Below are 71,136 nucleotides of genomic sequence, written 5' to 3'. Positions count from 1 at the left end.
GCTGTGCATGGGGCTCTACAGAAGCGATATTCAACCTTTTTCATCATTCTTTTCATTGATTTTACTAATTTATGAGTCATCGAATAGTTAATTTGCTGAGTTAAAAAGCTGGTTCCAGAATATGGTAAACAAAGGTAAATGTAGGAATTTCAGTCAATGTGTGAGGTGGGACCAATACATTAAAAAAATATATAATAATTTAACTAAGTGAGATGATTTGCAAGGAAGTCAGTGGCAGCAACACATGAGCTCTGAAAGTGTGTTACAAAGGATCCCAAACATTGTAAAATTTCTTATCAGATGCATGCGTAGCACAGTGAGTCTCTTTCTCAGGCTTCAGAGAACACATTATGATCTCAAGCCATTGAGAGTGTGTGGGTGTTGCAGCTTCCTTCCATCTCAACAGTACTGCTCATAACTAGGAGAGTTGCAAAAGCCAGAGCATTACATTTAGTTGCAACCAGATGTGAATCCGCATTGGCTACTCCATATATAGAGCTGCCAGAGGATGGGATTTTATTCTACAATTTGCAGACAGTGTTTTAAATACATTCTTCCAGAATGCTTCCAAGCTGGGACACCACCAGTACATTAGGATCAATGAGGGATTAGCCCTGTTTAAATTACCTAACCTGGGGGGGGGGCAATCTTTAGAAATGTGGGCCCTGAATACTATTTTAAATTGAGTGACCCACACACATTAAAGACCAGTGCACCTGCTTGAGAATACCATCCCCAACAGAGTGGGAGAGGCCTACTGCATGCCTGGCACCTAAGTTTCTTTGGTTTCGGCCATATTGTCGATACCTCATTAAAGGCTTAAAGGTTGAGTATGCAAGTCTAACACAAGACATTTCCCTCTGTCAAATTCAGTTCTCACAGTCAATTAGCTGTCCATTTTGATAGTATGCTGGAAGGTCGTTCAAACTGATGCACACAAAAATATTCCAGTGTTTGCTGTAGAAATGTTGCTATGGCTTGTAATCCAATGCAATGGAAGAATTACAGAATTGTTTTTAACCATAGGAGAAACTCACAGTCTTATATTCCTTATAGAGAAAGCAGCTAATTCTCCCTGTAAATTCCAACACTGAAACTGGTGGTCTGTCATGGAACAGACTCAGACTCGGGCCCAGACAGAGACACGGCAGAACAGACAAATAAAGCAAAATATATTTACAACTTGTACAAGAAGCGGAAACAGTCAAGGTAACTGGTCTGAAACTCTACACTGCCGCCTAGGGGCAAGGCAGACTAATACAACAAAAAACTGATTTCACAAAGAACATTAGTATTTAACTAAAGATAGGCGAACCGAACTTGGTACCACCAAGCCAAGACGGTATGAACAAAATCAGGACGAGCAAGAAACTAATCTAACGATAATGCTAGAGGCAATAGTTAGCTTAACTGGGACCCAGCAGGAGACTGAAGGCTTACTGACTGGTGGACACCGGAGAAGGAGACAGTGGGCGAGGTGGCCGATGTGGCCGATCTGGAGGCAGAATGATGGTGGACAGGTGCAGTAACCAGGCGAGTATGATCCAGGGCATTTTCCAGGGAGAAGCCAGATGCACAGTCGAGGTCTGAATGGAGGGACTGACCAGATTTCTGGGGGTGGGTCCAGCTGTGGTAGAAACAAAACAGAGGTTAAACAGGATTCAGAGAACAGAACAAATCAGAGCCAGGGATCAACTAACAGAAGCAAGTTTACAGCCCAGCAGTGTGTCATGGTTTAAAGTCCGCTTTCATGGAGAGCAGAGATGAGTAGTAGATTGGACACCGTCGCAGGTGAAGATGCTCAGGTCTGATTTACTGCACCTGTCCACACCTCACATACCTGCAAGCGCATGCCCACCTAGGAAAAAGGAAAGGGAGGGAGAAGAAAAGAGGAAGAAAGGTGGAGGGCATGACGTGGTCAGCCTCGGTCAGCCTTTAACCCTGAACCCATAAGCAATTTCTGTCTCTTTAAATCTGGAGTGTCCAATCCTGGTCCTCGAGGGCCACAATCCTGCATGTTTCTAAATTGTCCGTAGGTGTGAATGTGAGTGTGCTTGGTTGTCTGTCTCTAAGTGTAGCCCTGTGATAGACTGGTTACCATCATCAAGCTCTGCAGAAGCCTGATAATGATCCTGATCATTTGAATCAGGTGTGTTGGAAGAGAGAAACATCTAAAACATGCAGGACTGTGGCCCTCGAGGACCAGGATTGGACACCCCTGCTTTAAATGAACAATTGATCATGAACGGAAAATTATCAGATGATTCACATATAAATTAGTTTTGCTTTCACACAGATCCTGTGTAAATTGATGCTTCCATCATGAGGCAATCTATCATTTTGCACAGTGGGACATGTAATAAACATACACCCCTGTTGCTTGGCAAAATGTAAAAGAGTTTGTCTTTCAGTAAAGTATCTTGATGGATTTAACCCTCAAAAACATTTTTAAACTCTGCTTTACAAAGTTCTTCTTTTAAAAAAACAGCCAGTCAGCTTTTTTCTAAAACTCCTAGAGCTAATGTTAGGTTAATTAGTTGGCTGCAGCTGATAAAATCTGCCAGAGACAGTTGTCACATTCCGACAGTTGCTGACTAGAAACGGGAAGCCTCCTTCTTTCTACCTCTATCTGAAATAAAGCCCTAATGTTTTAAAAAATTCAATTTTGAGCAGTAAATCTAGTCCCATTATCAGTGTAAACTCTGCAGTGTGAGAACGGAAGGCTTGACAAGCGTAGGAGGACAGTGCTCAGTGTAAAAAAAAAAAAAAAAAAGTAAAGTGCCTGTAAAATTCTCTTTTACATTTGGAAAAGGCAGGAGAAGTCTTCAAACACATAAAGCCTGTTGAGAAGCAAGACAGCATATCTGCAAGCAGCAGTGTGGTGGGGGTCACTGGATCATATGATCATGTTGTAGTGGGGAAGAAAAATGACAACATTTGGCAGGACCAGATGCACCCAAGGCTGCCAGCACAGTTCCCCCGTCTCATCCCAGATGATTAATCTCATTTAAATAAACCTGTAAAAAGAGATTAGATGAAAACCAGTGCAAGCTGATGGGACTTATTTTGCTATTTTATTCACCTCCTGCACATTGTAGCCAATATTTGTCAAGCTGTCTGTGCAAAGTTAACATATTGAAGCCGTTTATGCAAATTATTTACCTTTAATTCCAAGTAATACCAACACAAGTTACAATCATGCTTTTTGTATAATTAGTAGTCAAGGTTTGCATAATATAAATCTTTGAGTTAGCATATCTGTTCTTATTCCCTGTTGGAAATTTGTCTTGAAAAAGCAAGTAGTGATGCTTCCAATATCAGTAAATGTCCTTCAACAACAATGACTTTATATTAATATATTATTTAATTCATTTAAGAAATAAATAAATAAAATCTCCTCCGAAATACAAGCATCTAGTTGTTGTGCTGCATATGTTTTCAGTGTAGAGGTTGTTTGCTTTTGTTTGGTTTCCTATTTTACTCAGACCTTAATATACCCGGTCCCTCTGCATGCTGAAGTGTCCTTGGACAAGACACCAAACCCAGCGTTGCCTCTGAAGGCAGGCCGGCAGCTTGCATGGCAGCTCTGATGTGTTGTATGTGAATTTGTTAGTGAAGGATAAATTTCTGTATTTGATGCTATTTTCACATTTCTTTTATTTTTATTTTGTTTTTTGTTTTTATATACAGTGGCATATATTTTCTTGTACTGATTGCAAAGAAATAGATTATGCTGAAAGAGTTAGGAGGCCACGTTTTACATTTAGCACAGTACATATAGAAAGTATTCACCCCCCTTGGAAGTTCTCCCTGTTTGTTGCATTTCAACATTTAATCATAGTCAACATAATCTGGATTTTTGACAAGAATTTGTAAAGAAATTTTCAAAAACAAGACTGTTTCATGTCAAAGTGAGAACAGATTTCTACTAAGTAATGTCAGTGATTAAAATTATAAAGTGCAAAAGAAGTGACTGCATAAGTATTCCCCCTCAGTATTTAGTAGTTGTACCTTTGGGCACAATTACAACATTCAGCCTGTGTGGATAGTTTCCAATCAGCCCTGCTGCTCAAGCTCTGTCAGGTTGCACAGAACAGTCTTTTTAAGTCCAGCTACAATTTCTCAGTTGGAGTGAGGTCTGGTCTCTGGCTCGGCCACTCCACAACATTCACTATGTTGTCCTGCTGGAAAACAAATCTCTCAAGTCACATTTCTTTTGCAGACTGCATCAGGTTGTCCTCCAGTATTTCCCTACACTTTGCTGCATTCATTTCAGCCTCTACCTTTACGAGCCTTCCGTGGCCTGCTGCACAGAAGCATCCCCACATCATGATGCCTCTTTGTTTGCTTTTTGTTTAATGGTGTTTATTGTGGTAAACACTGTACTCTGTAATTATACCTGAGTAAGTAATGCCACATATTACTGCCTGCTTTCTTAACACATAGTTTGTGATTGCTCTCAGAAAGAAGTGATCAAAAGAAGTGTTTGTTCCTGAAGCCCACTTATCCCAAGACATACACCCTGTCCAGTAGATTCTCTCAATCCTAGTGTTTGGTCACTAAAAAGTAACAGCCATTACCAGCTGGAATACCATATGCAAGTTTTTTAAAAACAGTGAGTAAAATATAGATAAAGTGGACTTGTCATGTGTGAAGGATACATAACTTGCTACACTATCATATCAAGTGTATGCTGTCCAGTTATATCTTCAGTTATATCTCTTGAATCTTAACCCAAATAAAGTTAAAACTAAGTATATATAGCAGATAACATAGCAGATTATAGAATATAGGCTCTTCTCTAACATAGGTTTTCATTGATATGTCAACAGTATAGACAATTTTGAACATTATTTATGATTAGAATGTTATCCAATCACTGTTGACTACATTATATTCATTGTGAAGTTCTCTCTAATCACCTACCAAGGACATTAGAGCAACAAATGTAAAAACTTTCTTTCAGTGAAAGAAAACTGAGTCACTGTGTCATTGAAGGTGAAACAAAGTAGTAACATGAAAAACAAACAATACTTTTAGAGTCATTCAGGGGAATGATGTGTCTAGCATGAGTCAGAATGGAGTTCAGGTATTATCCACTCAGACCTTTGTGCACCGTTCACATTCAGCTTACTCAGTTCACAAATAAATGAAAAGCTGCAAATTATAAATTAATGACAGAGACCTCATTCACACAGTCTTGACACACTAGAAATAAGGCAAAAGATTTCTTCCTTTATGAGTTTTATCACCTCTGCTGATTGAATTGGGAGTAAATTGACCCTTTCCTCAGTTACAACAGAGTGCAAATGAAGTTCTGTGATCTGTTTATATGAGCACAGTGTTTATCATCAGTTCATTACCGTCATTGAGTCTGAAGGTATTTATGCAGGATGCTGCATCCCACAGAAGGAGGAAGAAGGGGGAGGCAGACAGTGAGAGTCAATTGTGTGTGAATGCGATATGAAAACACGCAGTTCGACCATCAGTCATGCATTTTCATCAGCTGACATTTGCTGACATTTTGTGGCTTCCCATTTATTCCGGTGCTTATAAAGCGGCAAATCAATACTGTAAATATTGAGAGAGCTAAGCAGAAGTGGAAGACCGCAATATTTTTGCAATGTTGGGTTGCTGTAAATCTAATCTAAACTTTTAGAGCATTAAATGTCTCAAGCTACATTTAGTAATTTTTAGGTTTTTGTGTTTTGCATTAACCCTTCCAGCCAAAAACTGCATTCTTATCCTGTTTCAATTTATCTTCCTCTCACAGTTATTAGCGCTCATCGTTATGTAGAAACAGGTTTAAGTGTGCAGACTTACTTAAATTCATTCTGTCACATAGTAGTCCCACTAATTCTCAGAAGCTTTGATGTGTTTCTGGTGAAACTGATAGAAGCTATGGGCTAATAACAACATCAAAATCAATAAATAACAGGCAAAATTGATAAATTGCGATATGAAAATTAAAAAAAAAACACTTCAGATCTTCTTCAGGTCACACCATGTCATTACCCTCTTTCCATCCTGGTTGTAAACTGTAAACTTTACAGCCGGTTTTAAACATGCAATACATGAAATGCTGCCTTCTTTAGTCTGTTACAGTGACAACATTCTGTCATTCAGGCATACAAACCCTCCACAATGAGAAAGCCAAGTTATGTGCGCGACATTTGTCATAGAAGCCAAATTGGACAGTACATCAAGTGATCTAATGCATAATAAAATAGGCCACAGATAAGACTGAATCTAAACTAACAGCAAGCTTATCAATCTGTCCAAATAACTGATAGCATACTTTATTTATGACTTCCTAAGCACTGAAAATTCTGTATACGTGCAATCATAATCTAACTGCTACTTCACCAAGAGTAATATAAAAATATCTATTACAGGAATTCAACCTGAAGACGACGCCGTGAGACATAATTTAGCTGCAGCGTCTAAACTGTGAATCTGCGTGTGACAGCTCACCTGTCAGATGTGCAGAAAAGTTTGACAGCGGGACTCGTCATGAGATCACGACCGATCCTATCGCCTCGTCAGGAATAATTTATAATTATAAGTAATTAATCAAGGTACTGCTGTTGGGCGATGTGCATAAATGCATGGAACTCTCACTTTGGAGATGCTCCTATGGATCCTGCTGCTCTCTGATTCAGCAAGAAGGCTGTGTTATAAACCGAGAAGAAACATTACTGCAAACAGCTGAAAGCAACAAATTTCAACTTCTGTTAACGTTCAGACGAAAAACCTGAAATCAATTCATTACTAGTGAATCTTATTATTCAGAACTGTTAAAGGTTCTGCCTTCATCGCAGTAGACTTTTATTTTATTGGACATTTCAGTTTGTAGCCTGATATGAAATTGAAAGTGAAAGGGAAAGAAGAGCAAACTTTGTCGTTTGTGCCGCTTGTGATGTTTTGGGTCCAGAAATGTAGAAGAGATCAAGATCAAGCGTTTTTTCCCTTCACAAACCCCAAGTGCAGTACATTGCTTGTCTGTGATTCTCTGTTAATGCGATAGCACGATTTGTGCTGTGTTAAAAGTGATATGGAAATGTTACCATTTGCTGTCACAACTTTAATGGAAAAGTGACCTTATTCAGACATGAAGCTGACACATTCAGATGCTGTCAGATTGAAACAAAGCAGTGCATGTCTGAAAAGGGCTTTAGCTTCAGCGCGCTGAGTTTCTCGTGACTTCTTCGCAGTAAATGTCAACCAATGTTCCACTGGAAATTTCAAACATGGTGTGAACATAAAGTGTGAACAGTGAGACTGTTTAATGAGATAAAACTGTGCTAAATTACATGCTACAACATTTTCTTGTGAATCCCTCATGCTCAGACATATAGATAATTAAATGGACTCCCCCTTCATTGCATTTACAAGATTTCACTGTATTTTGTATTTTTTCATCAACCTCACTTTTGACACGTCTTTGTCCTTTAGTTAAGTTTAAGGTTTGAGTTTGCTTTGCTCCTCTGTTCCACGCTGGGTTTTCTGGCTTCGTCACGAGGCTGTGCATTACCTGCATGCTTGGCTTGAGCATGAACTTACCCTGCTGGGATGTCTACCTGTTCCTGGAGGTCACTCCCTCTGCGAACAGGTGGACAGAATGTGATCAACCCACTCAGCATTTCCCCATATCCCATGGAGCAGGATGCACTTTTTAAGCCAAATCACTCTGGTAACTTGCCCACTGCACACATTTGAGCCCTGTGAGTTCTTCATAAAAATGTCAAGCGGAGCTTTTTCGAAAGCAAATGAATTCACTTTTTATTTAATTTATAATGACTTTATGAGAGCCCATATTTTGTTATCAAGCAGCTAAGCGAAAGGCATTAAGAATGTGTTGCTGGCTTTCACTCAGGATACTGCATCATATTTTAGGAGCACTTCCATATTTAGGCCATCATCGGGCTCCTTTTATTAAAGAGGGCTTGAAAAATCTTGAATATGTTTGACCTTCTTTACTGGAATTCATTTGCATATAGCTTATTGGATGAAAGTAATTTTTTGTGCCTCATAATTTGGCATTTTCTTGTCAGAGGAAAATATGGCAAAATATTCAGCAGGAAATGACTGAAACCTTCCCTGGGGCTGCAAATTAATGTGGTGAGATATAAAATTGGGTTCTAACTAAGATGGAGCGAGTCGGTGTAGTGGGAAAAAAGGTGGAAACAAGTGAAGAAAATGTTTATCACTGCCATTTAACCTCCAGCTCAGCAAGATTTCAGAAGTGCCTCTCTGCAGATGTTCCAGGGGTCACCTACTGAAACCTCAGCACAAATGTCAGAAGAGATTTTTGGTTTCATTTGCGCAATAAGAAATGTACCATGGACGTTGAATGATAATATTCCCTAAATTGGCTTCTGAAAATGGTTGCTGATGAGCCTGACTTGGGCATACATTGGACTCTGGCACAGTACAATGTGTGGCACTGATTAGATCTCTGCAGGGCTTCTCTCACTTTCAGCCGTATTATTGGATTCTTTCACAATACACAGGGTGGATGAAGCCTGTGCTCAGAATAGAGTTTAATGTGTGGTGCCTCTACCTTGGCACAGGAAATCATTGCACAGTGGTTGAGCAAATAAAAGGAAGTGAGTCAGAGGGAGCGTGTGCTTCTGCATCCATCCCTGATTTTTTTTGTTTTTTAAAGACGGGACCATGCTTGTTTCTTTGTTACTGTCGAAGATAAAGCAAAGGCACAAAGGGTGTCAGGTCTAACCTTCAAATTAACGTCTGTGTCTACATTTTTCAGTGCTTAACCATTTCTGGGTGCTTGTTCTTATATGTAGTGGTGAAAAGCAGCAGGCTTTTCATTAGGAATAAACCATATTTCTAGAGTGCTTGTTCATAAACAAGACTGAGAGTCTTTCTAGCCGTGCGGGCAGCTCTGAGACTGGTAAAGTGGTGCTTTGAACTTCATGCCAATGCAAGCATAGTAGCAACTTCAAAATGACAATGGTGAATCTCAAGTGTGGGACTTTTGTGTATAAATGAACATCCATTACATCAAAGTTCACACAACACTGATTCAACCTATCAGCACAGCATAAATCTTTTTGTATTTTGTAACATAAACCTGGTGGTGAAATTCCCACTTCGGTGCACCAGTAGATATGGATTTTGCACTACCTAGCAATGATTGATTTGCTAGAACCAATAGGGGCAGCAACAGTAGCGACAAAGGAGGAGTGGGCTTCATTAACTAGGCGTATGGTGAAAAAGCTTAGGGGGCACCCAAGAAGCTCACTGTTCAGAGGAGAGATTACAGTTTGCAAAAGAAAGTAGTGTTTCTCTTCCTGCCACACAAAACTTCTGCACTGAAGGTTAAACATACTAATATTCACCTTTTTCACCTTTGCAGATGTTTTGACATAAACCAAAGTATTAGACAGATTACAACCTGAACAGACGATATCACCAGATGAAAAGTTGTTAGTCTGACTCACCGACTGTAGATTGGGGGTATAAAGCTACCATTTCTGCTGCGCATTTCAGCTTCTGCAATAGAATGATGGGTGCAGACACACTATTCTTGAAATAGGCCTGGCTATGTGAGACTAGGAAGCAGAGATGCTCATATGGACCATCCATCCATTGTCTATACAATGCTTAATTCTCACTAGGGTTGCTGTGGAGGGGGGGTGGGGGGGCTGGAGCCTATCCCAGCTGACTTAGGGCGAAGGCAGGAGACACCCTGGACAGGTCACCAGTCTATCACAGGGCTACACTTAGAGACAGACAACCAAGCACACTCACATTCACACCTATGGAGAATCACCAATTAACCTCAACATGTTTTTGGACTGTGTGGGAGGAAGCCGGAGAACCCGGAGAGAACCCACGCTGCACGGGGAGAACATGCAAACTCCACGCAGAAAGATTGTGGGTGTCCTCGCTGGGATGTGAACTGGGGATCTTCCAGCTGCGAGGCATCGATGCTAACCACCGAGCCACCTTACATGATGATATGGATTATGCTGCTGAATATTAGTCCTACTCATCATCAAAACTTGTTTCTCTGATGAAGCTGGCAGAAACTATAGGCTTAGAGCAGCATCTAAAAAAAATACAGGCAAAATTGATAAATTGTAGTCATAAAATACAAAACAATTTTTTTTTTTTACTCAGGTCTTATTCGATCATACAATGTCGCTACCTTCTTTACAGCTTAGTGGTAAATAAGATGTTATTTAGCCACAGCTTATAAACGTAGACTCTGTGTGTGGCATCTCACCTGTTAGATGTGCAGAAATGTTGACAGTGTGACTTGCCATTAGATCCTGACCGATCTCATCGCCTTGTCAGGAATAATTTATAATTATAAGAAATTAATTAAGTTACTGCTGTTGAGCGATGTGCACGAATTCATGGAACTCTCACTTTGGAGATGTTAGAATCTCTGGGAAAGTCCTGTGTCTCCATCACAGTAAAATTTTTTGACATTTCAGTTTGCAGCCTATAACATATGAAAATGAGGAGCAAAGTGAATGAGAAGGGGACACAAACTGTGTCTTTCATGTGTTGTTGTGTTGTGTTGTTGTGAGCTCTCTGTGCTGTTTTCTGGCCAGTTCTAGTGCAGAAATGTGGAAATGCTTTCCTCAAATCACGTCACGCAATAAGTATGTTGCTTGTGTTTGTACCTGTCTGTTAATACGCTGGCATGCAGTTGAGGCTTGTACCGTGTTGAAAGTAATCTGATCTAGTAAAACTGTCAAGCCATTCTAGTCCCTCTAGATGGGTCTACCTATGCAAGTTATTACAATTCATCCCAAATTCATATAAGTTAAATCGGAGTTGGAAGTTAAGCTTGTACATTTGCATACGGGTAGCGTTAAAACCATTCTCTTCCTTCTGGTCCACATCATTGATTGTATCCTTTATATTCTTTTACCTGAACAGGCCTGAAGGTATAATGCACTTCTCAGCTTTTCAATATGTCTGCAGGTTTTCAATGTACTTGTTGACCTGAACATTTTCTGCTTTTTATTCCACTCTACCACCTTTCACAGAGAAATATGGTAATCATTACCAAACTGCATTTATTTCACAGCTATAGTTACTCTCCAACAACGCAATCTTCTTATAAAATCAAATACATTGTCAAAGATTAAACTGCACATGTGTACAAGCAATTGTTCAAATTAGCTCCCTCTCGACTAGCTGCACCGATAAAACACCAGGATACCAGCATATAAGGAAGCAACAGTGATGAGCAGAAAGTAAAACTTTTAATGCAACGCTGTGAAAGGAGACACTCTTTCTGCATAACAAATGTTTTTGCTTTTGATCATTTAAACACATTGTTCATAAAACACTCTCATACTTACACACAATGTTGGGTAAAAGTTTGAACACAGGACTGTTCAGTCAAATTTTTACTACAATTTTAAGAAGCTGGAGATGAAATGAGGTCTAATGAAAAGTTTACAGCCCCTGCTCACCTCCATCGCTTGTGATGGAAGAAAGGTTAGACAAATGGAACTTTTAATAGCAAAGAAAATTGCTGACATATTTTTTTTTCTTTTTACCCAAATAGCTGTTTATAACAGGAGTTAAAGAAAACAATATTGTGTGTGTGTGTGTGTGTGTGTGTGTGTAGGTGTGTGTGTGTGTGTGTGTCACTGCATAGAAAGGCATCTCTGGTGTCTCGGTGCTGATGAACCCTGAATGAAAAATGTTTTCATAATAAAAGTAATGAAATACATCAAAAACATCACTACTGGTGTTTTTTAATCTTCCCACTGTCATATATGCTTTTATTATTACAGCTCTCTCATCTGTTTATTTGGCACTTTGCCATAAGTGCACTTCACAGATAAAAACACTCTGATGGACACTGTGTTTATCTTTGTTTTTTATTATTAATCAAAAGCAGCTCTGAATAATTGTTTTATGCGGTGTGATGTCATGTCTGTCAGTGTCAAATCTATAGACAAGGAAAGTAAACACACGAGACTTTATGTGGTATTTTCAGCAGCGCAGACAGCTTCACTCAGTCATCTTCCTCTGTGCCGCATTTTGAAATTGCAAGTCCAAAGCAATCACAAAAGTTTTGATGAGTATATATATCTGCCTCCGCAAAGTTCTGATGTTACACATTTACACACAGAATACCCCCAGAAACAAGACACAGCACACCTGAGGCCAAATCCATATTTCCTTTTGGTGGAAAATAATTACCCCTCTGACAGGCCTGTCCAGCCCCTCATATCACACTATCATCCTGCAGTTCCTTATCTGGTTTGACGTTTGAATTAGGTGCTGCAGTGCGCACATTTTCAGAGGTGAGGCCAGCTTGTGTTTGCTGTCACGCCGAGTCACTACAGGAGAGATGATGACCCGTGCACTATGCTCGACTGAAAGCCCTAACAAGCGTAGCCAGGCGCCCGCCCTGAGGAAGATCTGCAATATCAACCGTCTGATCAGCAGGTCAGCTGGGATTTGTATCCTGGGCCTCGTCTGATGAATGAATCATTTCCTCTCATCTGTCTCTCAAAACACACTGTGTCCAAAGGCTGGATTGTGGAGCACATCAAATACAGACAGGGATGTGAGGGGAGGGGAAAACATAGACACAGTGCTGTCATGAATATATGAAAACCCTCTTCTGGGAAAAGCGTGTTGGGGGAAAGAAAAATGGATTTATGTTGGACGTCTTCAAAGATTTTTTTTTTTCTTGGAATTGATGCAAGCCTACAGACATTATTTCAAGTAAAATGACAATTTAACTACGTAACTTCAGTCTCTCTTTGTCTCTCCCTGTGTGTCTTTTTCTCTGCCTCACTTAATTTATTTTAATTAGGACCTTGAAGTAATTGCACCTCGTTCCTTGCAAGCTGAGTGATTTTATTATTGCCTATGACTGTGGCTTCATGTGAAGCTGTGGTTTGCATTTGGCTGCATTTCAAGCCGGTTTTGTCGTAGCCTTGCTCTGTTGGACGTGTCATTAGACAACCCCCCCTCCACGCTGTTTTTTTTTTTTTTTTTTTTAATGCTTCAAAATAGTCATTGTTCCAGATTTAATGTTCTGAGTGCAGAAATCCAAAGAACATTTTATTTTCGACAGGATTTTCCATACATTTATATCATTTCCAATAATTTATTACCTCTCTAAAGACAAGGTATTAACATAATTGAATACTTCATTGCTTGCCAAGAGTTAGACACAAACATCGCTATCTCACTTGTGTCTGTGCAATAAAAATGTAGCCGGTTTGCTTAGCTTAGCGCGTGGAGTGTGAAACAGGGGGTGAAATGTAACGTCGCTCAGTCCAACGGTAACAATATCCTTACATATACAAAATGTATTTTTAATTATTGAGATTTCGAATCGCTATGGTGCACATTTTGGCAGACTTACCTTTAGACAGTGCCAAACCTGCTGTTTTCAGTCTTTGTTCTACGTGAAGCTACATGGAGGCTTGCAGTAGATTCATGTTTATGACAGACATGAGAGCGGTATTGATCTTCTCATCTGAGACTCAGCAAGAAAGCAAAGTAAGAAATAAAAGAAAACACACTTCCAAAAACGCTGAACCACAGCTTTGAACGAGAAGGATGGCAATAACCATATACAGTTTTTTTTTTACTGTCATTTTCTTCTGTGCCAGAGCGCTCCATTGTTCCCAAAACTGTTAAAAGCACATCATTGAGCCACATCATGCACCATCCTACCACCCCAAATACTAAAAAGTGTATTTGAGCAGTACTTGAAGTAAAGTACTGTTTCAAATATATGTGACGTATCTTTCTTGTTTGTTAAAGGTAGTTTGCTTTTGTTGATTCTGTCAGCTTGAAATTACATTTTGTCCCCTTAAACTGGTATTTTAAAGTGTGAAGTTTTGCTTTAGTATTCCTTTGGTATTGTTTGTCTGATGTCCACATTTCTTCAGTTTTCTGTTGCAGTCCAGCTGGTGTTTGCTTCCAGTAATATTGGGAAAAAAATGGAAAGATAAGTCTGATAACAAACTTACGTTATCACCCAAACATAAATTTGGGTGAATTGAATGCATGAGGTAGAAAAATGGGAAACTTCAAGTTGGTTTTTACTTAAAAATAAAGTGCAGTACTGCTCATTTGAGAGTAATCAAATCAAATTTAAATACCAATGGAATTAGTATTACTTGTTAACTTAATTTGAATACATTTATTTTAATTGCACGCCACCAATTGAAGCAATCCATTTAAGTTGGTCCAACAATTCTGTCTCTCTCTTTTTTGTTGTTGTTGTACAAATCAGTATTCATCCACAGCCAAAAATACTTCTCTTTATGCAGTTTAAATAATATTTGCTAAAAGCTGCAGTGCCCAGATTTTTTAAAAAGCAAATTACGTAGTTGTGACCATGTTTGGACCATAATTGCTCTGTAGGAACTAATAGGTTTGGAGCTAAAGTGTCCTAATACATAAGCAGAGTCATAGGATTTGTTTACAAAAAAAGAATCATACCTGATTTATCCTATAAAGCATATTTGATACGCCTGGTTTGAAATAGCAGGTATGTCACAGTGAGCCGTCATCGTTTGAACATATGCTGCAGTGCCACAATTAACATAGGATTACATGTCTTAATCACAGGATTTCAAGCTTCGACTGCCTGTATGTTGGGTGAATTCACATTCATATTCCCCCCACCTCAACGATGATCAACTTCTGATGCTGCTTTTTCTCCCACAATAGCTTCCATGAGTCGACTAATCCCGGGTTTTCTCTGCTAAGTCGTCCCGACATATTATCAAAGGTTAAGCTACGTCGCAGACACAGGCAGCCTGTAGAATTCAAATCTCAGTTGAAGTTGTGTGAAAGAGCTAATGAGAACTAAGGGATTATCTGAGTTATTGGCCACAATCAGGTCAGATGGAAGGTAGCTGACCAGTTTGACCATAACGTCTGCCTGAGAAAGGTTAGAGGATGAGGGGAAAAGAAGCCCCAGACTATCTCGGTGACAAGCAGACATGCTCTGGGTCATGCTCAGTGGTAATTCCCAGAAAGGTCAAACTAAATGACACCTACCAGCATTAAGCCCGGCCCTGCTCTCTTTCCTCTCTCTTCAGAGCTATAATCTGACTGATTCGTCTTTCCAGCACTGCTTGTGTCATCACTCACGCTGTGTTCAGCCCCACTAATGCCACCTCTGACAACAAGAGGGCAAAAAGGGCAATCTCTGTCTCATTCCTCAGATGGAATGTTTCTGCTTCTGCATCCAACTTAAAAGGCGAAATCTCGTAGTGAGTATGACACCGGGGAAATCAATGAAAATGGATTTCACAGTAAACGTGTGTAACTTTCTATTATTTTTTTTTATTACCTGAGGAGGAACCGTATGTCAAGGATTTATTATGGTGTTAGCATTACAATGCTAAACCAATTTGGTCAACTTCAGCCATAAATTGGCTTGTCACATGAGATAGCGTTGCCGAGATGAACGAAAAATGCCAGGGAGCACATTAAATTATGAATGATGGGAATTATATTAACATTTAAATGAGACAGTCATGGTCCAGTGGGATTACAAGTTTTGAGTGTTTATGGTGTGGAATGATGAATTGCGAGGAAATCAGAAATGAATTTTAGTCTGTTATTACATGCCTGTGGTTGTTCTTAACACAACAGTAGTTTACTTCTAAGCAGCATCCCGATGAAACTGATGTGATCACTAATCTTCATGATAGGCCCATTAACAACTGATTTGGTGTGGTAAATAAACAACAGGAGAGCAGCAGCGGAGAGACCACCATTTCTGTTTACTCCATATATCTGCCGCTTGTATGAGAAATGTTGTCATTGTGCGAGTATTTCTCTGAAATCACAGCTCCTGATTCCCCCTGCTGCAGCTCCAGCAGGCTATAAGCAATCACAGCAAAACATGTCCAGAGGGGACGGGGAAGGAAAATGAAAGCAGCAAGTACAGGCAATGACCTTTGCAGACTCCTAGCATGATAAATGTCAAAGGTTTTCTGTTTTTAATTTGTCAGAGTTTCCAGAGAAGCCTGACCTATGCCTACTTTCAGCCACGTCGTTCCCATCACAGCAGTCGCTGAAGCGGCACCTCAAAACCTATTACTACCCGCCTTTGCTGAGGCTGGTGCTGTCAAAGCTGCAAATTAGCCCATTTGCAACCTTTCATAATGCACTGTAGCAAGGAACAGCATGTTTTTCTCCAAGAGGACCAACGCCGTGCGATGTAACGTATTGCAAATGTGACATATTGCAGACAGAACAGAGAATATACATTCAAATTTGTCAGGTGTCACTTTTATGCCATTCTGCAATCCATTTTGTTGGCAGACGTCGACCTTTTTTTTTGTCTTAATGTATGTGATGTTGATGCTGGAAAAACAGCAGCATTATGAAATCAGTGCTTGGCTTTGATTTTTAACAAAAGTACATCTTTAAATTCCTTCACAGTGCATCATCAATGTGATGCTAATATTTGCCAAGTGTCCCGCTGCCGCCTCAAATGTGTGCAAATAATCAGCAAGAAAAAGTACCATTGTCTGTATTTACGAAAAGTATGTGTCTCCTGGCATGTCTTTACCTTGATCTGGCTCCAGGCAGAAAAATGACAAAATTATTTCAATTTTCCAGGTTATTTTTCTGCTGGGTGCCTTCTTTTCAAACTGCTAACCATCATTTTAAAAAATAATGTTGCAGCAGCAAAACAACAACAAATTCAGAGGTCAATAATAAGGACACAGTGGCGGATAAACACATGGAGATGTGAATTCTGTACCGCAGACCGAGGAAGAATCCAGACAACTCACTGTTTGAATGAATAGCCGTCATTCCTGTGCTAAACCCAGGAGCAATACATTTTTTAGAAAAAAAATTGTTATTGGAACCTGAGGATTTTTTTTTGATAGTGTAACTTGTTCAGGTTTATTACCCTTTGGTGATTAGCCAGTGGCATCAGATCATAGCTTTTTAGTCATACACTACTGCACCGTATTGTCTCTGTAGATTCTCAGTCATCCAGGTCTTCGTAATCCTAAACCAAAAACATGGCTGCAACATTTGGCAGCAGTCTTTTTGAGTTAAACCAACTTCTATTAAAATGATGTCCATAAAACAAACAAGGCTTTTCCTCTACAATCAAAGATATTTTTTAAAAAGCAATCTTTGGTTGTTCCAACTTCTATTTAAAAGGAATGTTGGATTGTTATGTACTTATTTATCATAATATGTTGGCAAATTTTAAAAATGAAATTTCTTGAATGTTTAATAGGTAAGGGTTGTGACACTATATAGACTCCCAATCAGTTCGAACTGAAGAAGGGTTTTGGATGAGAGGTGAAATTTTTTTAAGATTCAAAAGAAATGTCCTACTGTCTTCTACTGAAGCTCCAAGTATTTGATGTTTGAATGAATTAGTTTTGCTTTTCACTTTATCCATATGAACTGCTGGTGTTTTGATAATACACTGCCAGTCTAGAGGGAGGCCTTACATGTCATACAGTAGGTATCCAAAGCAATGCAGTTAGTGGTCATTACTCCTTTCAAAAAGCTGAACTCCGATGGTATACAGCCACACCTGCTCTGCCAACCTGGTGGTTTAACCTCTGAATGTGGTTATTGCTCTGACTTCGGCTTGGTTTGTGCCAGGCTCGATCGATTTTTGTGAGCTAGCGCCTATAGTTATTTTTCTGGTCCATGCCTGAGCAGCCATAGCGATGGGTGGACTAACTTGTGCTACTGCATTATCCATAACACGGCATTATATCACAGCTCAGCCTTTCTCTGTGGATCAGAGCGCATGTAAAAGTAATTGTAAGAGAAAGTAATCTGAAAGAATGTAAAATTTAATGTGAGATTACACTAAATGTATTGCAGCGGAATATAGTCGTAGTTGTACTCCATAAAGTTAAACCTAGATTGATTACATTAATTAGATTTTTTTCATCTCAAGGCTGTATAACAAGCTGTTCAAACAACACCTGACATGGAGTGTCTGAACTGTTAAATATAGCAAGATGTTCATTTTTCTGAAGAGAAGATTACAGAAAGATAACCCATCCATCCATGAAAATCAATTAACCTGCAAATAATTGCTTACAGGTTGGTCCTCAGATCAAGCACTGATCTTTGTCTCTAATTTTCATTTGAACAGTCATGCTTCGAGCAGCCGTGCAGCAGCAGCAAGACCCAAAAAAAACAACCCCTCATCTGCTGTACACCCCTCCTTGACCACCGTCAGCTCACACGTTCAAAACGCATACACCTGGTGGACGGTGTGAGACCCTTTCACCTGAGCCTGGCTGCCTTACCTCTACCCCCCTGTGGTCCTTCAAGATACACTCATTAACAGCAGAGGGCATTGGACACATCACCTCATCACCTCCCCACAGGACCAAGGCCCTCCACGTGACCTTGGAAAACGTCCAAGCCAGCAGCAATCAGGCCTCAGGAGGGGAGAGAGGTTCGGGTTACATGATGAAGGTCAGTGTGCTGCAGCCTTGTTGCATGCTGAAGAGCGCTTTAGAGACAAAGGGAGTTTCACGGTTTTTCATTTTCTATCCTTCACGGAAAGGGTAATCTCCGAGTGTACAGCGTTTTGGCGCTCTGATTGATCAAACTTTATTGTTTTCACATGTTCAGAGCACTGCTAAGGCTTTGTTGATGGCTCACATTCATAACTGATGGATTGAAGTGAGACATCGTCAGAAATGTATTGTGACATTGAGCTGTTGTGTTTCCCTCGTGAAAACCCTTACAGCTGACTGTACCTTTGAAACTCTGTCCTGCAGCCAAAGCAGACACCTGAGCAACATTCACACCATAAAGCAAGACCACTGTTCGCTAACGCTTTCATCTGAAAATACAATCCCACTTTTTTGAAACCGAGTGAGCTGGGGCAGAAACAGAAAAGTCCATTAATAAGGAAGATGGAGTCTAATGTGAAATCGACCAGTAGGTCTTTTAATGATTACTAGGCGTTCATTGATCAAGCACTCCAAGACAGGAACAAAGAATGCTTTGAGGAGGGAAGAATCCTCTGCTCTGCTTCTACTTCAGAAATCACTCATCAAACCTGTGAGCCCCAGATGCCTTTTCTTAGGGGGGAAAAGAATCAAGGTCTCATTTATGAATCTTTGGCCAATTATGCTATATTTTATACATGCTGCCTTGGTCGAGAATGGGTTTTGCAGACAAACATCATCACTGCATATCACACAAACCTGCAAAAACAGATGCTTTTTGTCTAGGATCGTGCTGTTCCCATATTTAAGACATCGTTGCTGTCCACCTTCTGCCTGTCTGTCAACTCTCTTTCAGGACACAAACTCAGAGGTTATCATCAGAATAGTTTTCTAATGTTAGAATGAACAAGACTGTGCTGAAGGCTAAAAAAAAAATACTGGCAGTTCTATAAAGGCTAATCTGGCACTGCTGCTCTGCCATTGATCGTCTGGCTTACTGTGGCGCTCTTCCAGACAAATGAGTCAATACATTATTCAGTGCATTGAGACTCCTGCAAAACCTGTGACACCGGAGAAAACTAGTGGTCTTGGCTATATGCTTTCCTGAAAATGTCTTTATGTTCATTAATGGAGCCACAAGATAGCACGTTTGCTGTTTTTAAATGGCGCCGACTTTACACAAGCGTAAACATGTTGTTATATTGCATGAGCCGGTTCCCTTGTTTAGGAGGCAGGTAGGAGTTATGTGGTGACAACACGTATAGTGATTCAAGGATTCAAGGCCTTTATTGGTCAACAAACACAGTTATACATGGTATAACATGCAGTGAAATGTGTTGTGCACCTGTTCCAATGACATAAACATGTGAGTCTCATTAGTTGTCACGTTCATCAGTAGTTCAGTTTTAAAGTGAAAATACTCAGACAGCTCTTACATTCTCCAGTCTTATTATTAAAAGCTTCTTATGCGGCCAGTCTGATCTTTTTTTTTTCTTTTTTTTTGCCCGAACAACATCACTTGTTACTAAAAATGTGACACTGACAAGGCTGAAAAAAATGCTTGATTGGAAATGTTTTAGCATTTGTTTGGCGAAGTAGAACCATTAGGAATACATAAGTCCAGTCGTGACCAGAATTGGTCTGAAATTGCTTATCAAAATGTGTGGAATTTTGACAGCGCTGTGGAGCTTAAGATGTAAGAATTCTTACAAAAGCCTAAATAACTTTGAAGCAATATATTAAGGAGAAAAAAAGTTGTGTATGAAGATACTTTGAAAAGTTCTCACCCGAAAACATCACAGAAGAAAGATTGTTCTTGCATTATTTTTCAACATAGTCTCCTTTAATTTTAATGCACTTGGTTCTCCGATGTTCAAGTTTCACCTGGAGTGGGAGAAGGTCACATCTTTACAGCTTTTGTTTCCAGGTGAGGCCGAGAACTTTTTTAAGCCACCTCCTTGGAACGAGCACTTTAAACCAATCTGTGAAAATGTTTGAACGTTTGCCACTTTTCTGAATGACACAAATGCGAGACATGAATCTGTTTTGTAAATTTAGAGCTGCATCATGCTGCTCACCATCACTGTGAATGTATGTCTTTTAATAGAGGTTCAGATTCAAGCATTAACTACTAAAATCCAGCAAAACCTGACCAAGGAATCTTAGTAGACTGAATTATCAAATGTGTAAAGTGGACAAAGTAGACAACTGCCCCAGTAGCTCAGACCTCACCAGGTACCAAACATCCTAAGTGCACTATGTGTTAGTTGCTTTTTGGCAATCCTATCACCTGCAAATTTGTTTAAAGACCAATAACTTAGTCCTGCATTATTATGTAGGACTATACAAAAAAATTGAATTCTAAAACCCTAATTATTTTAGTTAATATTGCGGTCAGGTGGTATTTTTCAGGTTTTGTTTCATCCAGGCAGTGGTTCAGTGCTCCTGTGCTGCTTGGTTACTGGGTCTGGGTCCATGATATAATGAAACTGCTGTCTGGTGTGTTGTGTGAATTGCACTTGGAGGAAGCAAGGGCCCAGCAGCAATTTTTTTTCCCACCAAACAAGTTAATTCAGCCGTGCACTTTAAAACCAGAGCTAAACACTAATATAATTGTTTATTGCAGTCGGTTAGACTCACATTCTGTTGCGTCGGATCAGTATTCTTCTTGCTGTCGAAGCACCAATAAAATACTCAGTGTGTGTATGTGTTATACATAGCCTTGGAAAAAAAATACCAGTAGGTGGGTGGTAGCAGGTCCTCTCTGGCATTCATACAAATTAAGGTTGCTGAGGTCAATAATGTCTTTTCTTCTCCTGGCTATCATATAAATATTCTACCAGTTATGGTTGTCCACATAAAGTACAACTGATGAAGCTTTGCACATAAAGTTAGTAACAGTAATTCACAGTATATGCAGTATTCTGCTGAAAATCGGCTGCACTAATTGGTGAATTCATGCAAGCTGTATTTAACACTCACTTAATGCATAACTGTAATGTAATGCATGACTGTGTAATGCCGTTCACTGATTTAACAATCAATTTAACTGCATAAATTTGTTGTTTTGTGCAATATATCACTTCAGCCACATCAAAAATTTACCCCTTTATTTGTAATACCTTAAAAAAATCAACAGGTGGCACCCTGCCCTCCCCCATTCCCAAGTATCCAAAGGTAACACTAACAAAGGTGATTTTGTTTTTGCACCCAACTGCAGCCCAAACTCCCAAAATGCACTGTGAGCTCACAAGTAATGTTGTAAATGTGAAGAAAAAAGTCAAAATTGTTTGGACTTGTCGGAATTTAGGTGCAAAGTTGGGGCAGCAGGAGATAGGACACCTTTAATTTGGGAAGTTGTCCACCTCAACAGCCTGTGGAAAGTAGATTCATCTCAATGTTCTAGTTGGACCCGATACTGTGATACGCTCAACTCATATAAACTCTGGTACGGCTGTGTGAGTGTTCCACTCATGTCTTTTGTAATTACTCTGACAGCAGCTGTATGATACACAGAGGATCCATCAGATGTATTATTCAGCTTTTAGTGGGTGGAGTGACACCACTTGTCCTGAAAAAGCACAAGGAGACTCACTGTTCTATACTACGTTGGAGTAACACTCCTTATCATGACATGCCAACAACTCCCTAGTCTGAGCAGTTTGTCATGTTATATGCATCCCATTAATAGTATAGGACTGTGTGATACATATAAGCAGTCTGTAAATGCATTTATGGAGGAATGTGTTTTGACTCTCCTCCTGTTAAATAGGCATAATGTTCTTGTCATTTTCTCCACACATTATTCCGCACTTCCTTCACCTGTGTGAGGGGTGGTAGTGGCGAGATGAGATATGTGCAGCTGTTATGTCAGCACATGCCCTGCGTTGTATAACTTTACAAGCTTCTTTTGCTCTGAGGCACAGATAGCAATCTATGGCTGTTTAATAGAGCAATCGTAAATGTCTCCAACAGCTTTGAATTTAGAGTTGTGTTAAAAAATGTCACTGCTTTCAGGGGCTTGTGTTAGAGTTATGCAGACATACTGAATGATGCATTTGGAATTACTTAATGCATCAAACTACCTAAATGAAATGAAAGATGACAACATTCAGATGTTAAGAATGGTTAGTGGACAAAAATCTGAGAATGCAGATTGCTGAGATTACTAAAACAGCCTTTTGTGGGATCCTCATGACAATCAGCGGCAACAGTGGCAACTGCCAGCTCTACAGGACAGAACTGCACTTTGAGTAATAGCTCAACAAACCCCTCGAAGGGAGAATTAGGGAGGTGAGCATGATGTGCACAAGCTCAGCTCCTCAACATACTGTTACTGATGAGATGCCGTGCTCTGCAGGCTTGCTCCATCTTGTCTGCATTCCACAGCAAACTCAGGGAAGTGGCTCGTGGAAAATTCCACCTTTGTGGCATTTAGGGGGCAAGATGAGAAAGATAAAGGGCAAAGATCTTAGTTCCTGCGAGGGTGTAAATTTAACATGAAAAAGGTTATGTTTCTTTTTGATTAAAGGTCTGTTGTCTGATCTGCTGCTTGATTTACAACCAATTTTTAATCAGTGAATTGTGAAAATACTGATAAGTATACAGCAATTTGGATATTAATATCTAAAATTGTTATCAAAGGAAGACTTTCTTACCAATAGTAAGAGGAGAAGAGCAGTGCCACTCCTAACACATGTGTTCAGTCAATATGAAGCCACCAGTAGAAGCTAATTAGCTTTGCAATGCACAAAGACTGGAGATAAGGGAAAAGGTTAGCCTGGCTCTTGAACTGGTAAAAAAAAGAAAAAAAAACTGTCAGCATCCAGACTAATTAAGACATTATATATGATTTGTACAATCTGAACAAAAACTGAAACACAAAATTTCAAGATAAGATTTCCAAAAGTCTCCATGCAGCACATAACCACCCATAAAACCACAACATATGTTTTTTTACGCTAAAAGTTCGATTGGTATGCAGATAAAATTGTGCTAATTGGTGACATTTAAAGGTGCTTATGCCTTTTGACAGAGCCAGGCTTGCTCTTTTTTTGCACTAAGCTAATCTAACTGACTGCTGGCTGTAGGTTAATATTTACTGTGCAGATGTGAGAGTGACATTAATGGTGAATAGGCTTATTCCCTGAAAAGGCCATACCATTCTTTTAACTGATCTCCTTATTTCAAAGATGTTTTTGTTGCTTTTGACATTTGTGTCTGAGACTAAAACACTAAAATATTGACTATCCGTAGCTATACTTGTAGGTACATTTGTAGCTATATTATATGCTACTTTCCAGATATGTACATACATTTTGTCATTTTATAAAAAGAGCTGTGCCAATGTAAGCTACCACATGAATTCCAAAAGGTAGTAAAACTAATATGGTGCCTAGGCATTGGATACAACAGCAATTTCAAGTGTATGACCCACTGACAGAGTCAAACATGTATTATGTTCTTTGGAAATGCTTTTCCAAGCCTTTAAAGTAGCTGCCTTAAGTTGATGCTTGTCTCCTTTTCAGCTGGTAAAACGATCAATAGGGTTTGTATCGTTTTACTGGCTTGGCTCGTGTAAGACTCTCTAGTTTTTGCCACCTTCAAGAGCTCTGGCGGTGTGTTTGAGGTCATTGTCGCAGGGTGAAGATCCAACCAATGAGATTGGAGGAACAGTTTTGTACATAGTCAGACAAAACTTGCCTGTACACTTCTAAGTTCATTCTGCTGCTGCAATCATCTGTTCCAATCTCACTAAAGACAAGTGAGTCAGTTCCAGCAGCAGCCATACATGCCGAGCCATGACATTACCTCCCTCATGTTTCACTGATGAGGTGAATGGTTTGGATCGTGGGCGGTTCATGTCTTACTCAACACTTTAGGCTTTCTGTCTTTTTGGCAAAGGTTAAATTTGGTCTCATTTGTTCATAAAACCCTAGCTCCAGGACCTTTCTGGCTTGTCTTTGCATTTTTTTGCATTTATTTTCAATCCTTTTAGATTGTTGTATTGACATTTACTGTGTAGCCTCTATAGTTCTACTGCATTCTACAAACTGTTGCTTGCGACATTTTCACACCTACTAACTCAAGACTGCCGGTAATGTCACTGACCATTGTTTTTGGTTTCTTCTTCACAGCCGTAAGGGTTTTCCTGTCAGCAGCTACACTTGTTTGCATTATTTTCTGTCTGAACTTTTGTACACTTTCTGTACTTGATATATCCATTTTCTTCTGCTGTTCTAAGTGACTTTTTCTTTTATTTTCTCTCTCTCTCTCTTTTATCAGATGAGCAGTTCTCTGGTCTTGGTTGGTGTCTGCTATGACTCCTCAAAGAGAATGAGGGTACATCCACACACTTCTATATCAAACCTGTCATCATTTTTTAAAAGTCTCTGTTTTCCCTGTCTCCTTGTCAACACTGTTTCTGAAAATCTTCACCCTGGAAGGAGCTTTCATAAAAGTCAGTTCTCCGTGGCGTAAAACTGTGTTTATGTGTGGACAAGGCTAAAACTCATAGAAAAATCCCAGTGTGGAGGTTTTAGACACGAAGAGTTAAGCAAAGATGCTTTTAGAAATAATGCTTTCTAAATTTGTATACTGATATTTTTTACATTTAATAACCAACTTTATACAAAGTGCAGCAAACTGAAAAAAAAGTACCAGTTCTCTCTTGCCACAGTTTTTCTGCAGATTTAGGCTTTCTCAGTGTCTTCTATCTCTTCATATAATCCCAGACCGACTCTATTATGTTGAGCTCCAGACTCAACTGGAGCCATCTGTTGTAGAACTCCTTGTTCTTCTAGTCACTGAAGACTCTTCTAAATGTTTCGGGTTGAAATCGAGCTGAAGAATAAATCTGGGGATGATCATATGTCTCCTTTATGGTTCTTCGTAATAAATAGGATTCCAAACATTTAAGTCTCTAAGTGCACAGTACTGTACATATAATACAATTCAAAATCAACAGACAGTTCTTATGCATAATTTGGACATTCTTTATCTTTTGGATGTATAACTGCTGCATGTAGAGACGCTGGTGTCAGACTGTCGGATGTGTTGCATAAGAATCTACATGTCGTTTTTTGTTTTTTTTTTCTTTCTGGTGAAATCAGTCTGCTACTTTTTGCATTTGATTCAGTATTCAGGCATTTTATTGGAATATAGAAATAGTGTACCGAGCAGGTTGTAGCAGATACAGCTCTACAGTTATTCCTGGAGTTTAATTCAACATTCAAACCCCCAGTTCGAGCCCCCACTGTGTTATCTGCCTTTTAACTGCAATCATTTAAAGAGATTAAAATCTGGGCGCTGGGTTTATGCTTTCACACAGCATTCAGCATGAATCAGCGTCCCTCGGGGACACTGGATTGGCTCATCAAAGGATAAATCTTTGCAAACTGACATGTCAATGAAACCCGTTCCTGGCTGATATACATTTATTTCTCTCTTTTACTTTTAAAAGATATCTTGATCTCAGTGTGAGTATCTGTATAAAGATAAAACAAAAACTAATTCACCCTTGAGTAATAAATTATGAGCCATATATTGAGAGAATATTGTCACAGCACACACCAATACGTCAGTTCATGTCAGGGCAGGTTTCAGCTTTCAGTTCAGCCAATTCAAACTGCAGGCTAACCCCCATCGTTCCAGTGAAGCATTGTTAATATTCAGATTCTTCACAGAACTTCATATGACAGCATTTCCATGCCTGTTTGTAAAGTTTTTTTTTTTTCTACAACTCAGCAGTTCAACATCTTTTGTTTCACTCCTCATTCTCTTCTTCTTCTTCTCTTTGCAATATGATACACTGCTGGATAAGGAGCAGTGCATCCTGAATGTCTTTCAAGTCTCAGCACAGCAGTGCATATCTTACCTGAGAGTGGTGGAGTTGCAGCAAGCTGCTGCCCCCGGGCCTCTGAGCCACGCTCAACCCCCACCCAACCCTCAGTATGGTCTGTGTCCTCAGTGGTGCATTGGAGACAGATATAATCTGCTGTACAGACACATACATTCTACAGATAGTGTCATGGTAGGGTTGCTGGCAATTTCTCTGCTCAGGTTAATTTGGACAGTCAAACAAAATTCAGCTCTTTTCTGCATGTGAACAAAGTATTTTGTTTATTTTGAATTAATTTTGAGTGAATTCAAAGAGGCTTGGTTTAAAAAGAAAGAAACTGTGCTATGGACACTGATTCTCCCGCCTGAATAGTAAATATGAAGCTCGGTTTGCCGAGCTTTGTGCAGTCTGGAAACAGGGAAACAGCTTGCTTGGCTCAGTCCAAACTGACCTGTAAAACCACAAAGTGTTTTTATGCTTTGTGTTTTTTTACAGATCAAACAAGCAAACTGTAGCATTTTAATTAGTAAGCTTTAGGGGTGTTAGTGGGGATTTTTGGTTATTATTGGCAAAGCCAGGCTCAATGTTTTTCTCTGTCTTTGTGCAATGCTAATAGACCAGCTGCTGGCTGTAGCTACATGGTTACTGTGTGCAAACTTGGGAGAAATATCAGTCTCCTTATCTAACCACTAACAAGAGAACAAATGAGAATTATGTCCCAAATTTAAAACCATTCCTTTAATATGTTGCTGCTCTATTGTATATTAAAACAAGGCTATCAACTATTAAAACCCACAATCTTCTTTTTTACATGCATATTAAACCTCCATTTCAGCTTGTTCCACAGCATGGGTGTCAATTAAGATAAATCAACAAGTATTGCTGTGTTTGTCGAGACAGAACAGGCCTAACTTTTGCCTCAGCTGTGTAAATTTTCTTCTCACCATCTTGAATACAGACTGCCTCGCTGAGGTGCAGTACTGCATTCCAGGCAAGTTAAAACACGACCGTGTGTGTTCTCCATCTGAGGGAATCAGTTAAACTGGGTGGATGCGAGGAAATGGGTCACACACATCCAACTCTGTAACTTAAGAGTGTAAAAAAAATAAAATAAAAAATTGTGTTACATTCAGGTCACCTTCTGGCAGATATTCTGAGGTAAACTTTAGAGTACAGTCTTTTCACATAATCCATGTATTTTTGTTTTTTGTGCCCAGGAGAACACTAAATGGGTGGTGCGCTAAATTAAAGCCACTTCCAAGATACAGTTTCTTTACTAGAATCAGCCCTGCACTTGAAAAAAAAAAAACATTAAATAAGTTGATTTACAGAAAAGTACAGTTTTTTCTTTGGCATTCTCCATCAGTAGCTTCACTCAAACCGGGAATAAATCCTCTAAACAACACGCCTAAAGAAACATCCCTTTGAAGGAAAGGCAAAGACGGTATCAGCAAACTTAAAAAGGGCTTATTACGTCCGTCATTTCCATAAAATTTGGGTTTTGAAAGTACCTCAGGATGTGTTTATTACTGATACATTTTCACCACAGTAATAAGTTCCAAAGTTTCCAGTTGTTATATTCAGACTAAACTCTTCTTAACTGGAAAAAGAAAAAAACATCAAAGAGAAGATTTTTATGAAATTAACAACTTAATTTTCAGTTTGTTTTTGTTTAATTTAGGGGGGAACGGGTTTATTGTGCTTTCAAAATGATTTCATTGATCTGCATTAAGTTACTGATATTGGGAGGTTGTTGTTGTTGTTCACTCATGCTTGTTGCCGCTGGTTGTGCGTTAGATTCCTGAAAATTGTACATTGTGGTTGCTGTGATTCATATTCTGATAATTGTAAAGCTCTCTGTGGGGGAGGAGATGGTTTTGGTTTAACATTCAGTTCCCCGAGTAAAAAGGGCTATATTAGGGTGTGGATAGCTTCAAGACAGAAAAGTGGGAGGTTTAGTGCCATTGCCGCTCTGCTATTGGTGGACACAGGGACAAAAATGCCTGTACCTGGAGCAGGTAAACAGACTGACATCAGGCACTGCAGAAGTGGACCAGCTGCTCGGATTTAGTGCAGCGCATCAATTTTATGTAACCAACCACACTGGACAACTTGACAGCTTTTTTGTGTCTGACTTTTGTACAGGTTTGTGCTGTATACTTTGTCCAAAAACAGAAAAAGAAGCAAGGATGTTAGCATTTATAGGTTTATTTCTGTGTTAAATGTCTGGTGCTTTGTTGTTGTGCTTTTTCAGGCGGCTTTGGGGATTTCATGACTCTTGCATTGTCAAGGAAGGAGGTGAGTTGGAGGCTGAACAAATGACAGAAAATGCATGTTTATTAGCAATTACAAGTTCGGTTTTCTATGCAGAACTACGTGTTGAAGGGGAAATCTATGAGATGGTGGTTGTGAGATAGATAATAGAGGGTTGTATTTGTGTGGGTTCAGTCTCTACATGTTAAACAGCACCCTGCATTCATCAGACTCAAAAGACTCCAGAAGGATGGAAAAACAGTGAAAACAGGTCCTGTCTTGTGCAGGGAGAGGCCTGCCTGGCACACCCTTCCTATACTCTCTCACACACACACACACACACACACACACTCATACATAAAGACTAGAGCATGCACTCCAATGGAACCTGTCTTTCATGTATTTGTTCCTTTTAACTAATCTGCCACTTCTTTCCTGACAGATGAAGAGAGAATGACATCATTGAAAGCGTTGAAGGGAATCATCGGTGTCAACGCTCCCAGTGACTCCTCAGCAGAGGTGTCAGCACGCTCGCTGGCTCTTATGAAACCATCCATGTATTCTATCCTTCATTCCACCGGAGTCTGTATAAAGTGCCAATCAGATTTCAGTGGTTTGAAGAGTAAGACACATGGAATTTGTCATCTGGAAAGAGCTTTAAAAACAAAAAAGTATTATCACATTATGAAGGGTTTGAATGGTTGAGACTTTTACAATAAAGGTGAAAGGTGCTTTGTGACAAACAATATGGCCTCTAATGTCCTTTGATGTCAACCTGGTGGTGAATGCAACAGTTCTGCACAAGCACCAAAAGAGGACTTCTTCTCCTCCTCCTCCTTACCTGCATTGCAACAGCGGTTGAATAACGTTGCACTGATTGCACTTCAGAGTTATTGCGGGATCACAGAGTGCTACCAGCCCCACTTTATGTCTTTTAGACTGTCACTCACGGAGGTTGTTATGTCCTCACCCTGTCTCTCTGCCCTTGCTTTTCCAAGACATGGCAATTACATAATGATTCCTAAATTCCCACATTGCCACATCCACAGCAAAGCCTTCAGAGCTTGGGCCAAGATGTATTTTTGTGTCCCTAAAGTCTTCTCATCTTACAACAGTACCCATAGTGCTCAAACATACATCGCCACCATCGTATTAAGTAATTTGCAATTGAGTAACGAACATCTTTATCATCTTTTTTTTCTCTAAAGAATATAGTTTTCCCATCAGGTTTCGAACCAATCCTCCGTGGGACAATTAACCTGCCTCATTAGCATGGGACATTTCCCAGATTCTATTCAAAGCCTTAATTATAGCTAAATGGGCAGCTGGAAGTCATTTGACAGCTACACTGAGCCCTGATTCACCCGCACATAATCCACCCAGTTTAGATGGAGGGAAAATAACGAATAAACCAACAAAACAACATAGTGCCAGATCAGCAGAGATTCGTACAGACTTGCACCGAGTAACAGGATTGTTATGACAGGTTCCCTCCTTAATTATAGACGGTGACACAATAAATCCAATAACTCATTCATTAGAATATCTGAAAATTCGCAAACAACATAGTCCAGTACATTTTAAGAAAAGAGCACCTTATTATAAATTCACCGCTACTGAATCCACAACAGCGGTAGAAAGAAAAAAAAAAAAAGAGCCCGTGCAAAGCCTGTTGCAAAAGATAATTTACCCAGTATGTTGCAAAGACAGAATGACCCAAGCATGACCCGGACTTTAGACAATTCAGTCTCAGCTTCCCCTGCAGCCCCGTGAACAATCAACTATCCCAGCAGGCCTTACACAGAAGAAGGACTTGTCCCTTTCTCCGTTACAGGCTTTTCATGTGCTACACATCTGAGCCTGCTATTCACTTTCCTGTTAGACGCAATGATAACCAGAGGGCTTAGCGCTGCATACAATGAGGAGAAGAATATACGCAGGTCAGAGATCAGTGAGGAACTCATGGTCTTCCTCACAGTGAGAGTGTACACCCAAAGCCCATTATCTACCCCATAGAGAACCACATACAAGGTCACAAGCACCACCACGACTTTGGCAGCTCGTCGCTCAGCCCCACCACTACTACTACTACTACCGCCGCTGCTGCTGCTGCTGCTGCGGAGTCCCTTCACCTGGCGGCTGTGCTTGTAAAGGAATATCAGTATTATCAGACTGGCTAGCGTCATGAGGGCCATGGGCACCACATCTCTGCCCACCTGAGCTGCCCCGTTGGCCTGTTTAGACAGCTTTGAAGGAAAGTTTACATAGCAGAATTGTACATTAATGCCATTGTTTAACAGGCTGGAGTCATTCTTGCTACCAAAGGAGAACAGTATGGCCGCCGTGGTCATGCAGGTGTTAAGAACCCAGAGGAACAGGAACACAAAGGCCAAATAGTGGGCAACCAAGCTGCGGAGAGATGCCCAGCGTGACCCAGGTGGTGCAATGCTCAGACACTGGTAGGTGCTCAGGAGAAAGGTGAGCCAGATGGAGAGGGCACGGGAGGTCCTGTATATGAAGATCACAGCTTTACAGCTCACATCTCCAAAGATGTCGGCCACGCCGAGGGAGGCCAAGGTCTCCAGAAGACATCGTATGGCCACCACCAGCAGATTGGCGCAGGCAAGGTGCAGAACGATGGCATCGGCCGCGAGGAGCCGGCGCTCCTGGTAGAACAAGATTAGGAAAGCCACAATTACAGCAGTGTTACCTGGAACTCCTACAACTGTGAGGGACAGATACAGCATCCCACGAACAAACTCCTCAGATGGCATTCCTGCAGAGATGAGAGGAAATAAATCAATGACATTACATTATTAAGCTATTGTTTATTATGTACCCCTAAATGTCAAATAGTACCTAGCATTTAAAATAGTATCAGAAAAATCCTACCTGAGAAGAGTCAAAGCTAAGGAGATGTGAAGGGGAACTTGTGCCTGACACACTGTGATTTCTCTCTCCAGAAATAGTCAGGTTGTTTGTGTTCTTATACTTGCAAACAGGTAATGACTGTTGGATCTGTTTTGCATGGTCCATTGACTTCTCTCCCTTCAGCCCCAATTACTTGAGATCAATTCAGATGACTGCTTCTGTGACTTGGCTGGGTTTAGACAGGATAACACCAAGAAAGCCGTGTTTACAGGGTACAAAGAGCTAACAAGTGAAGAGAAAAGTGGTGTTAAATCTTATGTTTACAGTCGAAAAAAGAAATCATTTTGCAGCATCGCTAAATAGAGACTGCTAAATACATTTTTTTTTTCGTTTTTTTTAATGGTCCTATATATATAGATTTCCTTATAAAACCCTTCACATTACTTTTGTGTTTTTCATTTCTGCAACCAATTTTAAAAGCCACTACCTATTAAAGAGACCTTCCTTGTGCTGTTTAGTCAGACACCAACACCACAGTGTCCTCCAGTGGAGAAACATAAAGTAAAAAGCCAGAGGACGTTCCTCTCAGCCCGCATGATAGATCACCCACATTTTTCATTTGTAGAGCGTGACTTAGCATCCAATTTATGATTGTGTAATTCATCTAAAGCAATAAACGTTCTAAAAATGGAATTAAACCTAAATTGTGAGGATGTTGTAAGGACAAATCAATGTGGGTAGGCTGCATGATTTAACTGCAACATGTCCCACAGCAGGGAATTTGTAATGAATATTAAGCTCATTTCTCCTAAGAACATAATGAGACACGTCCTCCATTGAAATTAAGAGAGTACTCTTATGATACAGTGTGACGATTAATGAAACTGGTCACATTTCCTCATGTAATTTATATTCAGAACACCATGAAAGCAGAATGCAGGTACTGATCTTGCTGAAGTATCACTTGTTCAATATATTTACATGTTAGAAAACTTCAACTTTAAATTTAACTTTTTAAATTTAACTACTTTTGTCTTTTGTTAGCTCAGAGAACTGCATAGATATGAAGGTACAAAAAACATAGATGGATAAAGTAACACATATATTATGGGAAAACATCTGTTTGTTTTACTTTAACTAATTCTACTGCGATCTGATACCTCCCCAAGTGATTGTGTTCTCCGACCCCCAGTGTTCATACATATTGTAAACATGCATTTTATTTGCATATTATTGCCGTTTTCCCATGTTGTTCTTTCCCCATTGTTATTCATGCCTACTTTGTATATGTGACATTTCGTGCCAACATGCTGCTCTTCTTGAGATTTCTCCAGTGTTTATTGTTTTCCTCATCAGATCTGAACTCCTTGGACAGACAGTCAGATTGATTTTTTGCTTTTTCCCTTGTCCATATCAATTATATTTTATTTTTTTAAAAATGAAGAAGAAGAAGAAAGAAAAAAAGAAAAATACTGCCTCTGTGGTCCTAATGCAAAAGGCAAAGAAATGAAAAACAGTTTTAAAGCTCACTGTGCATGAATCTGTTATTTCGCTTGCATGTTTGAATGATGACACCAACTAAGTTGTCCCTGAGTTTCGGGTGAACATAATTTAACAAATTAAATCTAAAGTCTTGGGAGGTCACTTATGCATCTCTCTTCTGATGCAAATAGGGCCATCAATATCAGAGCAAGAGTGTGCTCAGCCAAAAGCCTCTTAAACTCCATTTTTGCTCTGGGACAGATTAACTAGCACAGTGTGAAGTGCAATGAATATTCTCTCTTTGCCCTCCAAAGCTGTTGCCCTCACAAGCATACTTAAAGGAGCGAAAGGTTAAAAAGTGACATTTCTCTCAACTAATTTGAGTTGTTGGAAGAAACAAACTTAAACACTTGAGAAAGGGACATGATTTTGAGGATGCATTTCTGCACAAGAAGGAAGTCACTGAGCAAATGATCGGAGTTGCTTTGAATTGGCAAGTATCTCAAGCAGTGACATCCACAGTGTAGTGTCCATAACATACACACGATTTCATGAGCTTATATTACTTTATGCATAATCTTTTTATCAGACATTTTCTATAGTTTCTGACATGGCCTGTACAATATATGCATGTAAACCTCACCTCAGAGGACAGCACTAAATAATGTAAAATTAAAACTGAATTAGTGCAACGTGGAAAAACACCTTACATCAGCCATAAACAAAAGAAATCAACTCTCGAGTCAGGAGGGGGAAAAAAGCTGGGATTTCTAAACTTGTAGCACGGCATGGTGCACATGTTGCAATCCCCTGAGAAAGACATGCTTGAACTTGCCATTTTAATTAGCTCTCTGAACATGTAAACATGTTAGAAACACTGAGGGAAATAACACATCTTGTGATTTATTCCGAGGCTCACTCCCAAGAGAAAATAAGCCTCTCAAACAACACTGTTTCACAATCTGAATTTCAGATTTGAGTGATATACAACTGACCAACAGGTTAGAGGGATTTTTTTTTTTTTTTTTAACATTTGCCACTTACAGGGTTAGCAAACCTGGGCACGCATTAAGAACTTCTTATGTAGCACATGTCAGAGCTGAGAGTTTCAACATAAATGAATAATGGCTGGTTGTCCCTACGCCCCCAATTAGTACAGACATGCATTGTTATATGGCTAATTGTCTTGCTCCTCTGTGTCTTTTTACATGCTCCCAGGACATGAGGGAGGAAAGGAGCGCACACTGAAGCACCAGCTGTGCATGTAAAGGCCTCTTGATGGCTCATTCAAGGCATCATCAGGCTTCTTTTACATCAACAATAACCACACACTTTTGTCTCCGCAGGGGTTGTTTAACTCTATTTTTTTGACTCCACGGGGAAATGGCATTATAATATTTCAAAAGACTGACGTGCGGTCTTTCCGTCAATAGAAACTGAGAGGTGGCGTGTGGAGTTTAAGTGCAGAAAAATACCACTCAATTTAAGCACTGACATAAAAAAATTCACATTATTTATATCACATAAAGCAGCTTTTTTATTTATTTATTTATTTTACTTTTTACAATAATTAATTTACCAACACTAAAACTAATCCCTTGAGCTGGGATTCACTGCGACAAATATGCTTCTCCCTTGTTGTCGTCCTTGAGAGAAAGTATTAGGACGACAAGAAAGTCTGTCTTTAAACGAAACACATTTCCATATGTGCATTTAAACAGATTTGCTTTTGCAGTCATTTCTCCTGTTTATGCTGACTATTACGAGACCCCTTCCTAACATGCTTCCAATTTAAATGATGGGGGACAAAACTGATATTTATCTAAATATAATATGATGGTTCAGAAAAGTGAGTTAGAAAAATAAAGTTACAATTTGCAGTTGCAATGTTAGGTCCTTTTTGGTATAAAATCCTTTCTGTGTTTTACGGTTCTTTTATTCCAGTGAGCAGGGAAACATAAATTCAGAAAAAAATACTCATTTTGACTGAGTCTGTGGAAGGCGGTCTGTGGTGGTTTCTTGTATAATCAATATTTGTCTACCTCAGTATGTCTGAGTATCTGTGAGTGATGATTGCATTTGAATAAATGTATTCTGTAAAAAGGTTAATCACTAAGCAGAGGCACAGCGAACGCAGACTTTCACTGATAACTTGTTTATTGCTGCATATGACAATAAAGCCTCCTGAATCCTTTTGTCCTCCATCGCCCACATTGGAAGTGTGTTAATCCAGCATCTGTCAGTTGTCACAATGAACATGAGGAATGTCACAGCAAACAACAGCTTGTTTTGAACATCCGTATTGGCTACTATTTCTTTAAGTACTGTTTTCTTTGTAGTGCTTGCCCTCTGAGACTATCCGAGTCACATTTAATTTGTCGCATTCATTTGCCAAAATGTGGGCTGAACAATGTAATCTTGGCCAGTGGTCTTGTGGGACATGGAGGACTATAAATTGTAATTAAAACAGTTCATTCACAGCACATTTTACTTTGCGTCTGCATATTCAGGTGAGCATCATTTTCACAGGTAGAACACTTAAGATGATGTGATTTTATATAACTTGATAAAGCCAACATGGAAAATCAATTTTATCTGCAATTTATTCATAACAGATTTAATTTTCTGTCTGATTTACAAATCCTGACTGGTGCAGGCCCTGGGGTCATGGATCTGTGTGTGACCATCAAAGGAGTCTCCTTCCTCTTGCAAACAGGTCTGGGCATCCTTGGAAACACTGTGGTACTGCTGGCATATGCCCACATCATTTACACCGAACCCAAGCTCCTTCCTGTGGACATGATCTTGTGCCACCTGGCTTTCGCCAACCTGATGCTGCTGCTGACCCGTTGCGTCCCTCAGACCATGACTGTGTTTGGGCTGAAGAACCTACTGAACGATCCTGGCTGTAAGGTGGTGATCTACGCCTATCGCATCGGCCGGGCTTTGTCAGTCTGCATCACCTGCATGCTCAGTGTGTTTCAGGCAGTGACCATTGCCCCCGCTGGGCCCAGTTTGTCGAGGCTAAAGCCTGCACTGCCCTCCCTCGTCCTGCCCACCTTTGCAGGCCTGTGGCTCCTCAACATGGCCATATGCATTGCAGCCCCTTTCTTCTCTATGGCTCCACGTAATGGCACTGTCCCTGCCTTTACCCTCAATCTGGGCTTCTGTCATGTGGACTTCAGAGACAGTCTGTCCTATGTGATCAATGGGGTGGCTGTCTCTGGGAGGGATTTTGCATTTGTTGCCTTGATGGTGGGCTCCAGCGGTTACATCCTGCTGCTCCTGCACCGCCACGGCCGCCAGGTGAGGGGGATGCGTCGCTCTCAGGGTGGGGCTGAGACCAGGGCTGCCAAAACAGTGGTGACCCTGGTGGTTCTGTACGTGGTCTTCTTTGGGATTGATAACGTGATCTGGCTCTACATGCTGACGGTAGCAAAAGTGTCACCAGTGGTGGCGGATATGAGGGTGTTCTTCTCATCCTGCTACGCCTCCCTCAGCCCCTACTTTATCATTTCCTCCAACAAGAAGGTCAAGGCGAAGATTGTGTGTGCAGCCGAGCAAGACCAACCATCAGTGGACACTCAAGAGTCAAATGACAAATGACTCTGTCTCTATCTTGACAGCTTGCTGACTCGCCTGCAAGACAACAGAGTTGTTCTCTCAGACCTTATCGTTTTAAGCATTTGTGCACACATCACTGTTATTTAGCTAAGCAATGAACCCTTTAGAAAGCAGCACTAGAGAGTACAGCCTTGCAGTCGTGTTACACGGCTCCCTTTTGTTTATACTGTATATTTTCATTAAAAGATAATTAGCAAATATATAGTTGCATGTACATTTGTATGTCGGCTTGTGTTAGTCAATCATAAAACTTTGGGTATCAATTTACATGTTTTTTTAAGCTTTTTTTTTTTTTTTCAAGAAAACATGTCCGCTCAACATTCTCTTGTCCCAACTTCTAAGCTGCGAGCATTTGCTGCTTTAAACTCATTATGTATGGGTTTTAGATTGTTGCTCACACAAAAGCAATTTGAACAGGGCCAGACATGGTATTAAGGATAACAAAGTCCCCAGAGTTGTTTCTAGGAATTTAGACAGTTTAATGTCCAGGAGAAGAGTTTATATTACACAATTTGATGTAATTTTAAGATGGCAAATGTTTTAAGCTTAGCTCAGTTATTGTTTGAGCCAAGTCAAAATCCTTCAATTGGATTGACATTTGATCAGAAACTAATATTAAAATTATTTTAGAATTATATTGCTGGCATTGTAAGAAAGACTTTGAGAAGCACTAATAACATCCAGATATGTATTTTGTAAAATAAATTAATATTTAAAACCAGGGAGAAAGAAGATTTTGCAGCTTGACCTCACTACTTCTAAAATCCTGGATACTTCTTTTAACAGATGAAATGATAAACAGACAAAGAAATCACTCATCAATACAAAAAGTGAATCCCTATCCATTATTATTGTGTCGAAAATGCGTGCTAAATCGCTGTGCTCTGATTGGCTGAAATTTGATTAATAACTTTTGAGCATTTTTTGTCCTCAGTATCGCTTGTCAGACAGAACATTTCCCTATCGATGCTCAGGTTTTATCAGTTAAATGTGTATATTAACATGTAAATCACAAAAACTTTATTGAAGGTCTCAGAGAATGCTATTGGTTTGCTGTCTGAAAATAATTCGCTCATGAAAGAGTTTTGAACGCAGCCTTCAACGCTACAGCTTTCACCTTAGAGACAACACTCAGGGCATAATCACTCCATTTCACAAACACAACAAACCCCGGAAAAGGGAAGCGGAAGAATGAGCTGGAAAAAAAAAAGTACAGAGAGGCTCAAATAAACGTATCCGTAAACAGCCTAAAGCGCAAGAACAGAACTTTTGTTAAAATTTACAGGTTATTATTTGCGTCGAAACGCAACAAAAGAGGCAAAGCAAGCAGCATGCGTAGCTAGCAGTTAGCTCCACTTGACAACGAGACGCTGCGACGCCCCTGAAATTCATGACAAAGTATTAAACGATCGATTTGTGATGGTGTCTAAATGTTTCTTCCAATCTGTGCCAAAGCCACCGTGCTATTTAAATCAGGTAAGTTATTGATTTTTAATGAGCAGCTGGCATTAGTTAAGATTCCGCTAATGGACTTTGTTTAATGTTAACAGGTGCTTGATTTATAACTAATCTACAGAGCATTTACAGTTAAATTTACATTATGTTTCCTTTGTTGATCTTATCTCTGCTTTTGAAAAACAGCTTCAACATGCGTGAACCCTTTTTGTTTAGTGAACAAATCTGGATTTGTGCCCAGTCCTCCTCTCTGACCTATGAAATGACCTGATCCGAGTCCACTGGTTCCAGTATCTAATGATAATGGCCAGAATAGCCTGGTATCAAGAGAAGGTGAGACCATTCATGAACAAAACCAGACAGCTTTGCTGTCTGTACTTAATATTTATGTGAATTTTTTAATGCTGGCACAGAAAATACAAATGTATATGTGTGAAATTTTGGGTGTGTAAGATGTGTTTGCTGTATGTATTTGGGGCTAAAACGTTATGACTTCAGCAATGGCATGGATCATGTTTTTTTCTAAGTTCTCTTGATGAAATGCAAATTCATCATTTATTTTCTTTGTTTATTTGAGAGGGATTCTGTTCACGGAAAAGGTCAAGTTAGCCTTTCAATCAATTATCTCTGGATTTATTTCAAATAGGAAACCATAACTCATGATTGCATTACTTTGATACACTTCAGATACACTTTTTTGATAATATATACAATCTTTTTTTCCTTTTTTAAAATTCTTTGTGGTGTTAAGTTTGTATGAACATATTAAAGTTGGAAAACACCTCATCAACAGATTAGCATCTGTGGAAACATTCATGGGATATTTTCTAAGCCTGCTGCAAATTACTGTCAGGGGCATTGCTGTAATTTTCCAGTTCATTGTATGAGTTCAGGCGCAGTCAATCTGATTTGCATAATATGACAATAAGATTTGATGTGACATGTGTTGGCATGTTTGAAAAGCAGTGGAGCGCTAAAGAAAATGTTTTTTCGTGTTTTTTTTCTGTTGAATGTTTCACTAGCAAGTCCCAGATTTTACTTCCAATAGCTGATGTGGATTTATTTTGAAATGTCTGATTGTGATACAGATGATGCTCTCAGTTTACAGGCTTTGAATTCCAGATGATAATATTGTTGGTTCACATTTATTTATAAATACATCTACATTTAGTTTTATATTCATATATGTTAATGGTATATAAAGGCAGAGCGTTCCCTCTCTGTTTCCTCAATCAGCACAGAAACAGATTAAAAATGTTCTATTTTAAGGCTGTCTTTGATTCAAGTAATTTACTATAAACAGGAGTCCAAACAAGCTAATATTGCAGAAGATTTCCTGCATTTATCTGGGCAAATTCTTGATTGATCGTATAGTACATGTAACAAATGGACATATTACATTTAGACATGAACAAAATACATTTGTCCATGTCTACTATAGTGCTTTGTTCATACAAAAAGGATAAGCAGAAGTTTGTTTTTGTCACAGATCGGGGCCTATGATCAACAGGTCTGGGAGAAATCTCTGGAGAAGGCAGATCTAAATGTAAGACTCTTACATATCTCTGTAAAGAAATAAATAATTGCATATTTATCTTGCGATATCATGCTAAGCTGATGTATCTCTTACCGTTCATCTAGGGTTTGGACAGCAAACCAAAGAAGACGGGTCACATCAAAGCAGACCTCATCGATGTTGACTTAGTAAGAGGTGAGTATGAATGAAGAGTTCTTATCCACCTTATTTTTTTTAGCTTGCTTGAGGTGAATTTCCTGCTTTTTCTCACAAAACTGAAAGGTTAATTCCTGGAAACGTTCCTGCAGTGGAACGCTGCTGATCATCAATATTTTGCAGTACAGAAAAACATAGACTAAAGAATCAACTTGTGGTTATTCTTGTTTCGGTGCTTACATGGTGCACGTTCGTAATTACACAGTGTGTAATGACTGACTGTGTTACTGACACTGTACTGACTGTAGTATCTGAGTTTCCTGTTAAATCTGATGTGATGTTTGCAGTGTGAACTCTCAGCTCTGTGTTCAGCTCCTGCTATTAGACTCACCAAATGTGCAGGACTCAAACATGTGAACATGTGTTGTTGTATGCTGTGTTTGCCTTACTTAAATCCCATTTGTTTTAAATAAATGAATAGTGTGCAGTAGAGTCAGCATTCACAGATGTATTCATGACGGTTTCTGTGAAGCTGTGGAATAACATTGTGTCTTTTGTTCCGTCAGGATCAACATTCAGCAAAGCCAAACCAGAGAGTCCATGGACAGCTCTGACTCGAAAGGGTCTGGTCAGAGTCCTGCTGTTTCCGTTCTTCTTCCAATGGTGGATCCAGGTGACCTCCAAGTCCATCTCCTCATGTATCCTCATGCTCTACTTCATGCAAGGTTAGCTCACCATTTCTAATCCTAGTTCTGTCCATACTGCGGCTGAAGGTTTTCTCACAAGACTGACTAAATGTAAATATATTACTATAAACAATTAAACGCCATGAACCGAGGTCCAAGTAGCATGTTTCACATTTTAAACTGACTCATACCATTCTGTTGTAACATTGTTCATTTACACAAAAGATTTCAGCTCTGCTCATTTTTCTTATTTTAACAAAGACATCACTAAAGCTCCAATGATTTATTGTAATTAGACTTAAACTTAAATCCGTTCCTACAGCGTTAATACAGCTTACATTCATTTATGTGCAACAATAAACTTGTTACCCGTCACACCTGAGCAGCACAGAAGAGACCTCATTAGTAAGCATGAATTCTGTTATAATGTCTCCCCTAAGAGACCGTTTTGTTTGCTGTTGCCAAATGTTTTGCTCCCCTTAGTGGCAGCGGTGGTGCTGTACTTGGAGGTCCCTGGGGCGAGTGCCAGCGAGGTGTTTGGACCCATGTGTCTGATGCTGCTGCTGGGCACCGTGCACTGCCAGATTGTGTCGACCGAGTCCAGCCGGTGGCCCTCAGGCAGTCCAGCTGCCAGCAGCACCACCAGCCCAGCGCGCAGAAGGAGGTGGTTTTCTCATTGTTAGGCACTGCACACTTATTTGCTTATACTAACACACTCTCACCTCTTGGCTCATGCATAAACAGCCGCATAAAGCACACAGATAGACCCGAAGGCTTCTCATGGACTCGTACCTATGCCCTGCAGTCAAGCCTCAGAGGCTGTCACTCAATTCAGACCAGTGTTTTCCAAAGTGGCTGTATATATGCATATATGTGCATGTACTATCGCATCCAAAACTCTGCAACATTTACATTAACTTGATTTATGTTGGAAATAAGGAGCCCATATCAGACTCACCATAATAAAAACTGTTTAAAATGCAGCTAACAGCATGACAACACCTGATTGCCACTGGTCATAAAAACACAAAATTCTTTGCAAACCAGTTTGTTTGGAGTCTGAAGTGACTGGAAATATTTAATATGGTAAATAAGTGTCAAGTAATATCTCTGCTTTCCTTTCCTCAACACAATCTGTGCCGACTGAACCAGAGACCAAAACTAAAATCAGTGTATAAAGTGTAAATAGCTTAACTGACAGGATTTGGCTGCTTGTGTAAGACGTGTATTCACTGGGTTGCTATGCATTCATCCTACATCATAAACAGCATGTATGATGTGGTTCTGGCGATACTGTCAATGAAACAGGTCCTGCTGTTCCGCTAAAAACCCTGTTGTTATCAAACACACAAAATATAAGCATATTTTCATTTTGAAGACAATGAAAGAAACACATTTTTGTGCATTTATATGTAATAATTGTTTACTTTAAACAGTTACATGTAAATCTGTAGAGCACCAGTTGAGTTTTATTGTAAGTGACTGACAATAGGTCTGTATTTCTCAGTATAATATAATATGTATATACTGTATATGCATTGTATATTGGGGGGACATTTGGGGCATTTAGACAATGTCTGCTGAATCTACAATCCTTTTCCTTTTGCTCATATTTTCATTTTGTCTCCTTCAGGCCAAGGAAGGGCAGAGGGTTGAAAAAATCAGAAGAAAAGAATGACAGCGGGGACACGGAGCTGCAGGGGCCCTGGCAGTTCGAAGAAAGCCAGCGATTATACAGAAACGAGGAGAGGAGGGTACTGTCACTCATCTCTGTTGTCAGTCTTTGCAGTCAACAAACGTATGCCAGTGAGTTGTGGTGGATGGAGGAGTCAAGGTCTCATTCTCAGCTGTACAAGCAGTTTTCTGAGTACAAAAATTCTGTAAATTGACCTGTGTTAATGTGTAGGTGGAGAAGCGATCTTTATTTTCTTCCAGTATTTTTATGAGCTGTGTCTGTAGAAACGGGTTTGTTTTTACCAAAATTTGCCTTAATGCTGGCAGATAATCCCAACCAACATAATTAAAGTATAAATAAATAATCACTAATCCTCCTTGACAATGACTAAAGCCTATAATAAACATTAAAGCTTTTGTTAATATAGTATTTACTCCAGTTATGTTGCATTGGAGTTAGACTTCCAGGTGGTCTTTTTAGTTAGTTACTGTCATATGCAGTTTTAATTGTAGCTTCTATTTTGTGTATTTGTTAATGCTCACAAGTGTAACTCAGTCTAGCTCTTTGTCCTAGTGTATTTGCATACATTTATAATAAATTAGCTTTATGTATCGAATAATGTTTACATTTTCGCTCACTTTTGCAAAGGTTTCATTAACAACATCATCAACATTTGAATGGCTAGAAGTACAGAGAAATCACAAAAGTCATTTATGCAGTAAAACAGTTCTAATACAATAAATCATGTTTTTTTTTATTTATAATAATAAATAAATAAATATTGGGGGAAAAAATGATGACTCTACATAAAGATGTTTTCCTAACAGCTTGCACTGTTGCCCAGTTCACCTGGTGGTCACAGCTGAATCACTAATAACTACATGTTCTTTGTTGAGTTTTTACATAATCTGGTGCAAACAGTTTTTTGGGGGTTATTTTTAAAGTAGTGTAATTTTATTGAAATGTAATCATTTTACACTTTGATTTGGTTACATTTTCTGTCCCAATGTTGTGCCACTCATGATTAGTTTGAGGACAATTGGAAAGTTGAAAGTTCGATGATTCTTTCTGTTTGTGCAGTTTATGGCTAAATGGTATAGTTTTGTCCCTTTTCTTCGGGCTCAGAGGGTTAAGCTAGAGCAGGGGTCTCAAACTCGCGGGCCGCGAAACAATATTTTGTGGCCCCCTGCACAAAATCAAAGATTGGTGTTAGTGCGGCCCGCGCGTTTTTTCTGATATGCATCTGGACGTTTATGTTTTTTAACACCTGTGGGCTACCGTAGCTTGGGCATGTGACGACAGCAATACGAATTAGAAAAGTAACGTGCTTCAGGATTATCACCGAGTGGAGGAAAAATTGACCCTGTTACCCAGCTCCAGTCATGTCGTTTTCAAAACCTGCCGTGAAGAGAAAGATTGGCGATGAGTGCAGATAATTTCAGGAGAAGTGGGAGACGGAATATTTTTTTGTTGAGCACAGAGGCATCCCGACTTGTCTAATATGCACAGATAAAGTTGCACAAGGAATATAACATCAGATGTCATTACTCAACTAAACATGCCGAGGAGTATGCTAAAAACATGGGAAATGAGCGACAGGAGCAGGTCGCCAAACTTAAAACATCTCTACTGAGGCAACAAGATTTTTTTAAGAAAATAGGCAAAGAGAGTGATATGACTGTCAAAGCTAGCTACGTGCTGAGTGAGATGATCGCTAAAGCGGGAAAGCCATTTAAAGACGGCGAGTTCATCAAACAGTGCATGTTTCAGGCTGCGAGTATAGTCTGCCCAGAAAAGAAGGGTCAGTTCGGCAACATCAACATTTCAGCCAACACAGGGGCAGAGTGCATTTCAGACATGTCAGATAATATCTATGATCAACTGCGTGAAAAAGCTAAACATTTCCATTCATTCTCAGTCTCTCTTGATGAGAGCACAGATGTCACTGACACTGCGCGGCTCGCAATATATGTCCGTGGTGTTGATGACAATTTTGAAGTGCTGGAGGAGTTGCTCACAATAATTCCAATGCATAGCCAGACCACGGTCAGGAGATATTCCGTCAGCTGTGTGATGCCATTGCTGATGCCGGCTTACTATGGCAGCATCCGCAGTTGTACGTTTTTTGGTGGAATTCTTGATGCGGCCCAGCCTCACCCTGACACTACCTCTAGCGGCCCTCATGTAAGTTGAGTTTAGGACCCCTGAGCTAGAGCATTCAAAGTCTCACTTTCATTAATGTTGTTTTTGTGCATGTGTCTCCAGATTGTCTCCCAGAACAAAAGAAAATCAGGATTTGGGGCATCCGATGAGCTCTCCAGTGAGGAAGAGGAAGGAGTTCAACCACTAGAAGTGATTCGACCACCACCCCATCACGACAGACACCCTGATACAGTTTTGCTGACAGCTGCACCACCAGTGTCTTCTGTTCGGAAGAGACATCTAAAGAGTAGCCCCAAATCTACACTGAGACCTCAGGTAAACCTTACCGGTAGAGGTGCAAGACGTTTTTTTAATCTACAACAAGCATCTGATTGTTGTATAGAAGAAAGTTTAAGTTCAGACAATTCCAAAGTTGGTGCATGACACATTTTAAATGTGAATGTTTTAATAAAAAAGCTGGTTGATATGTAGCTGTATAAGTTGTCTGTTTCCTGTATGGAGAAACATTGTTAGTTTAGTGTGTTACATAAAACACTATATACTGTTTGATTTGAGGGCAGGAAGGGAGTGGAGCTTCCGTCAAGGTGAAGCCACGTGAGCTGGAGCGTCTCCGGCCCAGTGTGGGGTCTCGTCCTGCCTCCGACACCGACGACACGATGTGGGAGGAGCTTCTCCAGGGTTCTGACTCTGGCTCCACTGGCAGCAGTGACAGCGAGGGGAACGGGAGGTACGCTGGTATGGGCCTCCCACAAACCACCACTCTGAGCAGTGACGACGAAAGCCTACAACAAGGGATCACCGGAGTAAGATACACAAAAATGTTCTTCCACTGGTTTTGTCCTTAGTTAATTTGTTTGCGCATCTCATTCATGTCAAATGTTGTAGTGCTTCATCTATAAAATGATCAGCATGTCTGTGAGTCAGAAAACCCATGTATTACTTCATGTACACTGTGACATTTCCATAACCTTTTTCTATAAAAGCTCATTGCAGAATTACACACCACATTTGCACGCATTGTAAACAGGATGTTTATCTGTTGTGCTTCATTTTAGAACCAGCTGTCTTGGCTGCAGGCATGTCACCCATCCAAGGACCGTGTCAGTGCCATAATATGGGAGCAGGGGGAGTGTAAGAAAGCAGACATGTCAGTGTTGGAGATCAGCGGCATCATCCTAACGCGGGTACACATTTTAGTTTTTATATTGGTGTACGTTATCTGGGTAAAAAACAAATTGTAAACACTGAACAGCTTGTCTAGTGCAGTACACATTGAAAAGGGAAGTGTTTATACACAGTTACATTTGTAGTAGTGCAATGCTGTAGAAAATGTCACAGCGGTTAAATAAAGTGACAGACAAACATTACAAGTCAAAGTTTGCATGATTACGATGCCAAAATGTGTTATTCTCACTTTGTTGACAATGTAGCTGTCAGACACAAATAATCGCTCACAGACAAGAGCATTCGCAGTCTGTGTTAATTGAATACAAAGATGTTGTTGAGAAGGTCTAAGACAAACTGTTGCTCTCATCGTTATACAGGTGTGGCAGCACAGTAGATGTCTCCCATCTTGATGCTTTTGCTTCTGGTGTTCCGTGTTCCCAGGTGAAGTTAGTGGAGCAAGGTATGGGTTACCTTGTGCTCGGCGGGCTCATGACTGCCACCCTGGCGCTGCTCCCCTTTGCCTTCCGCTTGGCTCAGCAGCTGGACATGTCGAGCCTCGGCTCTCTGTCACTCACAGAGCTGGCAGAGATGGCAGTGGGGCCGTGTGATGCCCAGACGTACGCCTTTCACTTCATCACAACAGTGCAAAGGGTCTGCCTCACAGGACTGTTCTTCTTCATGATGTGTGTGGCCGAGAGGACCTACAAACAGGTGGGTGTTTACGCAGTAAGTCAATTAATCGATTAGACAATTGATCTTCAACTATTTTCAAATATATCTAATGTTTGTCAAGCAAAATGGAAAGTATCTGCTGGTCCCAGCTTCTCAAATAGGAGGATGTGCTGCTTTTTTTCTGTTTCACGTCTTTTGTAAACTGAATACCTTTGAGATTTAGGTTTTAGTTTTGGAAAATTGGTCAGACAAAACAATACATTTTACAGAAATAAACAATAATTGGTACATTAATTTACATTTGAAATAATCATTAGCTGCATACCAAGTTTGTTTGAAGTGTTGTCTTTCTGTCCTTTTAATAGTTATTCTATATTAGAAGCAGTAAGGAAATATGTATAGGATGCTTACAATAGAGGTAAAAGAATTCACCTCTCATTACATAGCTGTGTGTCTAAACAGCTTTTACTAATGATTGTTTATTTATAATAATTATTGTGTGTTTCAAATAAATTAATTAAAATCATCTGTAATTCTCTGACAGTCATTCATCCATTCACCCATGGCTCGTACAGCCTTCTGGCAGTGTGCAGTTGTGATGTCTGCATACTAAGCATTACTCACTTGACCGTCATCTTCAGTACTGCTGAAGTACTTGTCATTACTTACAGTGTGTATCCATCTTTCCACAACAGAGGCTCTTATTTGCCAAGTACTTCAGCCACCTCACTTCAGCTCGCAAGGCCAAGAAATCTGAGATCCCTCATTTCAGGCTGAAAAAAGTGCAAAACATAAAGATGTGGCTTTCACTGCGCTCTTTTCTCAGGGTTAGTATTCTCCTGCTTTAATACGCCCTTGTTCTATTATATTACTGTATATTGCTTCACCACTAGAGGGTTCTCATACACTTATCTCTGTTTGTAATGGTGTGTCATGACTCGCTTGTTTTATTGCAGAGACGAGGGCCGCAGCGCTCCGTTGACGTCATCGTCTCTACTGTCTTCCTGTTAGCACTTTCCATTTCATTCAGCATTTGTGCCCAGGTCAGTCACATGTGCTGCAGTCGATCTGCTTTGTTTAGAGATCACTGATTTGATTCAATTGTGCAAATAATTTGAGTCTGGCATGGAAACAAACAAGTAGACAGCTACAAAGCATGTCAGCATGTAATCATATTACCTGTTGAAAGATAAGCTATAAAGCTCAGATGGATAGCACTTTATATGATCTGTTAGATGCTAGGAAAACCTTACTTTGACAATAACAAAGTGCGGGAGACTGCTAATATTGACACTGTCGCTTCTGCTCTACTTCAGCTTCTGCACAGCCACAAGACATTCCTAGAGTCTATGACAAACTGGGAGCTCATGGTGTGGTGCTCCTCCCTCATGCTTTTTCTGTTACGGCTGGCAACGCTGGGCTCAGAGACCAACTGCAAATACAGCAACTCCTCGGTGCTGCTCACTGAGCAGGTAAGGCCTCCTGTCTGCAAAACACATGGGGATGTAAATGATTTCTCAGTGGGTTTCACCCTATGAGCATCACCTTCAGCTGACTCGTTGTTACTATCATTTAAGGCAGGTTTAAATAAACCATTAGGCCTTCACTGTACAGTGTATGAAAACTGTTTTTGGTTGCAGATCAATTTGTATCTGAAGATGGAGAAAAAGCCTAATAAGAAAGAAGAACTCAGTATTGTGAACAACGTTTTGAAACTAGCAACAAAACTGATGAAGGTAAGCATGAATTTTGACTGGTATGTTTTACATCCTGGATTTCCAGCTGAATATGAAAACGTCTCAGTGTTTTCAATTATACTTGTGAGTTATATATGTATTAACTGTGGCAGACTCTCAAAGTTATATTTTTCCTTTGCTCTATACAACAACTGTGCTTTAGCTACAGAACTATCAGAAAGATTTGCTTAAACCGGACAGTTCAGACTGGAGTTGTCATTTTAAGAAAACAAAAACAAAATTAAAAACATACAGAGCTCCAAACATTGCCCAACAGTGAGTGACGGCTCAGATGAGTGTCCACATAATGTTTTAAACTGTTCCTGGTGAGGAGAGAACATATTACTCACTGTGCACCTGGAATAACCTGCAGAAAAATCACAAGCTGGACTTATTTTTACCCTTAGAACATTGCAGGTTTTTAATTTCAACATAATTTACTTGCAGCTGTTCTTATTTCTAGTAAATTGTTTTTTTTTAAAAGCTGAAAATTGGCCACTTTAGCTCACATGGTTGAGCTGGCGACCCATGTACAGGGGCTGTAGTCTCGATGCAGCGGGCATGGGCTCGAATCCTGCTCATGGCCCTTTGTCGCAACCCCTTGCCCCATTCTTCTCCCCCGCTTTCCTGTCTCTCTTTCAACTTACCTATCTAGTAAAGGCAAGATGGCTAAAAAAAAAACAACTAAAAGTTGTAGTTAATATGTTATTACTCAATATGATTATTTCACTAGCGCGCTTTTTAATATTTTTATTGTCCACGTTTCTTGTTTATATGCTGACATATTTTATTTTCTTACTTGGTTACATTGCAAACGAGGTGCCTGTACCTCTATGTATGTCCAGAGGAAAAGTACTGCAATCTGGTGTCTTTTTTCAGAGCTTTCTGTTCAACCAGTTAGAGCTCGTATAGTTTTCAAAAAGGTGCCGGTGTCGCCACTATAGCTCCTTTCAGGTGACCAGTCATACAGGACTCTTCGCTCTAGTAACCAAGAAAATCTAGGAGAAGCTTGTTCTGTCTGTGTCTGTCTCTCCCAAGCTGTATGATGTGTCAGACAGAAATCACAACTAGGGGCGACGTTTGTCTACCATACAACGGCAGTTAGAGCGGTGAGATATTGTTGAGATATTTGTGTTGTGGAAACAAAACCCATGTCATTCATCCCAGCACTTTTTTTGATGAAGTATTCCCCACCCTGATGGCGCTTTTCTGCCAGAGAAAGATGCTATATTGACACACAGCCTTATCCTGGCCATGTAGAGAATAGCACATTTAAAATGAAGTAACGGCGCCCCCATGATTTGAAAGTTACAATAGCAACCACAAAGTTCCCCGTTTGAGACTCTGGGACCTTTGTTTCCTCATTTCCTGTCATCTCTCCTGGCCCAATGTTTATCAGTTTAATCACCTTCAGTTCTCATCTCCTCAAGACACCCCTAATAATAACTTTGTACAGAGAAGTATCTGATGAGTTTGATTTTAGTGTAATATGTCACTGTTATATTCCTCATGAAGCCCCAGTGGAGCTTCTTTTACCACTGGCCTTTCATCTATAATAAATTTTGGTTTTGACACTTTGTCAGGATATGTTTACGCATGTCGTAAAATGCACTGAATCCCCCTTTTATGTCCTTTAGGAGCTGGATACGCCGTTCAGACTCCTCGGCCTGACGGTGAACCCTCTGATCTATAACATCACCAGAGTTGTCATCCTGTCTGCCGTGTCTGCTGTGGTCAGTGACGTGCTTGGCTTCAACATCAGAGTGAGTACAGTCATAATAAATAATGAAAAATGTTCAAATTTGATTTCCGTGGAGATGTTACAGACAGACAGAACACAATAGATGGACACGCCACAGATGGGAGACAACAAGCACGAGTATTTTTCTCTCAGTGGGTTTAACAAAATATCAAGCTGCATCATGGGTACTTGATGCTATCTTCCAATGATTTTTGATGCTTTAAAAACTCATGTCGGCCTCAACTTCTCGAACTTGGGTCCTTTTTTAAGAATTTCTCTCTATTGTGAATTAACTTCCTAACTCACATAAATCACTGGAGTGGCACTTAAATGTGAATTATAGCAGCACATTACCCTGTAGTTGATGGAGTTGTTAGCAGCTTACAGGTTGTCTTAGAAAAGTTCTTTCTCTGGTTGAGGCCATCTGGCCAACAAGCTGGAAACATGCATATTCAAACTTAAGAAAAAATTCCAGATGTGATTTATGAGTGGAGAAAATGAAGTCGAAGATGTTTTGAAGCTGTTACCAGGTACTGGACAGTGACAATCCCTCAAAGAGGCAGTAAATACTTAGAAAATGCATTTAGCCACTTTCTTGCAGAGAGTTAGACATGAGTGTGGTATAAATCTTTTAATCTAAGAGTGTCTTAAAAAACTCTAAAGATAATGCAAAAATTATTGCAGTCAGGGGCTGCAAGGTGGATCAGTGGTTAGCACTGTTGCCTCGCAGCAAGAAGTCGCTGGTTTGCGTCCTAGTGAGGACACCGGGATATTTCTGTGTGGAGTTTGCATGTTCTCCCTGTGTAGCGTGGGTTCTCTACAGGTTCTCCAGCTTCCCCCAACAGTCCAAAAACCTGTTGAGGTTAATTAGTGATTCTAAATTGTCCGTAGGTGTGAATGTGAGTGTGCTTGGTTGTCTGTCTCTAAGTGTAGCCCTGTGATAGACTGGCGACCTGTCCAGGGTGTCCCCTGCCTTCACCCTGAGTCAGCTGGGATAGACTCCAGCCCCCCGCGACCCTAGTGAGGATTAAGCGGTGTATCGATAACGAATGGATGGATAAACCAAAGAGACACATTATGTTAATCAGTTATCTTTCAAGCTGTGTGCATGTGTGCATCTGAACATTGGAAAATGCAAATGTAATTACTGGTTATAATTTAAAACATGTCTAAATAAGTATGGTTTACTAATAAATAATAACTTTCCAAAACTGTTGAACTGTTTGTTTTATGACAGAAGCAACACTCTTATCTGTTACTGTTACCTATGAATATGTATAAATGAAAGTTTCCTGTCCTTTGCTTAATTTCCAGCTGTGGAAAATCAAGCCTTAACTGTGAAAACATCAAACTACTAACAGTCCAGACACTGGAGACCAGGAACCCTGTCTGCTGCAGACAGCCTCTCTCTTCTATTAAAAGTGCACAAACCTACTGACAGTATAACGCCTTCCAAACGAAGCTTCTATCTGAGTTTCATCAGTCGTTTGCAGTCCTGAGATGCTCCGACAATCGCTCACGCGGCATTACTGGCTGCTCAGCTGACCTGGCATCGCACATTTTCCATCCGCCATGCCACTAACTCCAGTGCCTCACCTCTCTGACCCTTGAATGTTCCTCTGTAAGTGGTTAAATATAGCAGCAAGATGAGGTCTGACATAATTTCAGGCTTCTGCGGCATCCACATTTCCAGTGATGTCTCGTACAGATGTGTGAGCACCAAGTGTAAATGAGTTACATGGAGATGATGTATATAGTGAGCTCGGTCTTAGTTTCTCATCAGTATAGTACAAATCAAGCAGTGTAAAGCCAGTAAATCAAAGTTGGAGTGGGCAGAAGGTGTATTAAATTACTTTGTATAGGACTCAACTCATTTAAGCCTTTTTATACTATTTAAGGAGGAACATTGTGATTGTTTGTGCTTTATTTATTTGGGGTTATGTTTGAGCGCTTACTTGTTATGGTACCTGTAAAACATGACTCTTTGACCACTGTCTGCCTTTTGTATTGAGGACCATTGTTGAAATGTATAACTATGCAAAAAAAAAATAAAAGAAAAAAGAAAATAAGAAGAAAAGCTGGTTATGCAGATAGAGGTGAATAAAAATGTTTTTTCATCCACGGATGTTGGCATGAATGTTAAAATGCTGTTGCTGCTGCACAGCTTTTGCAACTGATCCTCTGCAGAGCCTTTATGGTTCTCAGGGCTTATGAATTAGTAACACGGTGCTGTGCAGTTGGAGTATCCCGCTGTAGATCTATTATCAACGTTACGGTAGGAGGGGGGGAAGAAATCTGACGTTACAGGCACACCTCCGGCTTGGAAAAGACACCAGCCGGCCGAGGAGGCACATCAGCACCAAGGACAGGCCGAGCAGACTGGCTCCTGACGCCGCAGGACGCAGACTGTCGGTCTGCAGATCCGGAGATCGGACGGTGCATCCGCAGAGAGGCGTCGCAGACAGATACGCCTCATTATATTCGCCTTCCCGATCAGGTAAAAAATAAAAACATTATATGTCTAAGGCATTCTGTGTGGATTATATTTGATGTGGATTATGCTATAAATGATTCCGGAATGAACTCGGTCACCCCGCTGAGATTAAAGGACATCACTGCTTTTCTCGCTCATGTGCGGTTTTCTAAATACAGTGCATGTTAGCCAAGCGTTTTCTTTTTTTGAACAGATGATGTGGCAGCGCCTTCTCATCCTCACATCCTCAGATTGCAGTCCGTGTTGCCAGGGATACATGAAGCCACATCCATAGCGCATTTCGGGAAAGGCTGCAGCTCCGTGAGCAGGATTCCCTCCTGTCAGAGTCACGCAGATCACCCACTACATGTGCACATTGTTTCTGTGTTTCAGACCAGCTCGATCATGATTCTCTGAGAGATTTGAGCACAAGCAAGATTTCAACATGTCAGGCACTCAGAGGGACAACGGCCCTGCAAACTCAACAGAGGCCAAGAAAACAGACTTGAGAATGAATGAGAAGAAATGCTGTAAGTAAACTCCAGGTTTCTCTTCAATTTGATTTGCATAAGCTCTGCTTTAAGAGTCTCCAGGTGCACTTGTAACATAACACCTTGTATTGTTCACCGTGGAGTGAATTCAACATACAAAGAGTTTCTAAATCTCCTCTGTCACACGGAAGCCTCTTCATTTAGGCTCCAACCTACAAAAGACAGTTGCCAAGAGATTGGATCCCTCCCTGTTGGTAAAAAAAAAAAGAACATAAATTATGACCAGTGATATAAAAATACTCTGTGTAGCACCTTCTGGGCACAGTTCTTTAGAAAATTGCTTTTCTCTCCCAGGATGTTCCTCTTTAATTTCTTCTGATAACTCCTTTGAACCCAGTCCACAAATGATATTTGTGTCCAAAGAGACACATTATTTTTGTCCAGCGCACACATGACCTAGTTATTATATCAGCAACCAAATGCACTTTTGTTGCAGTAGTAATTGAGGATATTCATTAGTTGTTGAAGTCCAGTAAATTCATATCTATTTGACCTTATTTCTCCGCCTGTTTTTTTGTTTTTTTTTTCTTATCTTTTGTAATGCAGTTGATGAACAGTGTACTCATATGACTTTGTGGGACTTTTATTGATGTGCGTGTTTCTCCTGTGCAGCGTGGGCTTCCTATATGACAAATTCACCAACAGTGATCGTAATGATCGGCCTGCCTGCAAGAGGAAAGACCTACATGTCAAAGAAGCTCACACGTTACCTAAACTGGATAGGAGTCCCAACCAAAGGTAGTACACGACACATGACACTTCTGCCTCATTGCAACTCATCTACTGTCCCAACTGTAAATTTGACGTATTTTGCGGGTTACTTCTGATGGAAAAAATACAACTTGCTGAATGTTGTATGGACACTGATCTTTTCCTTGTGACCTTGTCTGTTGCAGTTGAATGTGTTTCACAGATACATTCTCGCCCAAAACTAATCTGACATGGTTTGTGTTATCAGCTATGTAACTTTTCTAGCCACACGATGTTCTGTACTTATGTATGTATAGAGGAGCAGTACACTGACAGAAGCTGCTCTTCTTCTCATCAGCCTTTGTTGCTGTGAGACTGAGCCCACAATGTGCATTCTGTCATATTAAAATATTGATCTTATTACTTAGAACTGATCTCTTGTAGAAGTTTTGCCTGCCTTTTGAACTACAATGATATAAACATCTAAGCATGGACATAAGACTGTTCTTTGCTACTTTATTTAACACTTCCATGTACAGTTCATATATAGTACAGTACATTGTGGCTTATAGCATAGTATAGTGTAGTATAGTATAGTATAGTATAGTATAGTATAGTATAGTATAGTATAGTATAGTATTGGATTTTAAATCTAAATACAGATTTTGATCTTGATTTAGACCAATTTTGTGCAGTTCAAACTGGACTTTGCCAGTAATTCTTAGTATGGTTTTAACCTGATGTTTTAATTGGATGGATGCTGTACATCAGAACAGGATAGTTTGATTTGTAAGTTGTGTCTGAAAGGTGAATGCTGTATATCCATTAACCTTTCAGATGCTTTCAATCCTTCTTTGTGTTGCTGTCAAGTAATTTCATTTCATTTTATTGATTGCCCTTAATCCTGAGCACCCTTAGACCCTTAAAAAATAGATTTAATCTCTTAAAAAGCAACACAAGAGTTGTCCCTTTACAAGACAGAGACACATGCATGAAGTACTGCATACAGAGCAATGAGGGAAAAGAATTACAGTAAAATTTCAGAGTGTAAAAGTTGCATCTGCAAAAACTCCCCCAACTACTGGATGTGTGCATAGACATTGAAATGTTGGTGCTATACGTCAGACTATCTCAAATATAGGTAACTTATTGAATTCAACTGAACTGTTATTGTTGTAATTGCTTGTAAGAACTCAAATGCATTCAACCAGTGACTTCAAACATAAAAAACAGCAGAATGGGTAGGGCAAAAGTTAATGTCATTTGTTCATTTTGCAGTGTTTAACTTGGGCGTGTACCGCAGAGAGGCTGTCAGAGCTTATAAGTCTTATGATTTCTTCCGTCATGACAATGAAGAAGCCATGAAAATAAGGAAGTAAGTCAGTCATTACAGTGGATATCCACATGTTATCTAACAGTGTGAGAGGCTATAATATTTCCACTGTCAGAGTATCACATTTCTTCCATTCAGTTGGTATTCTGCAGCCTCCACTGCTGCATCAGTGACTAAGCTGTTTTTTGGCCAGCAGTCAATATCCAGCCAGGGTCAGCCCAGCATTCACACAACCTTAAACTGACACACAGACACCGTGCATGACAAAGTCTGCCTACTAAATTCTTGTGGTTAGCCACTCTAAATCAGCCTGAGGTCTCCAAGAAGATTAACAAAGAATAAAAAGACCTCTTCCGATTGTGGTATTTTCTGGTAGTAATTGAAGTGGGCTTTACCGTTCTTGGCTATCATGGAAATGTGACAGGCTCCTGACAGCATCCCAGTGCTGAATTGTGACCTAGATATTAAACAAGCTGCCGCTGTCACTCCGAAGCTGACAGCAGCTCTCAAGGGTGTTGCATGGGCACCCATCCTGGGTCAAACAGTAGCTGTAAATAATTCTGAGAGTTTGCTGGCTTTTTTTTTTTCATCAGAAAGTATTGACTGGTTAGGCTTTGACCTTTTGTGAAATGTTACTTTGGAGTTAGATGAGATTTGGAGATCAGATTTGTGGGATTTATTGCACGAAGGAGCAAATCTAAATGATTTCACTGAAATCAAGAAATAGTTCAACATTTGGGGAATTTAGAAGAAAAGATTGAGACTGCTCTGATTTTGTCCAGTAATATATAGGTCTACCACCACCAGCAGTTTAGCTGAGGCAAGTACGAAGACAGCAGACAAGGAGAAACAATTAGCTTTGCTCTGTCCAAAGGTAATGAAGTCCACCTTTTGTCACCTCCAGTCTCCAGTCTGGCTCTATTCTAAGCTACTGTCACTTTATATTTAACCTACACACATGAGAGTAGTACAAATCTTGTCATCTATCTCTCAACAAGAAATCAAATAAATGCCGTTTCCAAATTTATTTTTAACCTCCAGCAGCACAATGAGGCAGAATGCTCTTTTTTGTTGTTGGTTCTTAACTTGATTAGATAATTTAATGTTATTTTGTTTTGCAAATCCCAGCTATCTACCTTCCAGGCAGACTTTATCAACCAATAAAAAATATGACTTGACTATGAGTCCAGAAGGTTAGTCTCGAACAAAACTGCACAGTAAGGTCTTTGGATTATCAAGCCTGTAACCAAATTGCTGCAGAGGGTTTAAATACATTTTTGAGCAGCTCAGATGAAATTCTATATATCTCAAATCTAATGAGGTGGCAGCAGAAGTCTAAGAAGTGGCTACTCCATTTCCTTGGCATAGAAAAACACCACTAGCGGAAGATTGGGCAAATGTGAGAAAACTGATCTTTTAACCCAAATACCATGTAAATCCCTCACACGGAGATACAAATCTATTTTAGGTCACTAGTATACTGCATGAGCAAATGAAAAAATGTAACATTTGCACTGCAATATAAACTGCAGTGAATGAGGTTTGCTGTCTCTCCTGCAGGCAGTGCGCTCTGGTAGCTCTGCAGGATGTGAAGGCGTACCTGACGGAGGAGGGAGGTCAGATTGCAGTGAGTCGTCTCTTTGCCTTTATGTGCTGCTGTTTCTCTTTCGGCCAGTGTGTTGATGTTGGCTCATTTACGCCATTCTTTAAAAAATATATCCCGAACATCTGACTTTAGGACTGTCCTGCAAACATTTCACAGCAGATAAATATTGTCTTTATTTTTCCTCTTTTGTCAGGTTTTCGATGCAACAAACACAACAAGAGAACGACGAGACCTTATTCAAGCTTTTGTAAAGGAGAATGCTTTCAAGGTAAAATTGCATGTTTTGTGCCTAAGTGCAAGGTTGCCAGCTTTTCCAGACATCCTGACCCACATTCCTCTGTGCAGTAGAAGGTGTCACAGTGTCTCATGCAAATATAGAGAATTTTGAGTCACCAAGATCACACAGATAGATGAGAGCTAATTTTGCGGTACAGACAGCAAGATGGTTAAAGTTTACGGCACAATGTTACGAAGAAGCTGCCCCGGTTATACGCACACTGCATGCATCTGTGCCCACTTTGTAAGGGCAGCTGCACTACATGCTGAAAGAGAACAGTATGTGATTTGGAAGGCAGCCTGTGTAACTTTTACTGAACAGCATCCACTATAGCCTCATGAGTTAGTGCCCAAATAGAAGTCAATAGATGGAATTTGCCTCTTGAGTCAGCTGCTTTAAAGGCCTAGGTGTGAGTTTGAGTGCAATGTAGTATAATGTAATCAGGGAACAAGAGTCTGAAGAGTAATGAATATAAGTAGTGACAGAAATCTTGAGTTTGAGATAATGGCCACGGGTGTGTTTTTTTTTTTTTTTTTTTTTTTGCTTTGAATTACACTTTTGTTGCCAGAGGAAGATTGTGTTCTTTATGCTGTAAAGTTGCAAAATCTCACTTTTAGCACACAGAAGTAGACTAAGTCTCTGTTATGACTCCTAGTAGTGCTGTGAGCATATGCATGTGTGGACATATTGTACATACTGGACATGTACATGCTATTTAATACACATTCCCACGGCCTGTGTCATGCTGTTCTCTTTATTCTACTGTTCCACTACTGTTTTCAGCAATACGCCAAAAAACACAGCAGCATGACAGTAAATATGCAGGGATGAAGAAGCATTAAAAAAATCTGCTTTTAAAGAACAGTTTGACATTTTGAGAAATACACTTATTGGCTTTCTTGCTGTGTTAGTTGCCAAGATCAGTGTCACTCTCATGTCTGTCTGTTACATATAAGGTTAGCTTAGTCCAGGTCAACACTTATGACTACAGGTACAAACTGACTCTGTCTAAGGGTAACCAAGTCTGCCTAGCACCACCACTACAGCTTACCTATACATATATTATATAATATCCATATGTCATTTGTTTAATCTGTACAAAATTGCAATTTGCATTTTTTGACTTCCTGTAGTTTTGCAAACAGGCAGCTAGGGGAAAATGTCAGGCCTAACCCAGACTTTTGATTAAGTACATGTAGTAGTCCAGCCCATATGACCCTGTGAGACTGTTCTCTTCTGTCACTACAACACAATTAAACATACTTCCCAATATGCCGACCCTGTCCCGTCTAGGAAATTGTTGTAATGTCGTTTTAATTGTCAGTTTCAGGAAGGTTTAGTGTAAGCTGACTCTTTGAGTTGCCCTCTTTCCAACAGGTGTTCTTTGTGGAGTCGGTGTGCGACGACCCAGAAGTCATTGCTGCTAATATTCTGGTATGATCTCAGGTCACCTTCCTGGCTTTGAGCTTTGACTGTGACCTCAAAAACCCATAACCTATTAATATTCACACTATCTGCAGTGTCATGTGAGAACTGCTCTGCTTGCGCACATTGTCTGAATATGTTACATACCTGCAACAGGAAGTGAAAGTGTCCAGTCCAGACTACCCCGAGAGACACAGAGAGAGAGTCATGGATGACTTCCTGAAACGAATTGAGTGCTACAAGGTCACTTATCAACCATTAGATCCTGATGACTATGACAAGTAAGACATTTTAAAATCTCACTGCTTTTCTTTATTCACACTTTGCTTTATCCAAATTTACAGTAAACAAATAATACTGGATCACTCTTCTTTGGTGCTTTTTTTTTTTTTTTTTTAAAGCAAAGAGTTATGTTAGAATTTTGGAAAATTATTTTTGCAATTCAGAAAATACACACTAGATGGTGACAGTAAGCAATGATTTAATTCACCTACATGATTCACTGGCACCTGCAGGGACCTCTCATTTATCAAGGTTATAAATGTTGGACGGCGTTTCCTGGTGAACCGGGTGCAGGACTACATCCAGAGCAAGATTGTCTACTACCTCATGAACATCCACGTGCATTCTCACTCCATCTACCTGTGTCGGCACGGAGAGAGCAACCACAACATCGAAGGACGCATCGGAGGAGACTCTGAACTCTCCCCTCGAGGGAAACAGGTATGATTACCCAAGTTCTTCAATATAATCCTGGATTTATTAACTACAAAGCCAGGGATGTCTGAAAGAGAGACGAAGTGAGAGAATAATATGAACACCTGAGTCGTGACCTTTCTTTCCTTTAATCCTCTCGCTTCCCTGCCTCTGTCCACTGAACATGAATCCGAAGAAGCAGAAATACCATTAATAATGGACAGATTGAAACTTCTGTCTGTCTCTCACTTCCCAGTTTGCCCACGCACTGCGTGAATTCATCGATGAGCATGAGCTGTCAGATTTGAAGGTGTGGACGAGCCAGCTGAGGAGGACCATCCAGACAGCAGAGGAGCTTGGCGTGCCTTATGAACAGTGGAAGATCCTCAACGAGATTGACGCTGTCAGTGCCCTGTCATCCAACCTCTCCAACCGCACAGATACAGCAATCATTACAGTTTCATGGCGCTCTGGTTTCGTAGGACAGAAGCTACATGTGTCGTGCTCTTTTAAGACACTCAGTAGAAAATGTGTCAGTGCAGACATAATAATTATAAAAACATTTCAGCTCTTTTGATTCTTTTCAAGCACAAACAAGTGTCATGAGGGGGGGAAAAAACAACAAAAGGCCTGAAGAAAACCTCTTTTAAAAGATTATGGTCACAGAAAATTAAACATTCTTCCGACACTTCTGGCACAGCAAGGGATATGTTATGATAGAAACACTTATTCAGTAGTTACAGTGCATCATCAACTATGTAGTCAGCCTGCATTTTAACCAATATGTCTAACTAACAAAGTTTTTTTTAAATAACTTCTTTCCTTGTGACCCATTCTTAAAAAATCTTTGGTCTCTTTATACAGTCTTCATTTAGCTGATAGACAAATTCTGTATTCGTGTTTTCTGAGACACTAAACTTGTACTATGACATGAGAGCATGTGTTTTGTCCTCCTCTTCCAGGGTGTGTGTGAAGAGATGACCTATGAGATGATCCAGGAGACATTCCCAGAGGAGTTTGCTTTGAGGGACCAGGACAAATACCACTATCGTTACCCAGGAGGAGAGGTGATCTGAACTGTTCCACACAATTACACATGTTTTAACAAACTAAATTTGTCTAGATGGTGGCTTAGTCAGGTCAAAACAAATGGTCTGTTTCATTCCATCAGATCATCAGCTTTCTTCCTCTAACAGCATTGTTGTTGCAGCTCCTGTTAGCTGCTTTTGCGATTATTATTAACATGTTAGGCTGAAATGGTCTCTTCTGGCTCATTAGTCCTACCAAGATCTCGTCCAGCGTTTGGAGCCGGTTATCATGGAGTTAGAGAGACAAGGCAATGTGTTGGTTGTCTGCCATCAGGCTGTGATGCGTTGTCTCCTGGCTTACTTCTTGGACAAGGGTGCAGGTCAGATCAATGTAAATGTACACACTCATACATGCAACAGTTCACACAAAAAGACGATTATATATTGTAGACTCTTTTCTTTAATCCACAGATGATCTTCCATACATGAAGTGTCCGTTACACACAGTGCTCAAGCTCACCCCTGTCGCATATGGTAGGTCTTTACCTAAAGATGAGACTGTTACAACACAACACAAGAACAGAAGTTAAAGTTACTTCATCTTTTATCTCCTAGGTTGTAAAGTGGAAATGTTTTATCTTAATGTGGAGGCAGTAAACACACATCGAGACCGGCCTCTTGTAAGTTGCACCGAACAGAGCTGAATAAATCACATTTCTGCATAAATGTGCATTCAGCATTGTTGAATTAGAATTTTTTATTGTGATCATATGTGCAAAATAACTCTATATTATTTAGTTTCACTACATTAGTCAGTAAAGGTCAAAATCTAATTTAAAGTTGAACACACTGTTGTTTGTTGTGTCTTAGTTCAGTGGAATTGCAGTGCAATCGCACTTTATCCCCTGTCTGTGAGGCTTTGCTTCCCTAACTCCTGCCCTTAACCCTGTTTTGGTATGCCCCTTTGTATGTTTAACCCTTATTTTAGTTAACTTGGTTTGAGCTGTGAGCCTCTGAATGTTAAGCAAGATGTTATTTTTGTTATATTTCACCTTGATGGAAGCCTGGGCTGAGCATGTTACCTTGCTTGGCTGAGTCAATCATGACCATTACTCTGGTTGCATCCTGATATTAAGAATGTATATACTCTGTACTTGAGCTTTAAGTCCCATTTTGAAGTGTGTCTTTTTTTAAAACACAGTCTACTGTCTTGAGGGAAGCAGGTGTCTGTCTGTCTGTCCTGTGCCACCAGGGCTGTACTGTCACTGTTCAATAATGTTTTGTGTTGTGTGGTGGAATAGTGCAAATTGAAACAGCTTTTTTCATTAAAAATGGCTTCAGTTTTCTTACCTGTTGCTGTGGATCAGTGTGGAGAGGACAGCAGCTTTGCTTGGCTGTGTCTTGTCAGGTGTCCCCTGATGAGTGTTCCCAGATCTTTTTCCTTAACACCTGCGGTATTTCATCTTCTACCAGGGTAATATCCCGAGGGACTCTGCTATCTTACATCGCCGGAATAGTTACACCCCCTTGTCCAGTCACGACCAGGTCAAGCGGCCCAGGCTCTACAGTGCAGGCAACCAGCCCTGGCTACCGCTCGCCCCCACCCCATCAGCTCTGATGCCAGAGGGACGGCAAAGCCAAGTTAGTGATAGACTCACAGGCTCCCCCTCTAAATCTGTCACCGTCAGCTGTATTCAGTCACCTCCCACCTTAGATGTAACCCTGTGTTTGGCATTCCCTTGCGTCATTTCTGGATCCTCTGGATGATTTAGTGTCTGTGTTACAACTGACGTACATGAAATCCACCCTTCCATCTATCTTTCTCTCTCAGGGTATATTTTGAGTCTTGAATGGGTTGCTCTCTTCTTTTATTGTTGTCCTGCATGACCTCTGCTTCACTACCGGGCTGTCTCCAGCTTGAATATGCAGACAGCATGCCTACTCTTTGCTGAGGGAAGCTCCTTTTAAGAGTTTATTGGACAAAAAAGACACACAAACATCAGAAATATCTGGTACAGTACTTTATTACAAATGTACACATAAAATGAACCAGAAAACAACTGGTGAAATGCTGTCTCTGTGTAACATAATACAGTAATTGTCATTGTAAAGGTGGTGAAAGGCATACTAACCATTTTAGAGAGTGAAAAGGTGGAAATTTTAAAATGCATATTCGTATTTGTAAGTGTTGTGTATTTGTTGGCCTTGCATTGTGTGTATAGTGCTTCAGTCCTACTCCACATTTCTATCTATCTCTCTCTTTCTCCACTTTCTCCAAACTTGTCTTACAGACTCGGATAGGAAGCGGTTGTCTGTGAGTATTTTGGAGACTTAGTACATGTAGCCAATCTTTCATTTTCTTTCCTCCAATTCAACTCATGTCACTGTAACCCATGCCAATATATGTTCTCACAGTGGTGCAATTGTTTTTTATGGTTTTCAGTCTTTCGGTTTCTCTAACCTTTAATTACCTTTGTACAGTAAAAGTTCTTATCAACTTTGTTTTATCTCAGCCACCTTATCAAGAGCCCAGTCATTTATTGAGTTTTTAGTGCTGAAATAAATGGCTGCAATAATGAAAATGATTTAAACAAAACTCTTTGATGATAGTACTGCAGACACCTAAATGCATTCCAGAGTAAAGTTAAAGTAATGACAAAAACTGACTATTTAGTTTACATACATTAAATAGATACTGTACAAATACTAAATTGTGTAAATCTAAGGCTGTTTAGGCCACTGTAAAAGATTATGATTTGGAGCTAATCATACAGAAGGTCAGAATGTGATCAATAATGAATCCCTCACTGAAAATGTGCCAATGTGGCTGTTTTACCTCACTTCAGATAATAGCCTTATTTTCCACGTTTAAACTTGTGACTCCTGGGGCCACCAGGGAAACTATTGATTTCCTCAAACAGGATTTGGTGCTGCAGGGAACCGAATTGTAGTCAGTGACATTTACTTTTTTTTCTTGAAGGAATCCCTGTGTGAAGGAATCGACTTTGACAGCCCCGAAGACTCTAGTGGCTGTGTCCGCTTCTGAGTGAAGATGAGATCCTCATCGCGCTGTGTGGGCAACTTCTGCTTTCGACAAGTTAGAAGTACACATTTTGTTCGATCAAAGGACAGTTTCTTTTAAAATGAGGTCAACTTATGCATGAGATAACACGTTCCTATTTATCTCAAGCTCTCTGTCATTACTCTGCATGCTGAGGCTTTGAACTAGAAGCCTTATCATTAGTATCATATACACTTGTGCATGTGCGCCAAATGAAATCAGTCAACCATCGGAACATACTGTATTACAGAACTGGCAACTATTTCTCATTGTAAATACTGCAATGCCTTACTGAAGTTATACATAATTACAATGGAACTCAACTTTCACAACTGGAAATCAAACATGCTATAAAGTAGATGCTGTAGAAATATTTTTATAATACAAATCCAATCATATATTATACCGTATATACAAACAATCTGTAGATGTGATTGTTGTCAAATGTATTTCTAACCCATTATCTGTTATGTCTTAATCTGAGAATGTGTTAGTCAGGTTCTGTAGGAAATTTACTAGCGTTCTCCTGTCTGCTTTGGAAGCATTCTATGTTTCTGTGTTGTTAGAAAATGCCCCACATTGCTGGACATACTATACACCAGCAGCAGGTAGAGAACTTTGCTATCCTGATGTGTTTGCTAGTGTCAACTGTCACAATGAACACTTACCCTAAATGTTCATATACTATTCTTCTTGCCTGTGTATTCTGGGAAGAGATTTTATGTAACAAATGTTAGTTATTTTTTGGCGTTTGTGTTCATGTCATCATACTGGCAATGAATGTGTTTTAATACTTTTTTCTTCCAGCACACAAAATCTTTGCATTTCATTTAATAATAGGGAGTGGTCCAAGATTAAGTCTATGACTGTAATGTTTGACTGTTGATAAGTTATTGGCCTGCTCAAAGCAACCTACTGTGCCTTTTAAGCAGACAATAAACATGAATTTTGAAGGGACATGAGTTTATTGTTATTATTTTTTGGTTTGGTTGTTGTGGAAATGTAGGAAACACACGTGAACAGAGACATGTGGGACAGACAGAGAGAAAATCCTTAAAAAAAAACAATACAAATTAAATTGTATTGAGGAAATACACAGAAGTAACTTAACAGTGTAAAGTAGTTGCTTTTTTTTTTTTTTGTTACAATAACATAAAGCTGGATGAGCTAACATAACTGAATTTGTCCTCAAAAAACGTTTATGCCGTGTGCAATGCACACATGCTGGAAATATCAATTTAACTCCAACAACAAGTTCCGTCTATTAGAGAATTGACGGTACACGCGCGGGTTGACTTCACAGTGAGCGTCATGGCGTCATACGAACGTACGGTGACGTACTCTATATGAGTCTCTCACTGGATGTTTATTGTTTGAGGCAGGCAGGGCTGCAGTCAACGGCAGGTAAGAAAACCAAATCACTCAGCTCGCTGTCGTGTCACTTAATGTCCGCGGTCGTGTGTAGTTTTGCCAATAGACAAGTAACCGATTTTATTAAAGTTTAAACGGATGCGAAAAGCCTAAAACACAACAGTGCAGTTAGCGCCAAGTTAATGGGCAGATTAGCATGCTAACGTTAGCAGATGATACACGATACGGTTAGCTGCTCCCGTCAACGTAAATTTGTCTGACACCGGTGAGTGTGTTTCTTTCACACATTTCCAGGATAGCTGTCTGTAAAACACTGACTATTTTTCCAAGTTATAATGATACTTTGCTCTGCACACTTCTAAATGTAGTCGCTTAACAGGGAGTTGCTTGTTTAGCCTGCTGTCTGTTTGTGTTACTGTCGAGTTGAGTCGTCAACGTGAACTGGCAGAACAAAGAAACCAAAACAAAGCAATGTCGCTGTCAGGTGTTTTACTCTACTGCTGTTCATCAGCACTTTAATTGTATCGCCAGGCCTGTTTAGATAGCGGTGTTATAATATATGTATCGACACAATGTAGACTAACCGACATCCCGATGCCTGATGTGTAGCAGTGGCTAACATATACCATTAGCCGTTCTAAGCTAATACAACTTAGTACATGGGAAAGCAGCGGCTAACTTGGCTAGCGTTAAATAACCACTTCGAGACAGTTGCTGCTTCAGCTTTTGCCTTCATTCAGCAGCGAGCATATTTGCTCTAAAGATAAATCGATGTCTAAATGTTCAAAGGTCGCTAAATTATTCAGAGAAGAGTCTGTATGTGTGTCAGATAAGAGTAGTACTAGTCGTAGTTTTTGTGTCACAGAGCGAACCTTTGGTGTTTTCAGGAGTAAATCAACCGATGATGTTTGAAAAGCAGCAGGTCGTTTAACAACACCTACGTTGTTCTGAAATCATGTTTCTTTGCAGCACTAGTGCTTTCAAACGACAATCAGTGTTTTCAAAATGTTAGAATGAATGACATAAACTAATGCTAAGGGGCTACTGGACCCCAGGGCTACCACTATGATTTTTATTATTGATTCATCTGTTAATCAATCATGGTACAAAAACAACAGTGGGGGAAAAAGGTGTAAGGTGCGCAAAACGGAAAACAAGTGTCTTTTAGAGAATATATGGTAGGTGAAACAATTGATTATCAAAGTAGTTTCTGATTATTTTTTCCATAGCTCATTGCAGTTCTATTTGATATCACTGCCTCTAAGCCTCATTTTGTCCCTCATACATAGTCACATTTTCACATTTAACCATTTTTTGATTGATGAATTGAGGCATTATATCAGTCAAAGAGAAACAAAATTGAGAGCTTTAGGAAATTTAGGTTGTTGTTTATTAACCTTGCTGCATTTTTTTAAAATATATTTTAATGATTTATTAGATGTAGATGTCAGCTATCCTGCTTCTGCAGTTTTAAGCCTTTGTCAAATATAGGCTACCCCTTACTTGAGGTTAATATTTGAGAATCAGCAGTAATCTTAAATGATACCGACCCAACTTTTATATTAAAAATAACACGTTGTTCGACAATATGTTACCATTAATAAAAGAGTTGTTTTTAGAAAACTAAAACTTTTAGAAATGAGCCAACTACTTGTACAAAGAGTTTTTTCCATTTAGTTTTTCAAAATGTAAAAAAGTCTTGTGAGTCAAAATAAACAACAACAAATGAATGTGCACAAACTACCACATTCTTTTTTAAATCGTTTAATTGGGACTCTATGATAGCAGTAGATACAAGAGTACAACTACATATTGATGAGATTGGATATATTACAGTTAAGCTTTTATAGTTCTGTATGAATGGAGATGTCATCATAACAACTACCTATTACAGTTTCTCGTCAACAGCTGACTTTGTGGATGAGGAAAGTTCTTACCAAATACTTGCAGTGTTACAAATGTGACATCACATGCTTTTTTGCAGGCAGGATGTTGCGGCTTCGCTGTAAGACCAAAAATGGGAGCCACATTATGCAAGGCTTGACCCATCAGTCCTGTGTGCAGGAGCTGAAGAGTAAGGTGGAGGAGCTAACTGGTATCCCCTGTGATGTGCAGAAAATTATGGTTGGTTACCCACCCTCAAGCCTTGATCTCCGAAATGGAGACGCTCACCTCAAGGACTACCCCATCAAATCTGGTATGACATCAGACATCTATCATGTGCAGATGACCTGGACCAAATTCACTGCATGTATTGTTCATAAGACTATGGAAGTAACATGTCCAAACGTTGTTTAGGATGTAGCCAATGGTAGAATGTAACAAATTACATTTACTCACATACTGTGCTTAGTGCAAATTAAATGTACTTAAATATTTTCATCTTACGCAACTGTATACCTATACTCCACTACATTTATCTGACCGCATTAGTTATTGGTTACTTTTAAGGTTACAATTATTCATACATTTCCCATTCATTGAAAACCATGTATCTCCAAATTTAAGGATCTGGATGTTTTCTGAAAAAACTGAAGAATGAAGTGGGCTTCTATGGGTTAAGAACATGCTTCTGCTTCTTACAAGATATATAAACTATTCAAACATGTCTTCGATTAGCTGGAAAATATATTGTCACAAATCTAAAAACAGGGCTGTTTTTCATGAAAAGTTTACTTTTTTAGGGATATGTGGTTCCCACTGGACAGCAACACTATAAACATATGAGTTTGTAGAATACAATGCATTACAGTAGATTAAACTACCTGATAAAATCTAAAGTAGTTAAAATGAACTCAGGTATAACCATCTGCAGAAAGAAAATGCAACATACACATCAATTCAGTTGTAATATTAATCATAAAAAAAACATACATCATAGTACAACACTGACAGGGGCTAGAGAAGAGAACAAGTACTTTTATTTTAAGTAAATTCAAGGTATTTATTTTGCTGAAGATAATTGCAAACATTTTAGTAATTATTTATTGCAGAACATTTTCTGGTAGTGGAGTATTTTTATAGTGTGGTTTTGGAACTTTTACTGAGCTAAAGGATCTGAAGGCTTCTTCAACCACTGGATGTAACATAAGTATAATTACTGGGTTGAAGAGTTTTGGGTAAAAAAAAAAATATTTGTTCTTCAGTGCTGTTAGGCCCAAATTGAATTTAGCTCGCCTTCATTGTATAGGAATATGCATAGAAATAATGGAAAAGGGAGTATCAAAGCCTGCGAAAAACCCGATTTTATTATAATTGGGTGACCTGACTCTAGCTGCATTTGCATTTGCATTTAGAAAAGATATTTCAAATAGGTGTGAAAAATTCACACAACAAATAGAGAGTTATAAACAAGGTGATGTTTTTCCTCTTTCCTTTTCAAACCCAAGTCTGATCAGGATGAACTGTGTTGTCATTGGTGTGTCATCCTCTGCAGGAGACACACTCATCGTGGAAGAGGAAAAAAACAAGCCAAAGCCTCAGGATCACCCCATTGTGACGAAAACGCCACGCCTGGAAGCCTCACCTGTGCTGGCACGTCGAGTGGTCCCAGCTGACAACTCCTGCCTCTTCACTAGTGTTTATTATGTGGTGGAAGGGGGTGTGTATGATCCCGCTTGTGCCCCAGAGATGCGAGGCCTCATTGCCCAGATAGTGTCGAGTGACCCGGCAGCCTACTCTGAAGCGGTGCTGGGAAAAACCAATGAGGACTACTGCACCTGGATAAGACGCGATGACACCTGGGGAGGAGCCATCGAGGTGTCCATCCTGTCCAAGTTTTACCAATGTGAGATCTGTGTGGTGGACACTCAGACAGTCAGAGTGGATAGATTTGGGGAGGATGCTGGCTACCACAAACGTGTGTTGCTGATCTATGATGGAATCCACTACGACCCACTGCAGAGAGAGATCCCCGGCTCTGACGCCCCGCCCCAGACTATCTTCTCTACCACGGACGACGTAATCCTGGCCCAGGCCCTCGAGCTGGCAGACGAGGCTCGCCGTAAGCGGCAGTTCACAGACGTTAACCGCTTTGCATTGCGCTGCATGGTGTGCCAGACGGGCCTGGTGGGACAAAAGGAAGCTCGCGAGCATGCCAAGGAAACGGGCCACACCAATTTTGGCGAAGTGTGAAAGTTGTCTTGTGTTCTCTCTCTCTCACAAATACAACCACCACCAACCCCGTGCCCCTCGTCTGGCAACTCCGTTGGTCTGTCTGCTTGTGTGATCCTCTACCTCACATTATCCAGCGACATCTTTGGAGAATCTGCAGACACTGTGTTCAGCCTCTAACCTGTTCAGTATTACTCTAAACTGCTGTCAGTTCTTAAAGTCCGAAACACTACTGCAGTGCTCTGATGTCATTAAACCATCATGTAGGTCTATGTAGGGATGGTTTTGAATCTGTTTTACTGGGTCAAGTAAAATATGCAAACAATTCTTAGGATTTGTTTTGATTTCTCATTAGCTGGGTTGTACTGACATCAACCAAATGGCGACTGATGTGTTGATTAGAAGATGCACCAACTTGCCATGACGTAACCCGTGGCTAATTAAACTTATGTGTGATAAAACACCACTGTATGGCTCTACAAAGAGTTTAAAACAACCACTAAGAATTATTTGCACTGTGATGTGATCCCATTCACTGTTGTCTTAAATGCAGCACACCAAGTTTGACTGTTATTCATCATGTTGGTTATGTAGCATGTTTTTTTATTTCCTTTGTGGGCAGATTTTAGAAATTCTTCCAATACTGCGATAATTTGGTGAGCTTCAGATGTCAGAATTGTTAAGTACAGATAGCTTATGTTAATGCTAAGCTGGATTAATCTATATAAAATTGTGCTCGTTGTGACATCCCTAGGGTTGGGCAATTGGGCCAAAAGATCATATGATGAGGTTTTAGGGTAGAATCTCGATTCTCAATCTGAATCACAATTCTCCCCACTGATTTAGCTGAACTTAAGCGATCTCATCATCAGTTTTGTATATGGTTTTAATTTGGCATATGATCTGCTTTTCACAGGAGTCATACAGATCATGTCATCAAGGGTGCTATGTGTAGTATTTTGTTTAGAAAGTTAAGTCTCAGCTAGCCCCAGTCCGTGCTGCCTCTTGTTTGCCTGCCTGCAGGCTGCTAGATCGCTGTTGTGGTGATCCTTAGCTGCCTCCCCACTGAATCTTGTCCTGCAGACAGACTCCACCTCCTCTGTCTTGGACTGCAGCTGGCTGATCACAAGTAAAAATTGTGGCATCCTTGTTCTGCTCTGCAGCCTCGGTGAGCTTGACATAGCAGCATACAAACCAGTTCTGCACCTGCCGCAGGTTCTGGTTGGAGTGGCCTACCGTCACTAGCTGCAGTCTGAGACAATGGAGATGGAGTCCATCTGTTCAAAGACTTCGTGGGCCACCACTACAGTGACCTGGCCATCATGACCCTTTAATGATGCGATTTGTATGATTCCCCAGAGAAAAAGATCATCGCCTAATTAAAATCATCCACAACATAAGATCATCAGATTGCCCACCCCTAGACATCCCTTTGAATTCATTGCGCTGTGGCCATTAAGATTGACGTTAAGCATCTTGAAATACAGTATCATATGGCAAATTGTGTTCCAAAATTAGCCTAATGATGTATATGGACTTTACTACTACTTTTTGTTTTTTGATGTTGCAACATAATTTATAGTGAGTTTGTTTTAAATTTCACAAAAAGAAATTTAAGTAATGGTGCTGTAAACAAAACATTATACAAAATCTGTAGCTGCAGTGTTTCTCATCATGGGTACGACAGGTTTTCAGGTGTGTAATTTTTAATTCTAGCGAGCAAGTTTCAAATGTCCTCATGCTGTAAGAACTCATTTTCAATTTTTTATTTTTTTTCATTTAAATTGCTGCACATTGCAAAAAAACCTTTCAAGTGTGATGGTGTTTGTCTGGGCGTAACAGATCAAGGCAACAGGCGTGGTGTATTGACTAGAAATCTGAAGTGAGTGTGAGGCAAACTGTATGAGATCCAGCCTGCCCACTTAATGCATTTACTGTTCAGGTACAGTCCATGGATCATGTCGTTTGCTAATCGGCATTAACCATTTACCTTGTCATCGCAGATTTGTAGCTCTAAGTTGGGTGTGCTACATGTGGCCTCTACGTAAAGGCACATTTTGGTTTAATATGTAGTGCATGTTGTCCAAAAGCTGCCACTCTGTTCCACTGTATGTTTTGCACAACTGGAGCATGTTCTCACATTTTGAGGTAAATTCAGGCATCATCTCTATGCTAATTCCTTTGATGCACACTGCCTACAAGGATGAAGCATGCACTTATCTATGTCAAATATCAGGTCAAATAATGCTTAATTGGAGAGGATGGAGGATAATCATGGATTAGTTGTTTTTATTTTTAAAATCAAAGCCCATTTCATTGTGGCCTCACATCGAGCAGAAGCAGTTATTCTGTTTTACAGATCTTTCATGGCAATATTTGTCCTGAGTTGTTGCCAAAAAACAATAAGCTTGACGTTAGAAGGCTTGAGTGGAGCTTTTTTCAGAATTTCTCTGGTTCAGACTCAGATAAGTGGTAAAATTAAATGACAGGGAAAGCAAAAATGTCCGTTTTTTTTTTCTTTTTTTTTTTGAATGTGAATTGCTATGATTTTTTTTCCTCATCTGTTACCGTAGGTAGTTGCTATGATTTTAACAGTGATCATGGATTAATCAGCTTGCATAAAGGTGAAACTATGAAATGGCTTTGTTGTATTTTGTATTTACTAAGTTCTCATGACTAACAATAACAATGAATGTTGCACACAAAGCACTACAGAAAAACTGGATTTACTTGATTTTTTTCAGTGTTGTCACAAATAAAAGTTATAGCCAGCAGTGTTGTGTATGAGTCGTTTTGTATTTCCTGTTTTTCAGTTGACCCCATTTTTTAGGGTCCGAGCACCCAAAAGGGTGCGAAGACCCTATTGGAACTGCTCGGATTATGATTATTATTCGTGCCAAAGACACGCGTTTTTGAGGCCCTAAACATACTCGAAAACTCACCAAAATTGCCATGCACATCAGACCCGGTGAATAATTTTATAATTTGGAAGAACAATACAAAAAACTACAAACTACAGGAGGTGGTGATTACACGTTAGT

At 39.9% G+C, this 71,136-nt stretch overlaps 5 protein-coding genes across 10 annotated transcripts; 4 read left to right on the top strand and 1 right to left on the bottom strand.

Annotated features, from left to right (window-relative positions):
* Positions 1-30,323: 30,323 nt before the first annotated feature.
* ora2 (olfactory receptor class A related 2) lies at positions 30,324-31,301 on the bottom strand. The gene has a single exon (XM_008280307.1). The coding sequence runs from the start codon at positions 31,299-31,301 to the stop codon at positions 30,324-30,326; it is 978 nt and encodes a 325-aa protein (XP_008278529.1).
* A 4,246-nt stretch (positions 31,302-35,547) lies between these two features.
* On the top strand, positions 35,548-36,632 carry ora1 (olfactory receptor class A related 1). The gene has a single exon (XM_008279309.1). It carries the CDS (start codon positions 35,548-35,550, stop codon positions 36,484-36,486), a length of 939 nt encoding a protein of 312 aa, XP_008277531.1. The 3' UTR covers positions 36,487-36,632.
* A 1,080-nt stretch (positions 36,633-37,712) lies between these two features.
* On the top strand, positions 37,713-51,537 carry phtf1 (putative homeodomain transcription factor 1). 2 transcript variants are annotated; one of them, XM_008279253.1, is made up of 17 exons: positions 37,713-37,980; positions 38,176-38,292; positions 39,449-39,505; positions 39,601-39,670; positions 40,198-40,356; positions 40,801-40,981; positions 41,951-42,071; positions 44,258-44,470; positions 44,716-44,958; positions 45,211-45,339; positions 45,764-46,033; positions 46,690-46,821; positions 46,951-47,037; positions 47,311-47,466; positions 47,635-47,730; positions 49,368-49,493; positions 50,786-51,537. In XM_008279253.1, exons 2-17 carry the CDS (start codon positions 38,257-38,259, stop codon positions 50,804-50,806), a joined length of 2,097 nt encoding a protein of 698 aa, XP_008277475.1. In that variant the 5' UTR covers positions 37,713-37,980; positions 38,176-38,256; the 3' UTR covers positions 50,807-51,537. The 2 variants fall into 2 exon arrangements, with proteins under 2 accessions (XP_008277475.1, XP_008277467.1); XM_008279245.1 differs by lacking the exon at positions 38,176-38,292.
* An 86-nt stretch (positions 51,538-51,623) lies between these two features.
* On the top strand, positions 51,624-63,568 carry pfkfb2b (6-phosphofructo-2-kinase/fructose-2,6-biphosphatase 2b). 5 transcript variants are annotated; one of them, XM_008279274.1, is made up of 17 exons: positions 51,624-51,968; positions 52,338-52,474; positions 53,108-53,233; positions 54,464-54,560; positions 56,079-56,145; positions 56,318-56,392; positions 57,779-57,835; positions 57,983-58,107; positions 58,342-58,549; positions 58,779-58,925; positions 59,485-59,589; positions 59,801-59,930; positions 60,022-60,084; positions 60,166-60,230; positions 61,024-61,191; positions 61,842-61,864; positions 62,531-63,568. In XM_008279274.1, the coding sequence occupies exons 2-17, from the start codon at positions 52,390-52,392 to the stop codon at positions 62,598-62,600; spliced, it is 1,611 nt and encodes a 536-aa protein (XP_008277496.1). In that variant the 5' UTR covers positions 51,624-51,968; positions 52,338-52,389; the 3' UTR covers positions 62,601-63,568. The 5 variants fall into 5 exon arrangements, with proteins under 5 accessions (XP_008277496.1, XP_008277487.1, XP_008277514.1 ...); XM_008279265.1 differs by having other exon boundaries at positions 51,624-52,474; XM_008279292.1 differs by lacking the exon at positions 61,024-61,191 and having other exon boundaries at positions 51,624-52,474.
* A 419-nt stretch (positions 63,569-63,987) lies between these two features.
* Positions 63,988-70,869, top strand: yod1 (YOD1 deubiquitinase). Its single transcript, XM_008279231.1, has 3 exons — positions 63,988-64,015; positions 65,967-66,179; positions 67,419-70,869. Exons 2-3 carry the CDS (start codon positions 65,972-65,974, stop codon positions 68,114-68,116), a joined length of 906 nt encoding a protein of 301 aa, XP_008277453.1. The 5' UTR covers positions 63,988-64,015; positions 65,967-65,971; the 3' UTR covers positions 68,117-70,869.
* The last annotated feature ends 267 nt before the right edge of the window (positions 70,870-71,136 follow it).

The sequence above is a fragment of the Stegastes partitus genome, unplaced genomic scaffold, assembly GCF_000690725.1.
Source record: "Stegastes partitus isolate 25-593 unplaced genomic scaffold, Stegastes_partitus-1.0.2 Scaffold5, whole genome shotgun sequence".
NCBI lineage: Eukaryota > Metazoa > Chordata > Actinopteri > Pomacentridae > Stegastes > Stegastes partitus.
This window is presented reverse-complemented; position numbering and strand designations above follow the sequence as displayed.

Excerpts from the sequence above, each read along its gene's own strand:
- yod1 (XM_008279231.1), top strand. The coding sequence starts at position 65,972 with ATGTTGCGGCTTCGCTGTAAGACCAAAAATGGGAGCCACATTATGCAA. Across the intron at positions 66,180-67,418 it reads GGACTACCCCATCAAATCTG|GAGACACACTCATCGTGGAA; the intron begins GTATGACATCAG and ends CATCCTCTGCAG.
- phtf1 (XM_008279245.1), top strand. The coding sequence starts at position 37,924 with ATGGTGTCTAAATGTTTCTTCCAATCTGTGCCAAAGCCACCGTGCTAT. Across the intron at positions 45,340-45,763 it reads GCGGCATCATCCTAACGCGG|GTGAAGTTAGTGGAGCAAGG; the intron begins GTACACATTTTA and ends CCGTGTTCCCAG. Across the intron at positions 47,038-47,310 it reads CATTCAGCATTTGTGCCCAG|CTTCTGCACAGCCACAAGAC; the intron begins GTCAGTCACATG and ends GCTCTACTTCAG.
- pfkfb2b (XM_008279274.1), top strand. The coding sequence starts at position 52,390 with ATGTCAGGCACTCAGAGGGACAACGGCCCTGCAAACTCAACAGAGGCC. Across the intron at positions 56,393-57,778 it reads TAAAGGAGAATGCTTTCAAG|GTGTTCTTTGTGGAGTCGGT; the intron begins GTAAAATTGCAT and ends TCTTTCCAACAG. Across the intron at positions 60,085-60,165 it reads GCTCACCCCTGTCGCATATG|GTTGTAAAGTGGAAATGTTT; the intron begins GTAGGTCTTTAC and ends TTTATCTCCTAG.
- ora2 (XM_008280307.1), bottom strand. The coding sequence starts at position 31,301 with ATGCCATCTGAGGAGTTTGTTCGTGGGATGCTGTATCTGTCCCTCACA.
- ora1 (XM_008279309.1), top strand. The coding sequence starts at position 35,548 with ATGGATCTGTGTGTGACCATCAAAGGAGTCTCCTTCCTCTTGCAAACA.